Source organism: Oncorhynchus mykiss, chromosome 2 (genome assembly GCF_057628025.1).
Source record: "Oncorhynchus mykiss isolate SJ-2025 chromosome 2, ASM5762802v1, whole genome shotgun sequence".
Taxonomy (NCBI): domain Eukaryota; kingdom Metazoa; phylum Chordata; class Actinopteri; order Salmoniformes; family Salmonidae; genus Oncorhynchus; species Oncorhynchus mykiss.
In genome coordinates this window covers 16,261,319-16,332,898 of record NC_143023.1, presented here as the reverse complement: position 1 = coordinate 16,332,898, position 71,580 = coordinate 16,261,319, and the positions used below count along the sequence as shown (strand labels likewise).

At 47.1% G+C, this 71,580-nt stretch overlaps 3 protein-coding genes and 1 long non-coding RNA gene across 16 annotated transcripts in view; 3 read left to right on the top strand and 1 right to left on the bottom strand.

Moving 5' to 3' along the window:
• LOC110534250 (double-stranded RNA-specific adenosine deaminase) overlaps positions 1–7,947 on the bottom strand; it is a 19,738-nt gene extending 11,791 nt beyond the window's left edge. For 4 of the 13 annotated variants that reach the window (XM_036939685.2, XM_036939688.2, XM_036939687.2 and 1 more), the window contains exons 1-3: positions 7,840–7,947; positions 2,316–4,097; positions 1,746–1,993 (exon numbers count right to left, since the gene is read on the bottom strand). In XM_036939685.2, coding sequence (XP_036795580.1) covers positions 1,746–1,993; positions 2,316–3,953 — 1,886 coding nt within the window. In that variant the 5' untranslated portion in view covers positions 3,954–4,097; positions 7,840–7,947. Of the gene's footprint in view, positions 1–1,745; positions 1,994–2,315; positions 4,098–5,574; positions 6,079–7,839 lie in introns of those variants that run through there. The other 9 variants (XM_090190455.1, XM_090190469.1, XM_090190479.1 and 6 more) reach the window with 6 other exon arrangements.
• Positions 7,948–19,738: 11,791 nt separating this feature from the next.
• On the top strand, positions 19,739–47,625 carry LOC110534246 (neuronal acetylcholine receptor subunit alpha-7). The gene is given in 11 exon segments (XM_036939694.2): positions 19,739–20,543; positions 28,187–28,396; positions 28,539–28,583; positions 28,843–28,952; positions 38,064–38,143; positions 42,725–42,892; positions 42,988–43,182; positions 44,148–44,234; positions 44,323–44,432; positions 46,000–46,507; positions 46,510–47,625. Coding segments are annotated over 11 exon segments (1,941 nt in total). The 5' UTR covers positions 19,739–20,486; the 3' UTR covers positions 46,881–47,625.
• A 7,343-nt stretch (positions 47,626–54,968) lies between these two features.
• On the top strand, positions 54,969–56,200 carry LOC149984884 (uncharacterized). The gene is made up of 2 exons (XR_016484561.1): positions 54,969–55,084; positions 55,181–56,200. It is a non-coding gene; the product is annotated as an uncharacterized LOC149984884 (long non-coding RNA).
• Positions 56,201–67,048: 10,848 nt separating this feature from the next.
• The window catches only part of LOC110519673 (neuronal acetylcholine receptor subunit alpha-7-like), a 9,361-nt gene continuing 4,829 nt past the window's right edge, over positions 67,049–71,580 (top strand). The window contains exons 1-3 of the mRNA XM_090214802.1: positions 67,049–67,227; positions 70,706–70,845; positions 71,010–71,054. Of these exons, the coding sequence (XP_090070928.1) occupies positions 67,176–67,227; positions 70,706–70,845; positions 71,010–71,054 (237 nt within the window). The 5' untranslated portion in view covers positions 67,049–67,175. The remainder of the gene's footprint in view (positions 67,228–70,705; positions 70,846–71,009; positions 71,055–71,580) is intronic.

Sequence of the window (71,580 nt, the reverse complement as noted above, 5' to 3'; positions counted from 1 at the left end):
AGGGAGTGAGAGGTAGGGAGTGAGAGGTAGGGAGAGAGAGGTAGGGAGAAAGAGGTAGGGAGAAAGAGGTAGGGAGAAAGAGGTAGGGAGAAAGAGGTAGGGAGTGAGAGGTAGGGAGAGAGAGGTAGGGAGTGAGAGGTAGGGAGTGAGAGGTAGGGAGTGAGAGGTAGGGAGAGAGAGGTAGGGAGTGAGAGGTAGGGAGTGAGAGGTAGGGAGTGAGAGGTAGGTAGGGAGTGAGAGGTAGGTAGGGAGTGAGAGGTAGGTAGGGAGTGAGAGGTAGGTAGGGAGTGAGAGGCAGGGAGTGAGAGGCAGGGAGTGAGAGGCAGGGAGTGAGAGGCAGGGAGTGAGAGGTAGGGAGAGAGAGGTAGGGAGTGAGAGGTAGGGAGTGAGAGGTAGGGAGAGAGAGGTACGGAGTGAGAGGCAGGGAGTGAGAGGTAGGGAGTGAGAGGTAGGGAGTGAGAGGTAGGGAGAGAGAGGTAGGGAGTGAGAGGCAGGGAGTGAGAGGTAGGGAGTGAGAGGTAGGGAGAGAGAGGTAGGGAGAGAGAGGTAGGGAGTGAGAGGTAGGGAGTGAGAGGTAGGGAGAGAGAGGTAGGGAGAGAGAGGTAGGGAGTGAGAGGTAGGGAGTGAGAGGTAGGGAGTGAGAGGTAGGGAGAGAGAGGTAGGGAGTGAGAGGTAGGGAGAGAGAGGTAGGGAGTGAGAGGTAGGGAGAGAGAGGTAGGGAGTGAGAGGTAGGGAGAGAGAGGTAGGGAGAGAGAGGTAGGGAGTGAGAGGCAGGGAGTGAGAGGTAGGGAGTGAGAGGTAGGGAGAGAGGTAGGGAGTGAGAGGTAGGGAGTGAGAGGTAGGGAGTGAGAGGCAGGGAGTGAGAGGTAGGGAGTGAGAGGCAGGGAGTGAGAGGTAGGGAGTGAGAGGTAGGGAGTGAGAGGTAGGGAGAGAGAGGTAGGGAGTGAGAGGTAGGGAGTGAGAGGTAGGGAGTGAGAGGTAGGGAGTGAGAGGCAGGGAGTGAGAGGCAGGGAGTGAGAGGTAGGGAGTGAGAGGTAGGGAGTGAGAGGTAGGGAGTGAGAGGTAGGGAGTGAGAGGTAGGGAGTGAGAGGTAGGGAGTGAGAGGTAGGGAGTGAGAGGTAGGGAGAAAGAGGTAGGGAGAAAGAGGTAGGGAGAAAGAGGTAGGGAGAAAGAGGTAGGGAGAAAGAGGTAGGGAGTGAGAGGTAGGGAGAGAGAGGTAGGGAGAAAGAGGTAGGGAGAAAGAGGTAGGGAGTGAGAGGTAGGGAGTGAGAGGCAGGGAGTGAGAGGTAGGGAGTGAGAGGTAGGGAGAAAGAGGTAGGGAGTGAGAGGTAGGGAGAAAGAGGTAGGGAGTGAGAGGTAGGGAGTGAGAGGTAGGGAGAAAGAGGTAGGGAGAAAGAGGTAGGGAGAAAGAGGTAGGGAGAAAGAGGTAGGGAGTGAGAGGTAGGGAGTGAGAGGTAGGGAGTGAGAGGTAGGGAGTGAGAGGTAGGGAGTGAGAGGTAGGGAGTGAGAGGTAGGGAGTGAGAGGTAGGGAGTGAGAGGTAGGGAGTGAGAGGTAGGGAGTGAGAGGTAGGGAGTGAGAGGTAGGGAGTGAGAGCAGGGACAACACTTTTTTTGATATTTCTTCATCACACTTTCTCTTGCAATTTTTTTTTTAATGAATTTGCTAAATCAATCAGCTGGTTTCCTCTTAGACATACCAGCAACGGCCAACCATGATTGGTTGGGAACATTATGACATCACTGACCTGGGGTCATGTGAGGGCCCTGATTGGTCGAGGAGCAGGAACTCGCAATTGTGTCCCTGGTACTGGGCAAACTCCATCAGGCCGCTGACGGGGTTCTTGGCCCTCACCTCCTGGAGTTTGGCACGGAGGTTCTGAGGTGGGGGCGCTGCCAGGGAGACTGCTACTGTCCCCCCTCCATCCCGGCTGATGGCGTTGAGGAATTCGGGGATATCGTCGGTCGCCCACTGCCCTCCGTTTGACTCGTCCTCCTGATAGAGGGATGAAGAGGAGGAAGTAGGTGAGGAAAGAAAGAAGTGAAGGTTGGGGGGGGGGGGGTCAGTAGGATTGGTGTCAGGCGGTTTTGAAGGGCTCCAGACCTGGCATTCCCAGCTCGGAATCTACAGAGCTATGTTCACCCCTCAATGTTCCAACCAACATTATGTTACTAGGGTAACTGCCGAACTCCTCCTCCCCTTCGTAGGAGACGGGCTCCAAGTGAGGGAGGGGGTCTCCCAAATTCAGGAAGACGTCAATGAATTCCCCCAACTGAACTCCCACCACCCCTCGCTCGCTGTGTGAGTGTCCACCTACCGCCTCAGCGTTGGCCTCTAGACACTCCAATCTGGGTGGCACCGCCTGGAATCCGGACCCCATTCCTTCGACCTTTGCAGGGGCGCTGCGCTCGGCCTTCAGACTCCTCTCCATCCTCTCCCTGCGATGGACAGATAGCTCCCAGATGTGAGGGGTCACCTCTGCGTTGCGGCTCACATCACCCTGCTTCTCCATGGCGTACAGGGTGGGGTTGACCTGCTTGGCGCCCCTCAGGCCCAGGTTCTTGGAGATCACCAGGGCCGTGGCCTCCCCTGCCTCCAGCAGATACTGCAGGATCAACTCCTTCTGATTACTGCCGCAGTCCGCCATGTCGCTCTCGTCAAGGTCTAGGTCAAGCTCTTCGTTACTGCTGCTGTTGATACTGGGTTGTTGGGTTTGGGACTGGGAATGTTGCCGATGTGACTCAGATGGTTCTGAGGAAGAGGAGTGTGAATCCGATTCTACGTAGTAATCTTCTTCTTTGTCGCCCTCAGGACCCTGCGCTTCAATTTGCTGGATCTCAGCCTCGATGACAACGTCCTCCTCCTTCACAGACAGGAAGTGAGAGCAATCTTCTTCTGAAGGCCTTTCCTGTGACTCCACTGGATGTTCCCTCGGTTGGGAACGTGGGCTTTCCGGATCAGAATCTCTACTTTCCGGTTCTTCCTGTGGTTCTACGTAGACAGTCCACTCTGGAGGACTTTCACCGTGTTTTGAAGCTTTCTTATCACGCTCGAGACCGTAAAGGGCCTGGTTGATAAACTTTTTGGGCAACCGCAGCGTTTTCGCCAAACACTTTGCTTGTAGCTTCTCACCGGGGCTCAAATCTGCCAAGGCTTGCAAAACTTGCTCTCGGATGTCGGGTGGCTGAAATGTAGGGACACTCTTGATGTTTGAATTATTACTACTACCAACAGAAGCTTTGTCAAAGCTGTCGCCTCGGTCAACTCTTCCTCTGTAGGACCTCTCTCTGTCTAAGGATAAACTCTGAAAGCCTTCTGAGAAAGACGGCCCGTCAGCACAGTCTGCATGAAGGCTCCACTGTCTGTTGAAGCCTTGCTTTTGTGTTGAAGTCTGCTTCTGGTTCCAGAATCTAGGGCCGGTTGGTCCTCTAGGGGGCGGGTACCCGAAGTCCCTACCGTTCCCTCTGCCTCGCTCGCTGCTGTATCCCCCTCTCCCCCTAGAGCTGTTTTGGGAGTATCTGCTGTACCCTGCCTGGGCCTGGTTCGATTCGTTGTAGAGTCCGTTCGGTCCCCCTCGAACCAAGCTCTGCGCCCCTCCTCTGGGGCTCACCCTAAACTGGGGAGCCTCAGTGTTCTGTCCCCTCAGGAAGTGGACCTGCTGCTGCCTGAAGGAGTTAGGACCACTGGGACAAGAGCTCTGCTGACTCAGGCCTGGGCTGTGACCGGGTGGGGGAGGGACAGAGGGGTAGAGAGTCTGAGAGTGGGCACTGGGTGGTACTAGAGGGGGAACTGGGCCCAGGTATGAATGGACGTTTGGGTGTGGGGCCTGTTGCGGGGGGGCTCTGGGGTTAAATCCCAGGGGTCCAGCTTTGTAGTATTGTTGCTTAGCCTGCAGTTGGGGGAGAGGGGGTCGGTGGTAATGCTCTATGGGGGGCCCTCCTCGTCCTCTGCTCATAGCGCAGGGGGCAGGTTGAGGGGGGACCAGGGCCGCCTGTTACGCAGCAGATAGGAGGATGTGTCTCTGTGTTGGATACTGATGCAACAACACAGTCTGGCAGAACAGCCGGGTGGGCGATGATCGCAAAGTGGCAGTCAGCACCTGAGAGAGAGAACGAGATGGGTGTGAGCGAAAGCAAAAGTGACTGAGTGGGTGGGTGAGGAAAAGAGCCATGAAATTAAAAATAAAGAGCCAACTATAAAGCAATATGAAGAAGAAACTAGGGACATAAGACTGGTGGAAAATCCTGATGGAAATGGAAAAAGGGCAGGAGAAACACAGTGTAGATCAAAGGCTTATAACATATATATATTTTACACACAGTCTCACTGTACTCCATCCTGTCTCCAATACAGCCCCAGTGTCACATGCTGTTGGACCCAATTGGCCGCAACGAGATCCATGTATAAAAGGTCAGAAATGTATAATTCATGGTTGTGACTTCACTGTTTTAGTTCTGGTTTAATGGATGATTTGCAGCTTCACATAGGAAGTGAGTGAGGCAGAAGGAAAGAAAATATTCCATGTGGTCAGTGAAGGACGGGAGTTGCTCCACTAACTTTTGACAGACTAAACACTAAGCAAATAAGTAATAGATGTTGAACCTGATAAAAGGTTGGCCATAGAACACACATTGGACAGGAAAAGGAATAACGCTCGTTCACCATTAAAAATAAGTCATTTTTATTATAGACAGGTTTAAAAGATTGACTTTTCAGCCTTCAATGGCCTTCTTGAGAATAATCACAACGGGAACGGTCGTATGGGGCATGGGGGAGAAAACTCTTCAGCTGGTGGTGCTAATGAGAGTCCCATGATGGCTACACAGGTTGCACCTCTACTCACGTTGGTTGAGCACGGACTATTTTCAAATACCTTTTCATATTATGGGCACCTTCTAGCACAGCAAACCTGACATTGAATTCAATTTGCTGATTATTTTCTCAGCTAAAATATTTAATAAGCACTAGTTATTTCATGCCAATTACATATAAATCTTTAGGGCATAGAACATGATGGGCGGTATTTTTAATGAAAATGCTGTACCACAAAGCTTCTTCCCTGCACTCAATGATATCTGTCACTGACCACAGGAAGACACTCAACCTTGCTCCTCAGGTTTCAGCCCTGCTAGGCATGCTGCTCCCGAAACGATTGCCACCATATTAATAATAATATAACGACGAGTGGAATCGAGTTATTTCACGGCAATGTTAACGGACAGCAGCAGCAGCTTTGGGTCGGGCGCCCCCGGGTCAAAGCGGGATCTGGCTGACCTTAATGCAAGCCGGCAACTGAAGGCCAAAATAACAACCCAGCATGGCTCAACTTCAGTTGCCTCTGCTGCTTCCATGGGCAATATGAATATACAGAGCTGCGCATTAAATATCAGGACGTCTTTGGCCCATGGACCAGACAGACATCGTTTGGGCTCGATTATTGATGAGTCATTTCTATTTGAATTACAGAATTGGGGTATACACCCTGGTCAAAGTGTTATAAATCAAGTTCATAATTAGTGGGTTGCATAAACGACTCAATGACAGTAGAAAGACATGAACTAATTCAATGAACGTACCTGAAAGTTCGCGGGATAAAACACAGATTTACTACCTCACCACCTGGCCTGAAGGCGGCATAAAGGAGAGTAGGTTTCAGTCACTTTTGAAAGGCAGAGATCTTGAGGTCTGCGGGCGCGCTGCCGGGGTCAGAAGCTGACTACACTTCAAACAGTTTAGAGATAAACAGTTACGTTCTATCAAAATACAAAAGTAATTCAACTAGTTTGCTATATTTCTCAAAATTCTATGTATTTTACCATTCCCCCAAAAACGTTTATTTATTTTTTTACATACCGCACGAGCGCTTCTCAATTTCAAAGGGACATCTAGTACCCTTACCATTCAAGATACTTATACCAGACGTTACAATGTGAAATGGTGGATAGGCCTATTAAAAACGCATAGAAAGTCTGCAGTTACAGTTTCTTAACACGAGAAACAGCACGGAAGGGCAGAATAGTTTCGTTTTCCTTTCTCTAGACACGCTCTGTAGCCAGTCTGGGTGAGTCACGTGATGCAATAGTTCCTATCATAGGTTTCACTAGCTAGAGTAAGGATGTAGCCAAAACTGGTGCAAGCTCAAGGCCTAGGCTGTTTGAATACTTGGATGTACATCAAATGTATTTCTCTCACAACATGTGGATATTATAATAATATAATTATGTCAAATAATTTAAAAATAATCGGTCCTTGTCATGTGAATGAAAATGTGCCGTAGTGTTATGTCAAACAGGATGTATTTTTTGTTAGAGTATACAGTATGTTGATTGATTTCTATTTATTTTCCAGTGAGCCAATATTTATTATAAAATGCATCCACTCTAGACACAGACAATTACAATTACATTTTTAGAAAATATCAATCTGGACAAGAAAGCCTTCAGAAATTATGCCTATATATGCAAAGGCTAACTCCAAAATATTCAACCACCCTCCCTAAAAAAAAGTAACAAAATATGATCATTCAAGATCGCCTCTTAGCTGTCATGTCTCACAGCTGCTGTTGCGTCAAACTATTGTTGTGACAAAAACACAACCAGAACAGTTTAATTGAGCACGCAGCAGCTGCCGAATATAGCTAGTGGCCACTGTACCCAGATCTTGGTGCTTTCAAGACAACTGGGAACTCAGGGGTAAAAAAAAACGAGGTCAAAGCATGACGTCGGTAATCTTGAGGTCGGAGCTCTGGAAAGATGCCCGTGTTTCCGACTTGGATGACCGTTCAAAGCTATTTTTTCCTAGTCGGAGCTCGTTTTTCCCCGAGTTCCCAGTTGTTCTGAACGCAGCATCAAACCCAATTCCATCACGCAGGGATACGCATGCATGCATTGGTCAATCAAACACAGCCACGCGAGAGCATCTCTGTTAATCATCTCTGGCGCGGTTGAATTTTTTAAATAAAACTGAACTAATAGTCACTGCTGCCATCAGCTTGAATGTGGAATTAAGGACGCCACTGAATAACCTTCCCATGTTTATGTTTGCTATGGATGGTTCTGATGCACACCATTTCAATCCCCCCAGTCAAAGTGAACCCCGCACAACTAGTTAGCTAGGTGGACAGGAGGAGGATCAACTATCAGTGTGCAATTTCATCCCGCCTCCGACCCCCAACGCTGTCTGTCGCTGTATGAACATAGGATCCAAGTGGTCATTTTACAGTCGTTTTTCAGTAAATCCCCCCTAATCCTTTTTACTGTCGCACTCACACAGGCGTTTATCCCCCGACTGAAGTCCTCCATGAATATAACCTGAAATTAGCTAAGTTATCTTGGTTTTAACTGACGCTACACATTGAATACCCTGGTAAATATTTAATTTCTCTCAGCAACCTGCCAGCAGAGATCGACTCAACTGCCATCATTGAATGGATGGTTGTCGTTTGGACTGCGCACGCATGTTCCGAACAAGATATTGCGCAGATGGAGGCTCCAAGCGGGTTCACAAGCTTGGTAACGTAGAACCGCAGTTGTGCATCGCAAATAACATGCACAACTGTCGATTTGTTCCAGACACACTTTCCCAATCAACTCCCAAGTGTAAACAACCATGCAACGCGACGTCAAATGCAGTGAAAATAATGATAATTATGCATAGCCCGGATTGACTAGCTAGCTACATAGCTTGCTAGCTAACGTTAGCATTGATTGAGCATCACTGCGGTACAAGCGTGCAAACCATAGTCGCATTTGAAAGCTATTCAGTTAGCGCGAAACCAAATATAGATCTCAATTGAACTAACACGAAAGGTAAAAACAGAGTTCAAAATGTAATTAATTTACCTAGGTTTGCGATTGAAGCTTTGTATCAGTCCGAGTTCCTGCTTGCTAGCGACAGTGTCGACAAAGAAACAAGGGGGTTAGGGGTGCGCATGATGACATCACTAGTTTGCGACAGTTTACCTGGCGCAGTTGGAGTGACGCTGCCCGTTTTACTGCAGAGTGCGGTCCCCCCCAAAAAGAACATCAGACGAGGTGGAATACCTATGCTGCGGCAGGTCGATTGGACTCATTTAGGCAGGTGAATAGGACATGTATAATAGCAGTACCTCCAAGCCACTGCTATTACATTCCCTAGTTTAGGATTGGATTAATCAGATCTCAAATAAAAAAATATATATTAAATGTAATATGTATGCTACAAAACCTTCCACAAATCCATTTGCCACAAACCCGGCCTAGTGGGCATGAAGCCTGCAAAGAGCTAGTACTTTTTATAAGGATTTACTTTCTACAAGAAACCTTGAGAGGAACCAGACTCAACACCCAAAGCATGGCTGGCTGGATAGAGGTGAGAGAAGGCGGTAGGGGAAAAAGGCCCCATATATTGCAGGGGGAATCCAACAAAATACAAACATGAGGCCTGTATCTGACTAATGAGCACGTTAGTGAACTATTTACAGCATGATACACAGAGGCAGTGGGAGCAGATCAGCACATCACGTTACAGCAGCACAGCCTACTGCAGTGCCTGGACGCTCACCAACCCACAGAGCTATAGGCTGCTATACTATCCACCAATCAATGGATCAGACTGGATCCATGTTTCAACTGTTTCCTGCAAATTGCACTTATTGCATCCTCCAGTAGGTGTCAGCACCACTCTATTTAATATCAGAATCACCTTTATTCGCCAAGTACATTTACTCATAACTGGAATTTGCCTTAGTGAGAAGGTGCTGCCAGCAATAGACAATATACAAACAGAATACAGACAAAAGTCCACATAGACGTCATACAAAAAAACACAAATCGTAAGTCGCTGTGGATAAAAGCATCTGCTAAATGACTAAATGTAAACGTAAAAAACATTAAACATAAACTCGGGTCCTCTGTCCTGCTCTGTCCTGCTCTGTCCTGCTCAGTCACAGCGGATCAAACTGAAATACAACACTGTAATGTCCAGTAGGCTACAGTCAGTGCATCATATTATCATAAGTCTTTCAGTCAAGTATAGAAACAAATGGCCATTTTCAAACAAACCCAAACATGCCTACTGGGGGTTATATGCATGTGTTTTGTGATACTGGTTGAGTTATATATTAACAAACTGAGTCTCTAGCAGGTTTGTTGGGGTGTATAATGATATTCTAAAGTAGAAGCTATGGTACAGTATACTGCTAACGTTCAAAGTGTCACTACCTTACTGTAATTAGAAGTTATTTTTGATTGATTAGTTTTTACCCCTTTTTCGTGGTATCCAATTGGTAGTTACAATCTTGTCCCAAAGGCTGCAACTCCCGTACGGACTCGGGAGAGATGAAGGTCGAGACTCATGCGTCCTCTGAAACACAACCCAGCAGCCGCTCTGCTTCTTGACACAATGCCCGCTTAACCCGGAAGCCAGCCGCAAAAATGTGTCAGAGGAAACACCATACACCTGGCGACCGTGTCAGCGTGTATTGCGCCCCGAACCGCCACAGGAGTGCTAGATGGGACAAGAACATCCCTGCAGAACAAACCCTCCCCTAACCCGGACGACGCTGGGCCACCCCATGGGTCTCCCGGTCAAGGCCGGCTGCGACAGAGCCTGGACTCGAACCAGGATCTCTAGTGGCACAGCTAGCACTGCGATGCAATGCCTTAGACCACAGTATTTAGAAGTTATACTGTGTGGCTGTGCCAACCTTCATCAGAGCAGTGTTCAATACTGCTGCCTTTGTTTTTTGGCCCTCTCTTTTCCCACCATCCTTCACTAACTATTTTCTATATGTTGCTTTTTAATCCCCCTCTCCCCGCTCATGCTAGCCTCCACACTTCATTGCTCCCCTTCTCAATGGAAACTGAAGACGAGGAGAAATAGGGGAAGGAGAGAGAGGGATAGAGACAGAGAAAGTGAAGACGAGGAGAAATAGGGGAAGGAGAGAGAGGGATAGAGACAGAAAGTGAAGACGAGGAGAAATAGGGGAAGGAGAGAGAGAGAGAAAGTGAGACAATGAGAAATAGGGGAAGGAGAGAGAGAGGGATAGAGACAGAGAAAGTGAGACAAGGAGAAATAGGGGAAGGAGAGAGAGAGAGAGATAGAGAGAGAGAAAGTGCAGACGAGGAGAAATAGGGGAAGGAGAGAGAGGGATAGAGACAGAGAAAGTGAGATTAGGGGAAGGAGAGAGAGGGATAGAGACAGAGAAAGTGAAGACTAGGAGAAATAGGGGAAGGAGAGAGAGAGGGATAGAGACAGAGAAAGTGAAGACGAGGAGTTATAGGGGAAGGAGAGAGAGAGGGATAGAGACAGAGAAAGTGAAGACGAGGAGAAATAGGGGAGGGGGGAGGAGAGAGAGGGATAGAGACAGAGAAAGTGTAGACGAGGAGAAATAGGGGAAGGAGAGAGAGAGGGATAGAGACAGAGAAAGTGAGATGAGGAGAAATAGGGGAGGGGGAAGGAGAGAGAGGGATAGAGACAGAGAAAGTGTAGACGAGGAGAAATAGGGGAAGGAGAGAGAGAGGGATAGAGACAGAGAAAGTGAAGACGAGGAGAAATAGGGGAAGGAGAGAGAGAGGGATAAAGACAGAGACAGTGAAGACAAGGAGGAATAGGGGAGGGGGAAGGAGAGAAAGGGATAGAGACAGAGAAAGTGTAGACGAGGAGAAATAGGGGAAGGAGAGAGAGGGATAGAGACAGAGAAAGTGAAGACAAGGAGAAATAGGGGAGGGGGAAGGAGAGAAAGGGATAGAGACAGAGAAAGTGTAGATGAGGAGAAATAGGGGAGGGGGAAGGAGAGAAAGGGATAGAGACAGAGAAAGTGTAGACGAGGAGAAATAGGTGAGGGGGAAGGAGAGAAAGGGATAGAGACAGAAAGTGATGACAAGGAGAAATAGGGGAGGGGGAAGGAGAGAGAGGGATAGAGACAGAGAAAGTGAGATGAGTCAAAAGACAGGGAGAAAGGTGGGTGTAAAGAGAGTGAGATGGGTAGTGTATTGGGAATGGGCAATTCCATAGCAACGGGCTCCGATTTAGTCACTTAAAATGTATGCCAAACAAATAAAACTATATGCATAAGGACCACTGTTAACAATTTATACTGAACATTTTACAAAAATACATTTACTGGAAGAACTGTGCAGATGCAATGTTTTTAGAATTTAGGTAAATCTATTTTTTTTATGTGACCACGTTTTCCAAAAACTCTTCATTATTTGCTCCGAATTAAGATTCAAAGACATCTGCAGATAAAATGGGGTGTCAGCTATGACATGGGACATTGAGTTTGAAAACATCTATTTAGGTTATTAAACAACAGTAAGTGATGTGGATGTACACATAGTAACAGAATTGCAGTAACAGAATTTCGTCTTGGGTCCATGAGCTGAACTACACAGAAATAAATAAACCAAATCAAATTGTATTTGTCACACACCGAATACAACAGGTATATAGACCTTGCCTTAAAATGCTTGCTTATGAGCCCTTCCCAACAATGCAGAGTGAAGAATAAACATGTATTAAAACCCAAAGGGGAGTAAAATACACAAGAATGAAGTTATATACAGGGAGTTCCAGATCAATGTGCAGGGGTACGAGGTATTAGATGTAGATACATCAGATCAATGTGCAGGGGTACGAGGTATTAGATGTAGATACATCAGATCAATGTGCAGGGGTACGAGGTATTAGATGTAGATACATCAGATCAATGTGCAGGGGTACGAGGTATTAGATGTAGATACATCAGATCAATGTGCAGGGGTACGAGGTATTAGATGTAGATACATCAGATCAATGTGCAGGGGTACGAGGTATTAGATGTAGATACATCAGATCAATGTGCAGGGGTGCGAGGTATTAGATGTAGATACATCAGATCAATGTGCAGGGTACGAGGTATTAGATGTAGATACATCAGATCAATGTGCAGGGGTACGAGGTATTAGATGTAGATACATCAGATCAATGTGCAGGGGTACGAGGTATTAGATGTAGATACATCAGATCAATGTGCAGGGGTACGAGGTATTAGATGTAGATACATCAGATCAATGTGCAGGGGTACGAGGTATTAGATGTAGATACATCAGATCAATGTGCAGGGGTACGAGGTATTAGATGTAGATACATCAGATCAATGTGCAGGGTACGAGGTATTAGATGTAGATACATCAGATCAATGTGCAGGGGTACGAGGTATTAGATGTAGATACATCAGATCAATGTGCAGGGGTACGAGGTATTAGATGTAGATACATCAGATCAATGTGCAGGGGTACGAGGTATTAGATGTAGATACATCAGATCAATGTGCAGGGGTACAAGGTATTAGATGTAGATACATCAGATCAATGTGCAGGGGTACGAGGTATTAGATGTAGATACATCAGATCAATGTGCAGGGTACGAGGTATTAGATGTAGATACATCAGATCAATGTGCAGGGTACGAGGTATTAGATGTAGATACATCAGATCAATGTGCAGGGGTACGAGGTATTAGATGTAGATACATCAGATCAATGTGCAGGGGTACGAGGTATTAGATGTAGATACATCAGATCAATGTGCAGGGTACGAGGTATTAGATGTAGATACATCAGATCAATGTGCAGGGTACGAGGTATTAGATGTAGATACATCAGATCAATGTGCAGGGTACGAGGTATTAGATGTAGATACATTTACTGTATGTAAATAAAGGCAGGGTAAAGTGACATCACAATATACAGTAAAATAACAAGAGTAATAATTATGGATGTGAATGTCATTCTCTTCATGGTGATGTATCCTAAATAGGTACACAAAGATAGAAATATGTAATATCTTCCTTTGCCTATTTGGTTATTATTTTACGCACTAGATATTATTTTAATAAGCTCCGCCCCCTGGTTGGGGTACTAGTAAAGTAGAGTATAGTAGAGTATAGTTCAGTACAGTACAGCAGAGTTCAGTACAGTATAGTGCAGTAGAGTAAAGTAGAGTATAGTACAGTACTGTAATGCTCCGGGTGTCGTGGGTGTGGAGTCAAATGCAGGAGACAGAGAGTTCAATGCTGCGCGTCTTTTAATCGCACCAATGCACCACAGGGTGCTCACAAAAACGTTACGTTCCCAAAACACAGGGAATCAAAATGTACAATGGGAAACAATCCCGACCGGACACTAACACGTGCCTATACCACAGAGCCGAAGGTTTACATAGAAATAATCCCGCACAACAACCAGGCGGGCCGGCTGTCTAATAAAGACAAACTAATTAAACATTCACAGGTGCTACCACTCAACATACAAGGAGGGGAAGGAAAAACAATCAGTGGCAGCTAATAGGCCGGTGACGACGACCGCCGAGCGCCACCTGCCCGGGAAAGGGAAACACCCTCGGTCGGACTCGTGACAGTACCCCCCCCCTGACGCGTGGCTCCCGCAGCGCGCCGACACCGGCCTCGAGGTCGCCCCGGAGGACGAGGCGCAGGGCGATCCGGATGGAGGCGATGGAAATCCCTCAACATGGAGGGATCCAAGATGTCCCCCACCGGTACCCAGCACCTCTCCTCCGGACCGTACCCCTCCCAGTCCACGAGGTACTGCAGGCCCCTCACCCGGCGTCTTGAGTCCAGAATGGCCCGGATCGTGTACGCCGGGGACCCCTCGATGTCCAGCGGGGGGGGAGGGACCTCCGGTACCTCACTGTCCTGCAGGGGACCAGCTACCACCGGCCTGAGGAGAGACACATGAAACGAGGGGTTAATACGATAATAGGAAGGGAGTTGTAATCGATAACACACCTCGTTTATCCTCCTCAGGACTTTAAAGGGCCCTACACACTGCGGACCCAGCCTCCGGCAGGGCAAGCGGAGAGGTAGGTTTCGGGTCGAGAGCCAGACCCTGTCCCCCGGTACAAACACGGGGGCCTCACTGCGGTGGCGGTCAGCACTCCTCTTCTGCCGTCCACTCGCTTGTCGTAGAGATTCCTGGACGGCCCTCCAGGTCTCCTTGGAGCGCTGTACCCATTCCTCCACCGCAGGAGCCTCGGTCTGGCTCGGATGCCATGGTGCCAGGACCGGCTGGTACCCCAACACACACTGAAAAGGGGACACGTTAGTAGAGGAGTGGCGTAGTGAGTTCTGAGCCATTTCAGCCCAGGGAATGTATCGTGCCCACTCCCCTGGCCGATCCTGGCAATACGACCGCAGAAACCTACCCACCTCCTGGTTCACTCTCTCCACCTGCCCATTACTCTCGGGGTGATAACCGGAGGTCAGGCTGACAGAGACCCCCAAACGTTCCATGAACGTTCCATGAACGCTCTCCATACCCGGGACGTGAATTGGGGGCCCCGATCAGAAACGATGTCCTCCGGCACCCCGTAGTGCCGGAAGACATGGGTGAATAACGCCTCCGCAGTCTGTAGGGCTGTAGGGATACCGGGCAACGGGAGGAGACGGCAGGACTTAGAGAACCAATCCACAATTACCAGAACCGTGGTGTTCCCCTGAGACGGCGGGAGATCGGTTAGGAAATCTATGGACAGATGTGACCATGGCCGCTGTGGAACAGGGAGGGGTTGTAGCTTCCCTCTAGGAAGGTGCCTAGGAGCCTTACTCTGAGCGCACACTGAACAGGAGGAGACATAACCCTTAACGTCCTTAGCCAACGTAGGCCACCAATACCTCCCCTGAAGGCTCCCCACTGTCCTCGTCACCCCAGGGTGACCCGAGGAGGGTAGGACGTGAGCCCACCGAATCAGTTTGTCCCGAACACCAAGCGGCACGTACCTTCGCCCCGCTGGACACTGAGGAGGCGCGGGTTCAGCCCGTAACGCCCGCTCGATGTCCGAGTCCACCTCCCATACCACTGGGGCTACCAGCTTCGAGGCGGGAAGGATGGGAGTAGGTTCGGTAGACCCATCCTCCGTGTCATAAAGGCGGGACAGTGCGTCAGCCTTCACGTTCTGGGAGCCCGGTCTATAAGACAAAGTAAATCGGAACCGGGTGAAGAACATGGCCCACCTTGCCTGACGTGGGTTAAGTCTCCTAGCTGCCCGAATATACTCCAGATTCTGGTGGTCGGTCCAGATGAGAAAGGGGTGTTTAGCCCCCTCAAGCCAGTGTCTCCACACCTTCAGAGCTCTAACCACCGCTAGCAACTCCCGGTCCCCCACATCATAGTTACGCTCCGCTGGGCTGAGCTTCCTTGAGAAGAAAGCGCAGGGTCGGAGTTTTGGTGGCGTACCCGAGCGCTGTGATAGCACGGCACCCACCCCAGCCTCGGACGCGTCCACCTCCACTATGAATGCTAGAGAGGGGTCCGGATGCGCCAACACGGGCGCATCAGTAAACAGCGCCTTCAACTTGTTGAATGCTCCGTCCGCCTCTGCTGACCACTGCAAACGCACCGGGCCCCCCTTCAGCAGTGAGGTGATGGGAGCCGCTACCTGGCCAAAACCCCGGATAAACCTCCGGTAGTAGTTGGCAAAACCCAGAAAACGCTGCACCTCCTTTACCGTGGTCGGAGTCGGCCAATTACGCACGGCCCTAATGCGGTCACCCTCCATCACTACCCCCGAGGTGGAAATGCGATATCCCAGAAAAGAGACGGCTCGTTTAGAGAACACGCATTTCTCAGCCTTGACGTATAGGTCATGCTCCAGCAGTCTACCAAGCACCTTGCGCACCAGAGACACATGCGCGGTGTGAGTGGCCGAGTAGATCAGAATGTCATCGATATAAGCCACCACTCCCTGCCCGCACAGGTCCCTGAGAATCTCGTCTACAAAGGATTGGAAAACGGCTGGAGCATTCTTTAACCCATACGGCATGACGAGGTACTCATAGTGGCCTGATGTAGTACTAAATGCGGTTTTCCACTCGTCTCCCTTCCGAACACGCACCAAACTATACGCGCTCCTGAGATCCAGTTTTGTGAAGAACTGCGCTCCGTGGAACGATTCCACCGCCGTAGCGATGAGAGGTAGAGGGTAACTATACCCCACTGTGATGGCGTTTAGACCTCTATAATCGATACACGGACGCAAGCCTCCCTCCTTTTTCCTCACAAAAAAGAAACTTGAGGAGACGGGTGAAATGGAGGACCGAATGTACCCCTGTCCCAGCGCCTCCGTGACATATGTCTCCATTGCCAACGTCTCCTCCTGGGACAGCGGGTACACGTGACTCTTGGGAAGCGCAGCGTCTACCTGGAGATCTATCGTACAATCCCTTCCCGGTCGATAAGGTGGTAATTTAGTCGCTTTCACTTTACTGAAAGCGATTGCCAAATCGGCATACTCGGGGGGAATGCACACCGTGGAACCCTGGTCTGGACTCTCCACCGACGTGGCACCGATGGAAACTCCCAAACACCTTCCAGAACACTCCTCTGACCACCCCTGGAGAACCCCCTGTTTCCACTAAATTTTAGGATTGTGCCGGGCCAGCCAGGGAGTCCCCAGCACCACTGGAAACGCAGGCGAGTCAATAATAAAGAAACTGATACGCTCCCTATGATTCCCCTGCGTCACCATGTCCAGTGGGACCGTGGTCTCCCTGACCATCCCTGACCCTAATGGCCGGCTATCTAGGGAGTGCACGGGGAAAGGAGAATCTATCGGCACCAGCGGAACCCCTAACTTAAGGGCGAGTCCGCGATCCATAAAGTTCCCAGCTGCGCCTGAATCGACGAGCGCCCTATGCTGGGAAGAGGGAAAAAAGCGAAGGAAAAAAGTTAAGACAAACATGTGGCCAACAGGGGGTTCTGGGTGAGTTTGATGCTGACTCACCTGGGGTGACCGAGAAGCGTTCCGCCTGCCATCTCTACTCCCAGACGGACCCCCCCAGCACCGATCAGACGTGTGTCCTCTCCGACCACAGTTGGTGCAGGGAAGGCCTCCTCCTCCGGTACCCCTCGGCGCAGCCCCTCCCAACTCCATCGGAATGGGAGCGGAGGGGCTGGGTGGTGGAACGCACAGGACCCTCTCTGAACGCCCGCGGGCAGCCAGCAGATTATCCAGTCGAATGGACATGTCAATCAGCTGATCCAGTGACAGAGTGGTGTCCCGACACGCTAACTCCCGGCGGACATCCTCTCGGAGACTACACCTGTAGTGGTCCATGAGGGCCCTGTCGTTCCACCCAGATCCGGCTGCCAAGGTCCGGAACTCCAGCGCGTAATCCTGGGCGCTCCTCCTCTCCTGCCTGAGGTGAAATAGTCGTTCTCCCGCCGCTCGGCCGTCTAGAGGGTGATCAAACACGGCGCGGAAGCGACGGGAAAACTCTGGGTAGTGCTCCCGCGCTGAGTCTGGACCATTCCAGACCGCGTTCGCCCATTCCAGGGCACGACCCGTGAGGCAGGAGATGAGGACACTCACCCTCTCTTCTCCTGAGGGAGTGGGTCTGATGGTGGCCAGGTATAGCTCCAGCTGGAGCAGAAACCCCTGGCAACCCGCCGCCGCTCCATCATAAGCCCTCGGTAGCGTCAGACGGAGGGTGCTGGAGTCGGGAGATGGGGAGTCCGGAACCGTGGGTGCCGAAGGTGGAGAGAGGAGCCCACTCCTCTCCCATCGGTCCATTCTCTCCATCACTTGATCCATCGCGGATCCAATCCGATGAAGGACGGTGGTGTGGTGGAGAACCCGTTCCTCCATCGATGGGAGAGGGTTGGCTGCTGCTCCTGCTGACTCCATCAATTTGATAGGTGCGGGATTCTGTAATGCTCCGGGTGTCGTGGGTGTGGAGTCAAATGCAGGAGACAGAGAGTTCAATGCTGCGCGTCTTTTAATCGCACCAATGCACCACAGGGTGCTCACAAAAACGTTACGTTCCCAAAACACAGGGAATCAAAATGTACAATGGGAAACAATCCCGACCGGACACTAACACGTGCCTATACCACAGAGCCGAAGGTTTACATAGAAATAATCCCGCACAACAACCAGGCGGGCCGGCTGTCTAATAAAGACAAACTAATTAAACATTCACAGGTGCTACCACTCAACATACAAGGAGGGGAAGGAAAAACAATCAGTGGCAGCTAATAGGCCGGTGACGACGACCGCCGAGCGCCACCTGCCCGGGAAAGGGAAACACCCTCGGTCGGACTCGTGACAAGTACATTATAGTGTAGTCAACTCTAGTGTGCTGTACTGTGTACTGTACTGAACTCTGAATCAGAATTAGTTAGGTAACATAGATAAATAAGATGTTTTATTTACATAATATGCTTAGGTGAGATACTTGTCATTAGAATGTCTCCTTTTCGACTATACTGTTGGCAGTTGCACTTTTCCCTTCTCAGCTAGGGAAAAGTCACTTGGGGCCCAGAGAGGGTATAGGTCAGGGTTGTCTTTTACATGTCTGGTAATAGGCAGAATATCAGAAAGGGAGAGATCAGAATGGAACATTGTCTTCATATGTGAATGTATCTGTTAAATCATGTGAAGGGATGGTGTGATTAATGGGGAACCAGTTAGTTGGCTCCACTATGTCTGTACTCCAGTCACTCCCTATTTTTCCCATTGGGGGGAGGAGTATGGCAGTGTCTAGAACCATTGTATTACCCCTCTGATGTTGAAACTTGTCTTTCATAGTATATGACCTAGAGGCTCACTCCTCTCAGGGAGCTTGTCCAGGAGTGGGGAGAAGAGGGGGTTTACTTGAGATGGGAGAATATCATTGTTGACAATTGATATATGCCATTGGATGAGGTAATGCTTTTGTACTATGAAGTACCAGGAACGAGATTAGAACCTCGTCTTAGAGACCAAACTGAACGATAAATTATAGCTAATGCTATCTGGCTTTGGGATACTCCTTTCTCAAGTAAAAGGCCCTTTGTGAAGTTTTCCTAAGATCTGTGGTTCATCATGTAAGTTGAGAGGGGTGTATCTTTTCTATAAAAGATCTCAGTTGAGTGGGCCTCCCGGGTGGCGCAGTGGTCTAGGGCACTGCATCGCATCTGGTAGCTGTGCCACCAGAGACGTTGGGTTTCCGCCCAGGCTCTGTCGCAGCCGGCCGCTTGGCATGTGCGGCTGCTCGGCCATGGAAACTAATTTCATGAAGCTCCCGACGAACGTTGCGTCCATAGGCAGTTTGGAACTCAGTAGTGGACAGGACCATTTTTATGCTCTATGTGCTTCAGCTGGTCCTGTTCTGTGAGCTTGTGTGGCCTACCACTTCGCGTTTGAGCCGTTGTTGCTCCTAGATGTTACAGCTTCACAATAACAGCACTTACAGTTGAATGAAATGTGTGCAGGTGACGAACTAACTTGTTGGAAAGGTGGCATCCTATGACGGTGCCACGTTGAAAGTCACTCAGCTTGTCAGTAAAGTACTGCCAATCCTTGTCTATGGAGAGTGCATGGCTGGGTGCTCCATTTTCCACACCTGTCAGCAACTGGTGTGGCTGAAATAGCTGAATCCACTAATTTGAAGGGGTGTCCACATACTTTTGTATATATAGTGTAGTTCTACCTGGAAACAAAATGGGTTCTCCTATGGGAACACCCGAAGAACCCTTTTGGAACCCTTTTTTCTAAGAAACTACAGCCTCTTCTCCTCTTTCTTTCCCTCTCTCCCTCCCTGTACCTCTCTCCCTGTGTTGTTGCCAGCTTCTCTCCCTCTCTGTCTCCCTGTGTTGCTGCCAGCTTCTCTCCCTCTCTGTCTCCCTGTGTTGCTGCCAGCTTCTCTCCCTCTCTGTCTTCCTGTGTTGCTGCCAGCTTCTCTCCCTCTCTGTCTTCCTGTGTTGCTGCCAGCTTCTCTCCCTCTCTGTCTTCCTGTGTTGCTGCCAGCTTCTCTCCCTCTCGGTCTTCCTGTGTTGCTGCCAGCTTCTCTCCCTCTCTGTCTTCCTGTGTTGCTGCCAGCTTCTCTCCCTCTCGGTCTTCCTGTGTTGCTGCCAGCTTCTCTCCCTCTCGGTCTTCCTGTGTTGCTGCCAGCTTCTCTCCCTCTCGGTCTTCCTGTGTTGCTGCCAGCTTCTCTCCCTCTCGGTCTTCCTGTGTTGCTGCCAGCTTCTCTCCCTCTCTGTCTTCCTGTGTTGCTGCCAGCTTCTCTCCCTCTCGGTCTTCCTGTGTTGCTGCCAGCTTCTCTCCCTCTCGGTCTTCCTGTGTTGCTGCCAGCTTCTCTCCCTCTCGGTCTTCCTGTGTTGCTGCCAGCTTCTCTCCCTCTCGGTCTTCCTGTGTTGCTGCCAGCTTCTCTCCCTCTCTGTCTTCCTGTGTTGCTGCCAGCTTCTCTCCCTCTCTGTCTTCCTGTGTTGTTGCCAGCTTCTCTCCCTCTCTGTCTTCCTGTGCACTCAGCTTGTTTTTCTTCTTGCCTCTGCCTCCCTACCCTCCTTCTCTTCCTTGCCTCTCTCTCTCTTCCCTCTCTCTCTCTTCCCTCTGTCTGTCTGTTGCTGCCTGCCCTGCTCCTGACATGTCCTGCCTCCCTCCCTCTCTATTCCACTCTACCCTGCCTCTCTCTCTCTCCATCTCTGTTGTTCCCCATCTCTTTCTCTGCTCTCTATGTTCAGTGGTGCAACATGAGGCAGTCTGTGGCTATCTGTCTGTTTGGACTCTCAGCTCTGCTCCACGGTGAGTGACTTTCATGTTCTCTCTCTCTCTGTGTGTGTGTGTGTGTGTGAGTGTTGTGTGTGTGTTTCCACGTGTAAGTACAATATGTGCAAGTCCATTGATATTTGAGAACTCAACCTTACAGTTCCAGCTGTATTGCAGAGAGAGAAGATAGGAGAGGGAAATGAACAGAGAGGGAGGAGAGAAGAGGAGCAGGAATAAAGAGAGACAAGGGAGAGGAATGATCACAGAGCTTACAGGTTAGGATGTTGTTCATCACAGTTGTAAAATCCAACCCTCCTGTCTGTTTTAATCCATTGTTGGTTGATGTGTTCCTCTCTGCACCAGCAGCAGTATCTTAGATGGCTAACATCTTGTGACTGTATACTGACATGGTACCATCTTGTGACTGCATATTGATATGGTACCATCTTGTGACTGCATATTGATATGGTACCATCTTGTGACTGCATATTGATATGGTACCATCTTGTGACTGTATATTGATATGGTAACATCTTGTGACTGCATATTGATATGGTACCATCTTGTGACTGCATATTGATATGGTACCATCTTGTGACTGCATATTGATATGGTACCATCTTGTGACTGCACATTGATATGGTACCATCTTGTGACTGCATATTGATATGGTACCATCTTGTGACTGCATATTGATATGGTACCATCTTGTGACTGTATATTGATATGGTACCATCTTGTGACTGCATATTGATATGGTACCATCTTGTGACTGCATATTGATATGGTACCATCTTGTGACTGCATATTGATATGGTACCATCTTGTACATAATAGCATATTACATACAAACGCAACATGCTGTTATAAAGACTGTACTCTACTGTATGTGGGTCTACATTACATTCACTAGTTCTATATATTTATATATTTCTTAATTCCTTTCTTTTACCTTTAAATTTGTGTGTGTTGTTGTGAATTGTTAGATACTACACGCTACACCTGCAATAACATCTGCTAAATATGTGTATGTGACCAATAACATTTAATTTGATTAGATTTTTAGTTAGACATTGCTTCCGAATTTCATCAACTGCACAGATACATTAAGTCTGATACAGTTGTGAAACAGGAGTGAGTGAAGTCAGTCCACGATGGAGCTGCTAGAAGTGAGGTTCCTGGTCCTCCTGTCCGTCTGTCTGTCCTCCTGTCTGTCTGTCTGTCTGTCCGTCCGTCCGTCCGTCCGTCCATTTGTCTGTCTGTCTGTCTGTCTGTCTGTCTGTCAGTTTGTTTGTATTTCTGAGTGGAGGGTTTTAGTGTTTAATGCGTCACTATTTCCAGTGTGGAATAGATCAGATGTTTTAATGGCCACAGAGAGACTAGTCAATCCCCTTAAAGATAGAGTCAGCGGAATGACGTTGCACGAGCAGCACCGCAGATATTACGATGACCAAGATGCAAGACTTTGCTCTCACACAGTCACACACAGTATCTGCTTTTGTGCATAGGTTCGCTTCACGCTATTACAACACGGTAGCCACTGGACCAAAAGAGGGGTTTAACCTCACTCTCCAACATTCTTAGTTGTTGCGGAAATTGACCCACTATCCTGTTTACTTTGATCAGCTACGTCATATTGCTGACTCTACCTTTAACAATTAATGGGCCTGTCTGGATACTATCTCCCTCTCTTCAGTCTCTCTCCTCTTGATTATCCTCTTTCTCCCTCTCTTCACTCTCTCTCTTCTTGATTCTCCTCATTCTTCTTCTCTCGCCTCATCTTTCTCCCTCTCTTCACTCTCTCCTCTTGATTCTCCTCTTTCACCCTCCGCCGCTCTTCTCTCCCCACTGCTGGAAGTTCGTTGTGCGGTCCATTTCGTGGGCTCTCGTTTGTGGTCTCGCAAGGAGCTGCTTACGGGGGTTCATTGGGGTGGTGTCCGTCGGCGTGCAGAAGGTGGATCGGTGGGGGTTGGGTTGGTAGTTGGCAGCGGCGACTCTGGACGCGTGCCGGGCCCTTCTCGCGGATCTCCCCAGCTACGGTGCTCGTTGGCCTCGTTTACGCGGGGTCTCCGGCGGGTTGCCTTGTCCGGCACCTAGCAGCTGACTTAGAACTGGTGCGGACCAGGGGAATCCGACTGTTTAAAAAGAAAAGCCCCAGAAAATAGTGAAGTGTGGGCAAGCAAACACAATACTACACAAGAAATGGGAACTAAAAAACTAAATAAAATTGGCAGACGACCGGAGAGCCACAATATAATATAGCTACAAAAATGCATATATAGCGGGCAAGAAATGTATGAACAAAGGGGCCTTTGGACAGGACCCCAACACCCAATTGTGGTGACGAGTACAAAGACAAGTTTAAGGCCCAAGCTATGGGGCCGTGCCAGCAATAAAAACGTGTATATAAAAATAAAGAAATCTATAAATTAAGGGGCCCTCAGACCGGGCCCCAACACCTAATAAAGGTGATGAGTACAAATGTGTGTACAAAGGGGCCTGTAGACAGGACCCCAACACCTAATATTGGTGATGAATGCAGTGAAAACAAATCAAAAACCTGGACATGCCAAACCAGGCGCGACCTCGAGCGGACACCACAGGAAAAAAAAGGTTGCGAAGCTAGCTAAGTAATGCAGGATGCACCTCCTGATAGCCGAAAAAAGGTGCCGCTAGTGGGTTGGGTACCACTGGTGAAATCTTCTTATCTTGACCCAGTACAGCCTCAGAGGAAGGGCCACTCTAAGGAGCCAGGTCCTCCCAGGGTTTCTCCACTGGGCCCAACTATTAGGGACTGTGAGTATAACAGAACTTATGTAGCAGGCAAAACCCAGAGGACTAACTGTTCAGAATGATTATATTTTTTGCCTCTCTCTGTTCCCTGCGTTGTTATTGCCAAGGGATATTTCTTATGAACCTGTTTTCAGTTCCTACCGCTTCCACTGGATGTCACCAGTCTTTGGAATTTGGTTGAGGTTATTCCTTTGTGCAATAAAGAAGTAGGCCAACTAGGAACTGGGTAACACTTTTGTGAGTTGCGCAAGACGTGAAAAGTGGCGCTGATTTGTTTTCATTCCTGTATTGAACACAGATTGCCCCGTCTACAATTTGATCGATTATTAACGTTTAAAAATACCTAAAGTTGTGTTACAAAAGTAGTTTGAAATATTAAAGTTTATAGGCACCTTTTGAAATATTTTGTACTGACGTTGCGTTTTTTGTAAGCTGTTTTTTCTGGATCAAACGCGCTTTATAAATGGACATTTTGGATATATATGGACGGAATTAATCGAACAAAAGGACCCATTGTGATGTTTATGGGACATATTGGAGTGCCAACAAAAGAAGCTCGTCAAAGGTAATGCATGTTTTATATTTTATTTCAGCGTTTTGTGTAGCGCCTGCAGGGTTGAAATATGCATTAAAACTATTTGAAACCGTTCCATTCAGATGCTCTTCATTTTTGGTGTAATTCTTCTCATCATGTTTTTGTCATGACGTTGGCCTGGGGGTAGGTTTATGACACTCATAAATACCTCTTCCCCCCCTTTTCCCTCTCTCTACCCTACTGATGTGAAATTTGAAAACCCCTTGGTTAACATAGAAATTCTCGGAAAATCAGGTGGGGGGGCGGGGAAATTAACTATATTCTGGTAATCCAACCAATTGAACATATGCGGTGGTACTTAATGAATATGATGTCAGTTCGGTTATCATCTGAGACATTCTCATCAATGATAAGATGACAAACTCTACAGTGGAAAGTCTGCACATTGTAGTTATCGGATTCACATGGAATTGTTGTTCAATTTAGATGTTTGAATATACAATTATTGGTGAATAGATTAAATGTAATTTTAGCTTCTAAATGAGAGATTTGGGTTTTCATAAGATTAGGGCTCTGCTCAATCAGTGGCCCGCCCCTGTGAAGAGACATGGGCTGTAGACTGTGAAACACGCCCTTCTCCCTCCACTATATAAGCCCTTGACGACAATGTAACCTTCTGTTCCAAGTACGTGAGGTCTGCAGCCTCTGCAGTAAAAGGACTAAATGACTGCTGGTCATTTATGAACATTTGAACATCTTGGCCATGTTCTGTTATAATCTCCACCCGGCACAGCCAGAAGAGGCCACCCCACATAGCCTGGTTCCTCTCTAGGTTTCTTCCTAGGTTTTGGCCTTTCTAGGGAGTTTTTCCTAGCCACCGTGCTTCTACACCTGCATTGCTTGCTGTTTGGAGTTTTAGGCTGGGTTTCTGTACAGCACTTTGAGATATCAGCTGATGTACGAAGGGCTATATAAATACATTTGATTTGATTTGATTTGACTAACATGTCAACTACAGAACTGAGCCAACCTCAGCGTGAGCTTTGGTTGCGAATGGTATGAACTTTGAACTCGTATTCGCTAAAGAAGTGATACCTCCTAGCTGTTGAGTTAGCAACAGCAGCTGCAAACGCAGGCTAGGAAAGAACAGACAGAGTATCCCGTCTATCACACAACGACGTTACTACAACGTATCCAATTGACCACCAGAGACATTCTTCAAAGGACAAAGGACTCGGTTTGGCAACACGGCCTTCCATCTACCACCAACCTACCAAAGCGCAGCTCAGAGTAAATATTTATTGCATTTTCCTTTTCCAAATGTGCGGTAATTTAGAATGCATAAGATACTGTATTTACGATAGCACAGCTTCTCCCTGTGTCCCTCAGTCTTCCCGCTCTTTCACTCAAACCCAGCCCTTTATCTTTTGTGTAACCAGCTGTCATATCTGTTCCGCCCGCTAGGGACATTTTCCTTTATGACGTAATTTGTAATCAAGGTATGATTCATTCTTTGTATATGTAATTCTGTGTGATTAGTTAGGTATTTAGTAAATAAATAATTAGACCCAATTTTGTATTGCTGATTCAACTTGTTAGCCAGGGTTCGTGAAAATAACCAAGAATTTACAACTTTCAGATGAGACTGAATTAAGGTGACGATTAATATTGACTGCTATTGATGTAAAATATTACTAGGTCTTTAAGAGTTTATTCGGAAGATAACAGCTCTATAAATATTCTTTCACGGTGCCCCGACTCTCTAGTTAATTACATTTACATGATTAGCACAATCGGGTAATATTAATTACGGAGAAAGGATTTTATAGAATAGCATTTCATATAACTTAATCCGGCATAGCCAAAGACACAACATTTTTATTATACTCACTCCCTTCTGGATTCATATTTTATTCTCCTACAGCTCATCTCTTCCCCGTTTTAGATATTCTTAATCTCTCTCTGTGCAATCATATCACTTTCGTTCTACTCCTTTCTCTATATATTTCTCTCTCTCATTTTTCCAGGGGTGCAACTTTCACTGGGGATGGAGGGGTAATGAAACTCCCACATTCTGAAAATGCATTTTTTCCTCCTCCAGGTTTTATCATTGCACTGTGATATGAAAAACAGCATCTGTGTGCTTTAGGACTATCTGGACACCTTAGAGCAGTTGGGTAGTCTGTTTGGAGGTTTAAGCCAGCTGGATTTAGGATCACGCGGACACCACAGCGCAGGCGGACAGGCTGTGTGAAGACCAAGCTTCTGAAAGGCTGGCTGGACCAGCCATATGTGTTGCGCTCTTTCTCCGAGTTGTAAAAGCAAGCAGAGCAGAAACGGGCTACTCTTTACTCTTGACTGATGTACAGTTGAAGTCAGAAGTTTACATACATACAAATACATTTAAACAAATTTTTTAATCCTAGTAATAAATTCCCTGTCTTAGGTCAGTTAGGATCACCACTTTATTTTGAGAATGTGAAATGTCAGGATGATAGCAGAGAGAATGAGTTATTTCAGATTTTACTTCTTTCATCACATTCACAGTGGGTCAGAAGTTTACAAACACTCAATTAGTATTTGGTAGCATTGCTTTTAAATTGTTTAACTTCGGTCAAACGTTTCGGGTAGCCTTCCACAAGCTTCCCACAATAAGTTGGGTGAATTTTGGCCCATTCCCCCTGACAGAGCTGGTGTAACGGAGTCAGGTTTGTAGGCCTCCTTGCTCGCACACACCTTTTCAGTTCTGCCAACAAATTTTCTATAGAAGGAGGTCAGGGCTTTGTGATGGCCACTCCAATACCTTGAATTTGTTGTCCTTGGGCCATTTTGCCACAACATTGGAAGAATGCTTGGGGTCATTGTCCATTTGGAAGACCCATTTGCGACCAAGCTTTATCTTCCTGACTGAGGTCTTGAGATGTTTCTTCAATATATCCACATAATTGTCCCTTCTCATGATGCCATCTATTTTGTGAAGTGCACCAGTCCCTCCTGCAGCAAAGCACACCAACAACATGATGCTGCCAGCCCCATGCTTCACAGTTTAGATGGTGTTCTTCGGCTTGCAAGCCTCCACCTTTTTCCTCCAAACATAACGATGATCATTATGGCCAAAAACTTATATTTTTGTTTCATCAGACCAGAGGACATTTCTCCAAAAAGTATGATCTTTGTCCCCATGTGTAGTTGCAAACCGTAGTCTGGCTTTTTGGAGGTTTTGGAGCAGTGGCTTCTTCCTTGCTGAGCGGCCTTTCAGGTTATGTTGATATAGGACTCGTTTTCTGTGGTTATAGATACTTTTGTACCTGTTTCCTCCAGCATCTTCACAAGGTCCTTTGCTGTTGTTCTGGGATTGATTTGCATTTTCGCACCAAAGTGCTTTCATCCCTAGGAGACAGAACGCGTCTTCTTCCTGAGCGGTATGACGGCTGCGTGGTCCCATGGTGTTAATACTTGCGTACTATTGTTTGTACAGATGAACGTGGTACCTTCAGGCGTTTGGAAATTTCTCCCAAGGATAAATCAGACTTGTGGAGGTCTACAAAAATGTTTTCTGAGGTCTTGGCTGATTTAATTTGATTTCCTCATGATGTCAAGGAAAGAGGCACAGAGTTTGAAGGTCGGCCTTGAAATACATCCACAGGTACACCTCCAATTGACTCAAATTATGTCAATTAGCCAATCAGAAGCTTCTAAAGCCATGACATAATTTTATGGAATTTTCCAAGCTGTTTAAAGGCACAGTCAACTTACTGTATGTAAACTTCTGACTCACTGGAATTGTGATACAATGAATTATAAGTGAAATAATCTGTCTGTAAACAATTGTTGGAAAAATTACTATTGTCATGCACAAAGTAGATGTCCTAACCGACTTGCCAAAACTATAGTTTGTTAACAAGATATTTGTGGAGTGGTTGAAAAACAAGTTTTAATTACCTGCTCGTTGAACATCTCATTCCAAAATCCCCCCCCCCCCCCCCCCCACCAAAGTTGCACCCCTGCATTTTTCCTTCTGTCTACAGGAATGTAGTTGTCTCTTTGTAACGGTCCATTCTGTCTATAGGAATGTAGCTGTCTCTTTGTAACTGTCCATTCTGTCTACAGGAATGTAGTTGTCTCTTTGTAACTGTCCATTCTGTCTACAGCAATGTAGTTGTCTCTTTGTAACTGTCCATTCTGTCTACAGGAATGTAGCTGTCTCTTTGTAACTGTCCATTCTGTCTACAGGAATGTAGCTGTCTCTTTGTAACTGTCCATTCTGTCTGCAGGAATGTAGTTGTCTCTTTGTTACTGTCCATTCTGTCTACAGGAATGTAGTTGTCTCTTTGTAACGATCCATTCTGTCTACAGGAATGTAGCTGTCTCTTTGTAACTGTCCATTCTGTCTCCTCTGTCTTCTTATTCTTTCCCTCTCGTCATTGCCCTCTCTCTCTCCCGCTCTCCTTCCTCATCCTTTTCCTTATCCCCCTCTCTCTCCCTCCCCCTCCTTCCCTCCTTGCCAACGACTCTCTACCACTCACTGTCCGATTCTCCTACACTCTCTTACAAGTCATGAATGTGGTACGCTACCATGTTCTCTTATACATTCATATAAACACACACGCACACACACACGCACACACACACGCACACACACACACACACACACACACACACACACACACACACACACACTAATTTAACTGTCTTCATCTTATTCCAGGATGAGAAAAACCAGATCCTCACCACTAATGCCTGGCTTCAGATGGTGAGGATGACCCTGCATGTGTGTCCATGCCCGCTTGTGTGTGTGTGTGTGTGTGTGTGGCTCCCTGGCTGCGTTTAGACAGGCAGCCCAATTCTGTAATTTCTTTCACTAATTGGTATTTTGCTCTGAAAAAGATCTGATGTGAAAAGATCTGATGTGATTGGTCAAAATATCAATTCGTGGAAAGATATCAGAATTGGTCTGCCTGTGTAAACACAGCCCCTGTAACCTTAATAATTTATTGACTGGATTTGTATAGCAATGGTTTGACCACTACCTTCAGTGGAACCAGTCAGAGTACCCTGGAGTGAAAACCCTTCGCTTCACTACTGACCAGGTCTGGATACCTGATATACTACTGTACAACAGGTGTGTCTCTGTCTCTGTCTCTGTCTCTGTGTCTGTGTCTGTGACTCTGTCTCTGTGTCTGTGTCTCTCTCTCTCTCTCTCTCTCTCTCTCTCTCTCTCTCTCTCTCTCTCTCTCTCTCTCTCTCTCTCTCTCTCTCTCATAGCAAGAGCTTAACACACGTGCGTTGTACTATATACTGAGTTAGGAAGGACACCTGTATCTTTGTAGTGACTGGGTGCATTGATACACCATCCAAAATGGAATTAATAACACCATGCTCCAAGGGGTATTCAATGTCTGATTTTTTTTACGTCTCTACCAATAGGTGCTCTTCTTTGCGAGGAATTGGAAAATCTCCCTGGTCTTTGTGATTGAATCTGTTTGAAATTGACTTCTCGACTGAGGGACCTTACAGATAATTGTATGTGTGGGGTACAGAGATTAGGTAAAGAATCATGTTAAACACTAATATTGCACACAGAGCAAGCAATATATATATATAAAAAATAAAATAAAAAGTTGAATACTTATTGACTCAAGACAATCAGCTTTTCATTTTTAATTAATTTCAAAACATTTCTAAAAAACGTAATTCATCTTTCACATTATGGGGTACTTCATGTTGTCCAGTGACACAAAATCTCAAAGTAATCCATTTTAAATTCAGGCTGTAACACAACAAAACGTGGATAAAGTCAAGGGGTTGTGTCACAGATCCCCCCGGTACTACTGCTCATTCCATTCACCAGCTCCGTAGGTCAACGTCACCGGCCTTCTAGGCGTCACTGAACTGGATCATTACCACCAACCCCGGACTGTCTTGTCTCATTGGTTCCCATTCCCCCTGATTAGTATGTTATATATGTGCCCTCTGTTTCCCATTGTCCTTGTCGGTTACTGTTACCATGTCCCTTGGTCCTGTGAGTACCTGTGCTGTTGTTTCGGCTTCCATGATACGTGTTATTGTGCACTTGTTTTGCGGGCCTCGTATTATTTAGAGGTTTCCACCTCGCTCTTTTGTTTGGGTGGAGAGAATAAAACTCCTATTACGTATTCTTGCGCCTGTCTCCAATCATTAGACAACATGACAGAATAACTAACCTCTGTAATGGAGACAGCAGGAATGACCGAGCTGTCGACCATCGTAGAGGCAGTCCAGCATCAAAAGGACTGTCTCTCCAGACTCAGCAACGACATGGATACCATACGGCGTTTGGAGGGCAATGTACAGTCCCTCCAGTCTCCCGCACCGGTTCCGACACAAGCCCCCACACCACTACATGCCTCCGTCCCATCTGAGCCGCGGAATACCCCTGTCCCTTTGACAGCGCGCCCTCCACCGGATGGAACAAGTCGGCTCTGGTTAACGTGTTCCGCTGCGGACTGCGGGAGGAGGTACAGATGGAGTTAGCCTGCCGTGATGACAACCTGTCACTCCACCAGCTCATCAGCATGGCGATTCGTTTGGACAACCTCCAGCTGTCCCGACGAAGACCTACACGGAATCCGGAGCCCATTGCTACACCTGCTCCGTGGCCAGAGCTGATGGAGGTGGGTTCTGCATGTTTGCCCGAGGCAGAGTGTAGGAGAAGGAGGAATCTGGGCCTCTGCTCCTATTGGGGAGAAAGGGGTCATTTCTCCCTGACCTGCCCTCTATCCACTAATAGGCGAGGAGGTGACAAGCCAGGGAATTCTCCTGCTCCAACCCAGGTAGGATGTAAGATCTCCCCTCCTTTTCTGTCAACTCACCCAGTATGTTTTCCTATTAAATTCCCTGAATACCCTAGCCCCTCACTCCCATTAGCTCTGATTGATTCCAGAGCTGCCCGGCAATCTTTTGCCACTGCATTACGCATTCCTTTGGTTGCCCTACAGTCACCCATTCCAGTTCGAGCCCTGGATAATCGTCCAATAGGGACAGGTCTTGTACATCACATCACTGTTCCCGTTTCTCTGCTGACCCATGGGACTCATTTAGAACCTCCTTTTAGAACCTCCTTTTAGAACCTCATTTAGAACCTCCTCATTTAGAATCTCCTTTTTGATTGTTTTCGGTCTCCCCTGGTTGAGTTGGCGTAACCCTGTTATTTCCTGGTCCGAGGGGAGAATGCTGGGCTGGTCTCAGGAGTGTCAGGGGAGGTGTCTCGTGGTGTCTGTCAACACCACTACGTGGAAAGTCCGGACCACTCCATCTCTGCTCAGTCAAAGACACCCAGACACCTCCCTTATGGAAAGCTCCTTCCCCTGCCGGTTCCACAATGACCCTGGTGTCACCTTTCGGTGGACTTTGTCACTGAAACCCCTCCCTCCCAGGAGAACACCACCGTTCTTGTTGTTGTGAACCGGTTTTCCAAAGCTTGTCACCTCCTTCCTCTGCCTGGGCTCCCGTCGGCCATTCAAACCACGGAGGGTCTTTTAACGCACGTCTCCAGCACTATGGGATCCCGGAGGATATTGTGTCAGATCGTGGCCCTCAATTCACCTCACATGTATGGAAAGTGTTCATGGAACCTGGGGGTCACGGTCAGCCTCACCTCTGGGTACCATCCTCAAGTTAATGAGAAGGTGGAGAGGGTCAATCAGAAAGTGGGCAGGTTCATGAGGCGTTACTGTCAGGACCGGCCGGGGGTGTGGGCGGATTTTCTACATTGGGCTGCTTACGCACAGAAATCCCTCTGCCACTCCTCCACTAAAATCATTCCTTTCCCGTGCGTGTTGGGGTATCAGCCGGCCCTGGTGCTTTGGCATCCGAGCCAGGCACCAGAACCCCTCCGGTACTGCTGCGCATTTCGTTCACCAGATCCGGAGGTCTACGTCACCAGCCTTCTAGATGTCACTGAACTGGATTCATTACCGCCAACCCCGGACTGTCTTGTCTCATTCCCCCTGATTAGTATGTTATATATGTGCCCTCTGTTCCCTATTGTCCTTGTCGGTTATTGTTACCATGTCCCTTGGTCCTGTGAGTACCTGTGCTGTTGTTTCAACTTCCATGATACGTGTTATTGTGCACTTGTTTTACGGGTCTCGTCCTGTGTATTATTTACAAGCTCTTTTGTTTGGGTGGAGAGAATAAAAACCCCTATTACGCATTCCTGCACCTGTCTCCAATCATTAGACAACGTGAAAGGTTGTGAATGCTTTATGAGCTACATTATAATACGTTACATATTGTGATGAGTTGTTCGCAAATGAACAGCTCTTTTTGAACAGTTCTTTTTGATGAACTGGAACCATATTGTATCTGTGAATGAGGCGTTCATTTGACTCCCTGCTACTACTGCTTTATGAGCTCCAGACAACCATTCTCTGAAGCTATTCATTCCTCACTGCAGGAACAGTAGGTAGTGAGGAGAGAGCCAAGCAATCTAATTTCGTCATTTAAAATGTATTTGAACTCACATTTCACTATCTGTGTCATGTATTGTCATGTTGTGTCTTGTTTCTGTCCTTTCCCTTCACCCTGTCTCCCTCTGCTGGTCGTTATTAGGTTACCTTTTCTTCCCCTCTTTCCCCCAGCTGTTCCTTGTCTCCTCCTAACTACCTCGTCACCCCTTTTCCCACCTGTTCCCTTTTTCCCTCTGATTAGTCCTCTATATCTCTCTCTGTTTTTGTTTCTGTCTTTGTCGGATTCTTGTTTGTGTTATTCATGCCTGAACCAGACTATCGTCATGTTTGCTGCAACCTTGTCCTGTCCTGTCGGAATCTGCCGGTCCATCTGAGCCTACGTATGTTTTGTTATTAAAGAAGCTCTGTTTACGTTAATTCGCTTTTGGGTCCTCATTCACGCACCGTAACAGAAGAATCCGACCAAGAATGGACCCAGCGACTTCGGATCCTCTCCACTCAGCCGTCGAGATCCAGGGAGCGATGCTAGGCAGACACGAGCAGGAATTGTCTGCTGCTCGACATGCCGTTGAGACCCTGGCCACCCAAGTCTCCAACCTCACAGAACAGGTTCACCATCTCCGCCTCGATCCACCGGCCACTTCCAGGGCTTTCGAATCTCCGGAGCCCAGAATCAATAACCCGCCGTGTTACTCTGGGGAGCCCACTGAATGCCGCTCGTTCCTCACCCAGTGTGATATTGTGTTTTCTCTCCAGCCCAACACTTACTCCAGGAGCACTGCTCGTATCGCCTACATCATATCTCTCCTTACTGGACGGGCTCGTGAGTGGGGCACGGCAATCTGGGAGGCAAGGGCTGAGTGTACTAACCAGTATCAGGACTTTAAGGAGGAGATGATACGGGTTTTTGATCGATCTGTTTTTGGGGAGGAGGCTTCCAGGGCCCTGTCTTCCCTATGTCAAGGTAATCGATCCATAACAGACTACTCTATTGAGTTTCGCACTCTTGCTGCCTCCAGTGGCTGGAACGAGCCGGCTTTGCTCGCTCGTTTTCTGGAGGGTCTCCGCGCAGAGGTAAAGGATGAGATTCTCTCCCGGGAGGTTCCTTCCAGCGTGGATTCCTTGATTGAACTCGCTATTCGCATTGAGCGACGGGTTGATCTTCGTCACCGAGCTCGTGGAAAGGAGCTCGCGTTCTCCGTTGCCCCCCTCTCCGCATCACTACCATCTTCCTCTGCCGGCTCGGGTGCTGAGCCTATGCAGCTGGGAGGTATCCGCATCTCGACTAAAGAGAGGGAACGGAGAATCACCAACCGCCTCTGTCTCTATTGCGGTTCCGCTGGTCATTTTGTCACTTCATGTCCAGTAAAAGCCAGAGCTCATCAGTAAGCGGAGGGCTACTGGTGAGCGCTACTACTCCTGTCTCTCCTTCAAGATCCTGCACTACCTTGTCGGTCCATCTACGCTGGACCGGTTCGTCAGCTTCCTGCAGTGCCTTAATAGACTCTGGGGCGGAGGGCTGTTTTATGGACGAGACCTGGGCTCGGGAACATGACATTCCTCTCAGACAGTTAAGGGAGCCCACGGCCTTGTTCGCCTTGGATGGTAGTCCTCTCCCCAGGATTCAGCGTGAGACGCTACCTTTAACCCTCACTGTCTCTGGTAATCATAGCGAAACCATTTCTTTTTAAATTTTTCGTTCACCTTTTACACCTGTTGTTTTGGGCCATCCCTGGCTAGTTTGTCATAATCCTTCTATTAATTGGTCTAGTAATTCTATCCTCTCCTGGAACGTCTCTTGTCATGTGAAATGTTTAATGTCTGCTATCCCTCCTGTTTCCTCTGTCTCTTCTTCACAGGAGGAGCCTGGTGATTTGACAGGGGTGCCGGAGGAATATCACGATCTGCGCACGGTGTTCAGTCGGTCCAGGGCCACCTCTCTTCCTCCACACCGGTCGTATGATTGTAGTATTGATCTCCTTCCGGGAACCACTCCCCCCCGGGGTAGACTATACTCTCTGTCGGCTCCCGAACGTAAGGCTCTCGAAGATTATTTGTCTGTAGCTCTTGCCGCCGGTACCATAGTCCCCTCCTCCTCTCCCGCCGGAGCGGGGTTTTTTTTTGTTAAGAAGAAGGACGGGTCCCTGCGCCCCTGCATAGATTATCGAGGGCTGAATGACATAACAGTGAAGAATCGTTATCCGCTTCCTCTTATGTCTTCAGCCTTCGAGATCCTGCAGGGAGCCAGGTTTTTCACTAAGTTGGACCTTCGTAACGCTTACCATCTCGTGCGCATCAGGGAGGGGGACGAGTGGAAGACGGCGTTTAACACTCCGTTAGGGCACTTTGAATACCGGGTTCTTCCTTTCGGCCTCGCTAACGCTCCAGCTGTCTTTCAGGCATTAGTCAATGATGTCCTGAGAGACATGCTGAACATCTTTGTTTTCGTTTACCTTGACGATATCCTGATTTTTTCACCGTCACTCCAGATTCATGTTCAGCACGTTCGACGTGTCCTCCAGCGCCTTTTAGAGAATTGTCTTTTTGTGAAGGCTGAGAAGTGCACTTTTCATGCCTCCTCCGTCACATTTCTCGGTTCTGTTATTTCCGCTGAAGGCATTAAGATGGATCCCGCTAAGGTCCAGGCTGTCATTGATTGGCCCGTCCCTAAGTCACGCGTCGAGCTGCAGCGCTTTCTCGGCTTCGCGAACTTCTATCGTCGTTTCATCCGTAATTTCGGTCAGGTGGCAGCTCCTCTCACAGCCCTTACTTCTGTCAAGACGTGCTTTAAGTGGTCCGTTTCCGCCCAGGGAGCTTTTGATCTCCTCAAGAATCGTTTTACATCCGCTCCTATCCTTGTTACACCTGACGTCTCTAGACAGTTCGTGGTCGAGGTTGACGCGTCAGAGGTGGGCGTGGGAGCCATTCTTTCTCAGCGCTCCCTCTCTGACGACAAGGTCCACCCTTGCGCGTATTTTTCTCATCGCCTGTCGCCGTCGGAACGTAACTATGATGTGGGAAACCGCGAACTGCTCGCCATCCGCTTAGCCCTAGGCGAATGGCGACAGTGGTTGGAGGGGGCGACCGTTCCTTTTGTCGTTTGGACTGACCATAGGAACCTTGAGTACATCCGTTCTGCCAAACGACTTAATGCGCGTCAGGCGCGCTGGGCGCTGTTTTTCGCTCGTTTCGAGTTCGTGATTTCTTATCGTCCGGGCTCTAAGAACACCAAGCCTGATGCTTTATCTCGTCTCTTCAGTTCTTCAGTAGCCTCCACTGACCCCGAGGGGATTCTCCCTGAGGGGCGTGTTGTCGGGTTGACTGTCTGGGGAATTGAGAGGCAGGTAAAGCAAGCACTCACTCAAACTCCGTCGCCGCGCTCTTGTCCCAGGAACCTTCTTTTCGTTCCCGTTCCTACTCGTCTGGCCGTTCTTCAGTGGGCTCACTCTGCCAAGTTAGCCGGCCACCCTGGCGTTCGGGGTACGCTTGCTTCCATTCGCCAGCGTTTTTGGTGGCCCACCCGGGAGCATGACACGCGTCGCTTCGTGGCTGCTTGTTCGGTCTGCGCGCAGACTAAGTCCGGTAACTCCCCTCCTGCCGGCCGTCTCAGGCCGCTTCCCATTCCCTCTCGACCGTGGTCTCACATCGCCTTAGATTTTGTCACCGGACTGCCTTCGTCAGCGGGGAAGACTGTTATTCTTACGGTTGTCGACAGGTTCTCTAAGGCGGCTCATTTTATTCCCCTTGCTAAGCTTCCTTCTGCTAAAGAGACGGCACAAATCATCATCGAGAATGTTTTCAGAATTCATGGCCTTCCGTCAGACGTCGTTTCGGACAGAGGTCCGCAATTCACGTCTCAATTTTGGAGGGAGTTTTGCCGTTTGATTGGGGCTTCCGTCAGTCTCTCTTCCGGCTTTCACCCCCAGTCTAACGGTCAAGCAGAACGGGCCAATCAGACTATTGGTCGCATCTTACGCAGTCTTTCTTTTCGCAACCCTGCGTCTTGGTCAGAACAGCTCCCCTGGGCAGAATACGCCCACAACTCGCTTCCTTCGTCTGCGACCGGGCTATCTCCTTTTCAGAGTAGCCTCGGGTACCAGCCTCCGCTGTTCTCATCTCAGTTCGCCGAGTCCAGCGTCCCCTCCGCTCAGGCTTTTGTCCAACGTTGCGAGCGCACCTGGAAGAGGGTCAGGTCTGCACTTTGCCGTTATAGGGCGCAGACTGTGAGGGCTGCTAATAAGCGTAGAACTAAGAGTCCTAGATATTGTCGCGGTCAGAGAGTTTGGCTCTCCACTCAGAACCTTCCCCTTAAGACCGCTTCTCGCAAGTTGACCCCGCGGTTCATTGGTCCGTTCCGTATTTCCCAGATCATTAATCCTGTCGCAGTTCGACTTCTTCTTCCGCGATATCTTCGTCGCGTCCACCCGGTCTTCCATGTCTCCTGTGTCAAGCCCGTTCTTCGCGCCCCCGCTCGTCTTCCCCCCCCCCCCCCCCATCCTTGTCGAGGGCGCACCCATCTACAGGGTCCGTAGGATTTTGGACATGCGTCCTCGGGGCCGTGGTCATCAGTACCTAGTAGATTGGGAGGGGTACGGTCCTGAGGAGAGGAGTTGGGTTCCCTCTCGGGACGTGCTGGACCGTGCGCTGATCGATGATTTCCTCCGTTGCCGCCAGGTTTCCTCCTCGAGTGCGCCAGGAGGCGCTCGGTGAGTGGGGGGGTACTGTCATGTATTGTCATGTTGTGTCTTGTTTCTGTCCTTTCCCTTCACCCTGTCTCCCTCTGCTGGTCGTTATTAGGTTACCTTTTCTTCCCCTCTTTCCCCCAGCTGTTCCTTGTCTCCTCCTAACTACCTCGTCACCCCTTTTCCCACCTGTTCCCTTTTTCCCTCTGATTAGTCCTCTATATCTCTCTCTGTTTTTGTTTCTGTCTTTGTCGGATTCTTGTTTGTGTTATTCATGCCTGAACCAGACTATCGTCATGTTTGCTGCAACCTTGTCCTGTCCTGTCGGAATCTGCCGGTCCATCTGAGCCTACGTATGTTTTGTTATTAAAGAAGCTCTGTTTACGTTAATTCGCTTTTGGGTCCTCATTCACGCACCGTAACAATCTGCATAATGGTAGGGAACATTTTAGGCTTTAAATTATAAATATTATATTTTTATGTTTCACACATTTTTTATGCACTACTAAATAAAGAGCCGTTTGGGAGCCAAATGAACGGCTCATTTAGGTGAACGGCACCAAAGATCTGGCTTCCCAAAAAATACTCATCACTAGTTACACCCTAACACAGTGATCTGAAACTCCTGGTTTACAGGCCACATCAAGCCTGCAAGTCACATAATTGCTGGCTTGCAAAATTATGTAATTCCTATTAGAATCTAGCCAGAGTGAAGATATCCAGACTAATAGATTGGATTAGTTTAGAAAAATGCCTTTTGTCTTTGTGTAGCATGAGCTTAATCAGCCAAACAATGTGTATGCAAAAACACAGGTATTAAAACAAAAAAAATCATCATGTAATAAAGCATGCTGGGAAATATGTTAATGATGGGCATGGCTTTGAGCAAACTAGAATCTAGTGTTGAGAAAACAGCTGGTTGCCTTGATATTTAAATTTAAATAAACTTAAATGCTATTTTGAAGTTCACTCAACCCAGAGAATGTTGCTGATTAAGCAACTGGTTAAGTTAAAGTATATACACACACACACACACACACACACACACACACACACACACACACACACACCTTGCTGATCTTTCTTTTTTGTCCTTCTCAGTGCTCATGATAAATTTGATGCCACCTTTAAGAGCTATGTGCTGGTCAACTCCAGTGGATTCTGTGAGTACCTACCTCCAGGTAAGTCTATAGATCAACCTTTCTCTCTGTTTATTCTTCCCTGACCTTCCCCTCTCTCATTTTAGTTTAACATAGATATAGGGGAGAGTGGGGTAAGTTGAGACAAGGGGTAAGTTGAGACAAGGGGTAAGTTGAGACAAGGGGTAAGTTGAGACACGTTGGTTTCTAATAAATCACACACAACATTTATAATTTGATCAAATATTTAGGAAGAGGTCATTTCAAGGAGTCTGTGAATGAAGAAACTACATGGAAAAAGTGGTAAGCAAGTTAGGTCCAAAAAAGTATTTTCACCAAGTCAAACAAATATATTGTGTTAGATGTTTTATGATGCTTATATCTAAACCAAAGTGTTTTACATCCTTACACCAAATACCATGCTTTTGTTTGAGAAGAGCGATCAACAACAAAAAAACATTTTCCACCATGACAGTATTGACACATTCACATCTGAATGTAAAATTATGACTTACATTCTGATATCTTGCTCTTATTTCTCTTCCTGAGGGTCCCAGTGATCAAATGAAGTGCCGTTTTCTTTGATAAAATCCATTTTTATAGCCTAAAATGAAACATTTTGTAAACCGTTTGTGTCGTGAATTCCATCTCTATCAACTTTTTACGGAGCATTCGACGTAATTACACACAGTAAACAATCGTTTATCTAGGCATAGTTGGTTTCAGTGCAAACTTCTGGATGTTTGCAACACAGCCAAACTTGATTGTTTTTTTTGTAGGGAGTATTGACTGAAGTGAACTGATTTGAAGACAACGAGCAATGACTTCATTGCGCACCAATAATATCAGTGAAGCTTCGTTGATTGACTGTATTTCTGCTCAATGACCAATGATGTTCTTGAAATCTAACTGGGTAGATAGCCAATGAGCTGAGGTAAACGCCAGTATGTGATGGTTATGGGTTGGACCACCATCCCTTGTTTGTAAATGCACGCGTAACAAACTTAATTCTCGCTTTGACCATCAGAGTAGGTGCAGTCACGCTTGTTATGCACAGCAGTGTTTTGGAAAGTAGTATTTTGGAAAGTGTTTTTTCAACGATTTCATTGAAGACATCATGGCGAATGAATCAGGGAAAGCGAAATCCAAGTCTAAGTAGACAGATTTGCACCAGATTATAGAAGAGATTGATCGGGAAAGTGAGACAGATTTTTTGTTTGATGAATCTTTGAGTGTTATGATTCAGACATTGAGGAGCTGTTTCTGCAAGGACAGGACGTACTTCTGGACGGGTAGGTGCTAATGCCGTTTTATGAAATATAAATATGTATATACAGTGGGGCAAAAAAGTATTTAGTCAGCCACCAATTGTGCAAGTTCTCCCACTTAAAAAGATGAGAGAGGCCTGTAATGTTCATCATAGGTACACTTCAACTATGACAGACAAAATGAGGAAAAAAAATCCAGAAAATCACATTGTAGGATTTTTAATGAATTTATTTGCAAATTATGGTGGAAAATAAGTATTTGGTCAATAACAAAAGTTTATCTCAATACTTTGTCATTGCCAACAAAGGGTATATAAAAGAGGTCAAATGTTTTCTGTAAGTCTTCACAAGGTTTTCACACACTGTTGCTGGTATTTTGGCCCATTCCTCCATGCAGATCTCCTCTAGAGCAGTGATGTTTTGGGGCTGTTGCTGGGCAACACGGACTTTCAACTCCCTCCAAAGATTTTCTATGGGGTTGAGATCTGGAGACTGGCTAGGCCACTCCAGGACCTTGAAATGCTTCTTACGAAGCCACTCCTTCGTTGCCCGGGCGGTGTGTTTGGGATCATTGTCATGCTGAAAGACCCAGCCACGTTTCATCTTCAATGCCCTTGCTGATGGAAGGAGGTTTTCACTCAAAATCTCACGATACATGGCCCCATTCATTCTTTCCTTTACATGGATCAGTCGTCCTGGTCCCTTTGCAGAAAAACAGCCCCAAAGCATGATGTTTCCACCCCCATGCTTCACAGTAGGTATGGTGTTCTTTGGATGCAACTCAGCATTCTTTGTCCTCCAAACACGACAAGTTGAGTTTTTTCCAAAAAGTTATATTTTGGTTTCATCTGACCATATGACATTCTCCCAATCTTTCCTGGATCATCCAAATGCTCTAGCAAACTTCAGACGGGCCTGAACATATACTGGCTTAAGCAGGGGGACACGTCTGGCATTGCAGGATTTGAGTCCCTGGCGGCGTAGTGTGTTACTGATGGTAGGCTTTGTTACTTTGGTCCCAGCTCTCTGCAGGTCATTCACTAGGTCCCCCCGTGTGGTTCTGGGAGTTTTGCTCACCGTTCTTGTGATCATTTTGACCCCACGGGGTGAAATCTTGCGTGGAGCCCCAGATCGAGGGAGATTATCAGTGGTCTTGTATGTCTTCCATTTCCTAATAATTGCTCCCACAGTTGATTTCTTCAAACCAAGCTGCTTACCTATTGCAGATTCAGTCTTCCCAGCCTGGTGCAGGTCTACAATTTTGTTTCTGATGTCCTTTGACAGCTCTTTGGTCTTGGCCATAGTGGGGTTTGGAGTGTGACTGTTTGAGGTTGTGGACAGGTGTCTTTTATACAAATAACAAGTTCAAACAGGTGCCATTAATACAGGTATCGAGTGGAGGACAGAGGAGCCTCTTAAAGAAGAAGTTACAGGTCTGTGAGAGCCAGACATCTTGCTTGTTTGTAGGTGACCAAATACTTATTTTCCAATTTGCAATGAAATGTGTGATGAAATGTGTAAAGTACACATTGGCTATAGTGTGTGTGTGTGTGTATGTATGTGTACGACCCATGGCCTGTATGTGTATTGTTTGTTTGTTGGTTTGTTTGAGCGTGTGTGTGTATGTGTGTGTGTATATATATATATATATATATATATATATATACACACAGTGCCTACACAGGTGGATTGTATTTATCCTCATTAGTCATTAGGTCAACATTGGATCATTCAGAGATCCTCACTGAACTTATGGAGAGAGTTTGCTGCACTGAAAGTAAAGGGGCTGAATAATTTTGCACGGCCAATTTTTCAGTTTTTGATTTGTTAAAAAAGTTTGAAATATCCAATAAATGTCCTTCCACTTCATGATTGTGTCCCACTTGTTGTTGATTCTTCACCAAAAAAATACAGTTTTATATCTTTATGTTTGAAGCCTGAAATGTGGCAAAAGGTCGCAAAGTTCAAGGGGGCCGAATAATTTCGCAAGGCAGTGTATATATATATATATATTTTCAATTTTTATTCAAATGGAATGGAGTAGAACAGCAAACACACACATGGCCACTGCGCCTGCTACTCCTCCCTATTTCCATATGAATTAGCTATTGGGTGCTGTTGGGGGGAGGGCAGGCCCACAACAATGGTCGGAGTTGATTGGAACAGCACTTAACCTTAGTGGCTGTTCCCTCTGCTCTATACAATACATATCTGTTTATTTTATGTGATGATAAAAGGCTAATACAACACAAATATTTTTTAAATGTTTTCTTTCACAGTGATAGCGACTCCGACGGGGAGCCCCCGGTGCCAAGCTCCCCGCTCTACCTCTGCCCCCTCTACTCCTGCCTCCAGTGGTGTTCATATGCCACAGTTCATTACTGCAGGCATGACTGTGCCTCAGGGCCAAAAGGGCACAGCATCGAGGCGCCGTTGTGTTCTGTGTCGCATGAAGTCCCGCATCACCTACACCACTTTTTCAGTTTGTCTCTGCTTTACATCAGAAAGAGACTGCTATGGGACATGGCACAGGCAGCAAAATATTGTGTAGAGGACTTCCAAAGGGTTTACCCCTGTATTTTTAAAATATTTTTAAAAACATTTTTATATATTTTTTTTGTGTGTTAGAATTGCTTTTTGATATGTTGTATATAGTTATTTGCACTGTTGTATAAAGTTATAGGTCATTTCACCAATTCGGCTACTTGGGTACATTTGGGCAACTTGTGTGGGACACCTGGGTGACTTCATACTAAATGTCATGTAGCTCACCCATTCCTGAAGTTATCAGTCTGAAACTTTGCACACCTACAGTTGCCCTCTTGTGTTATTCATCAAAATGATCTCCAGCATCCTATCTGACTGTGTGGCTATTCTATGTACATGTGAAAGATGATACTACAACAATAAAAAACAGAAAACGTATGCTCTTTCTTTCTCTTTTCTTCCATCAGATCTACTGTGTTATATTCTCCTACATTCAATTAACATTTCCACAAACTTCATAATGTTTCCATTCTAATGATACCAAGAATATGCATATCTTTGCCTCTGGGGCTGAGCTACAGGCAGTTAGATTAGGGTATGTCTTCAGGCGGAAATTGAGAACAAGGGATGCAGCCATAACAGGTTAAGGATTCACTTTGCTTACTTTAGACACACACATACATTCCTTCTTCCACAATGGTTATCATTTCCAATGCCCCTTGTCCATGCTACATAACCTCTTTCTTAGGAACTAACATTATTCATCAGATATTGTAAAACAGAGTAAAGTTTAATTAGTTATAGTTCTATTTCAATTTACACATTGTTTAGTCATTATTCATAAAATTCCTAACACTTCTTGTCCCAGGTATTTTTAGCAGTGCGTGTGAAGTGGACGTGCGTTGGTTTCCCTTTGACGTCCAGCACTGTGAGCTGAAGTTTGGCTCGTGGACGTTTGACGGCTGGCTGCTGGACCTCCAGATGCAGGAGGCTGACCTGTCAGGATACATGTCCAATGGAGAGTGGGACCTGCTGGGTGAGAGAACTGTCTGCCGCCGACCCTCTTGTATCTCTCTCTCCCCCATATTACTTTCTAATCTCTCACTCCCTCTTTCCTGCCCCCTCTTGTAGGTGTACCAGGTGATCGTCATGAGATATTTTATGAGTGCTGTACAGAGCCCTACTCTGACGTGACCTTTGTTGTGACCCTACGACGGAGAACTCTGTTCTACGCTCTCAACCTCCTCGTCCCCTGTGTTCTCATCTCCTCCTTGACACTGTTGGTGTTTCTAATGCCAGCCCAATCGGGGGAGAAGATCGGTCTGGGTGAGGAAAGGGGGAGGAGGAAAGGGGGAGGGAGAGGGAGAGGAGGAGGAAGAAGGAAGAGGGAGAGGCGTAGGACAGGGGAAGGGAGAAGAGGAGTATAAAAGGGAGAAGGGATGGAGACAGGAGAGATGTTGGAGGTGAAAAGGGGAGGTCTGAGGCACTGGAACATGTAAAATATGATGGAAATAGGGAAGATGATGAGGTGTAAGGGAAAGATAGAAGAGAAAGAAATTACAGTTCAGAGTGATGAAAAATAAATCAGGTGTTAGAGATGGAGAGATGAGATAATGGTCCTGCTGTATGTCTCTCTCTCTCTCTCTCTCTCTCTCTCTCTCGCTCTCTCTCTCTCTCTCTCTCTTTCTCTCTGTCTCTCTGTCTCTCTCCGTACCTGCCCTCTCTTTTATTGTTTCTCTGTCAGTAATTCTGCAGCGGTCCAAAAAAACCTCAAGTGATTTTTACAATCAGAAAGAGGGACAGAGATGGAGGGAGAGAAGGGGGGTGGGTAGGGGAGGGACAGAGGTGCAGGGAGAGAAGGGGTGTGGGTAGGGGAGGGACAGAGATAGAGGGAGAGAATGGGTGTGGGTAGGGGAGGGACAGAGATGGAGGGAGAGAAGGGGTGTGGGTAGGGGAGGGACAGAGATGGAGGGAGAGAAGGGGTGTGGGTAGGGGAGGGACAGAGATAGAGGGAGAGAACGGGTTTGGGTAGGGGAGGGACAGAGATAGAGGGAGAGGAGGGGGGGCAGAGAGGTGAGGGACAGTGATAGAGGGAGAGAAGGGGGGTGGGGAGGGGAAGGACAGAGATGGAGGGAGAAAAGGGAGAAGGGGAGGGACAGAGATGGGGGAGAGATGGATGGGTGGGGTGAGTTGGGGGGGTGAGTTGGCAGAGAGATGGAGAATTGTACTATCCACAAGTTTTGCTGTATTTCCCAGTGTAATAATACCATTTTCCCCATCTCTCTCTCCAGGCATTACAATTCTTCTCTCTCAGACTTTCTTCATGTTACTGGTGGCTGAGATTATGCCAGCTACCTCAGACTGCATACCACTGATAGGTCAGTGAATGGGTGTGTGTGTGTGTGTGTGTGTGTGTGGGTGTATGTCTCTGTATACGTGTACTATAATACTGTGTCTCCATCCTAGGTCAGTATTTTGTGAGTACCATGGTTACCGTAGGGATGTCAGTGGTGGCGACTGTAGTTGTACTTCAGTACCATCACCACGACCCCAACAGTGGAGACATGCCTCAATGGGTGAGGCTCTCTGTCTGTCTACTGATTATGACGTGTGTCTGTGACTGTCTGTGTGTGTTCCTCTCATATCTGTGAATGTCTGCACCTTGTGTGTGTCCTGTCCTCTTCTATCAGGTGCAGTTTGTTCTGCTGCAGTACATTACCTGGTTCCTCTTATCTACTTACTTTACAGCGCATTCGGAAAGTATTCAGACCCCTTTTCTATTTCCACATTTTGTTACGTTACAGCCTTATTCTAAAATGGATTAAATCGTTTTTCCCATCAATCTACACACAATACCCCATAATGACAAAGCAAAAACAGGTTTTTAGAAATGTTTGCAAATGTGTATATATATATATATATATATATATATATATATATATATATATATATATATATATATATATAAAAAAATGAAATATCACATTTACATAAGTATTCAGACCCTTTACTCAGTACTTTGTTGAAGCACCGTTATCAGTAATTACTGCCTTGGGTCTTCTTGGGTATGACGCTACAAGCTTGCACACTTGTATTTGGGGAGTTTCTCTCATTCTTCTCTGCAGATCCTCTCAAACTCTGTCAGGTTGGATGGGGAGTGTCGCTACACAGCTATTTTCAGGTCTCTCCAGAGATGTTCAATCGGGTTCAAATCCGGACTCTGGCTGGGCAACTCAAGGACATTCAGAGACTTGTCCTGAAGCCACTCCTGCGTTGTCTTGGCTGTGTGCTTAGGGTAGTTATGCTGTTGGAAGGCGAACCTTTGCCCCAGTCTGAAGTCCTGAGTGCTCTGGAGCAGGTTTTCATCAAGGATATCTCTGTACTTTGCTCTGTTCATCTTTCCCTCGATCCTGACTAGTCTCCCAGTCCCTTCCTCTGAAAAACACCCCCACAGCATGTTGCTGCCACCGCCATGCTTCAATGTAGGGATGGTACCAGGTTTCCTCCAGACGTGAGGCTTGGCATTCAGGTCAAAGAGTTCAATCTTGATTTCATCAGACCAGAGAATATTGTTTCTAATCGTCTGAGAGTCCTTTTGGTGCTTTTTGGCAGGTGTTCGACACAATCCTGTCTTAGAGTTCTACGGACAATTCCTACGATCTCATGGCTTGGTTTTTGCTCTGGACCTTATATAGACAGGTGTGTGCCGTTCCAAATCTTGTCAAATCAATTGAATTTACCACAGGTGGATTCCAAACAAGTTGTTGGAACATTTCAAGAATGATCAATGGAAACAGGATACACCTGAGCTCAATTTTTAGTCTCATAACAAAGGGTCTGAAAACGTATGTAAATAAGGTATTTCTGTTTTTTATATTTCATACATTTTCAAACATTTGTTTCAAACATACCTGTTTTCGCTTTGTCATTATGGGGTATTTTGTGTAGATTGATGAGGATTTTTTTTTATTTAATCCATTTAGAATAAGGCTGTAATATAACAAAATGTGTAAAAAGGAAAGGGGTCTGAATACTTTCCAAATGCATTGTATTCCGTGTGTGTGTCCTCTCCCTCTCTCAGTTGGTTCTGGCACAGAAGGTCCCTGGGTCCTCTTACTTACTTATTGTGTGTGTGTCTCTCAGGTTGAGTTGGTTCTACTCCAGTGGGTTCCCTGGTTTCTGAGGATGAAGTGTCCAGAAGAGTGGGGTGAGCTCACACCCCAACACAGCCCCTCCAGCCCCCAGACCAAGACCTGCTCCTCTGCCCCCACCACCACCACCCCAGCCCCCTTAACCTTCCCCCAGAGCCTCACCTCTCTGCAGGCCAGTCTAAGACAGCCCAGCCAACCCCTACCACACCCACCTTCCAACCCTACCCTCCAGTCCTATCCCAACCATAACCCAAACCTCCAGCCTAATATCCACCTTAACCCAAATCGATATCCCCAGCCCCTTCTTAACCTACACCCCAACCTACACCCCAATCTCCCCTCCATCCCCCACGCTCAGCCCAATGGACATCTGCCATACATGGGCTTCCAGAGTCCTCCTGAACCTGACCCTGCTGTCACCTGGAGAGGAGGAAGAGGAGGAGGAGGAGAAGAAAGAAGGGGTTCTGACACCCGCATCCTCCACCACCACCCACCCTCCTCCATAATGTGGGTAGCCCCCTGCCACAACCCCCCACATCTCCAGACCCTGACCCCTCATCCTCAGGTTCCAGCTGTGTGGAGTATAGGGCTGGGGCAAGTGGAGTGGGTACTTGCCATGCCCAGGTCAGGGTGTTCCAGGCTGGGGAAGCAGAGACCCAGCTCCAGGCCCTGCTGACGGAGGTGCGGTTCCTGGCCGAGGGTCTCCGTGAGCAGGACCGCAGGGTGAGCATGGCAGAGAAGTGGCAGTTTGCAGCAGTGGTCATTGACCGGCTGTGTCTGGTGGGGTTCAGTGTGTTCAACATAATTTGTACCTTTGCAATCCTCATGGCCGCACCCAACTTTGCAGAGGCCGCCTCCAAGGACTTCTTCTGAGAAGGAGCCTCGCTGCTTCTAAATCGTTGCCACCACTCAAAAAAACAACAACAACATATATCCATATTTCTGCCAAGATGCGCTTTTAAGATCAGATTGACAAGTTACAACGTATATTTCTTGCATTTGATGCATTCAGAGTCTTTGGGGATTTTCATTTGGGGTAAATGGAGATTGGCAAACCCATGCTTAAGCTTATTTAAAGCTGCTATGCTGCATCAGTTGGGCTACAGGTTCTAATTATTTTAAAGAGACATTTTGTAGAATGTCCTCTTAAAAAGTCACCAGAAGTGACCATCTAACAGTCCTAAAAAATATATTTAAAAACATCCCGGGGGATCATGTCCCCGGACCCCCCCCCCCCCAGAAAGGGAGTGGGAGACTATGGAGCAATTTCAGTGGGAACATAAATTGTATTTGAATTCCATAATTTATGTATTATGATATTGAATTTAAATTCTGTGCAATTGCTGTGCCTTTCTTCTGTCTTCCGGGTCTTCATGCCCAGTTTGGCTAATGTAGGGAGTTATGTGTCAAATCCTTCACTGATGAGGATGTTATTGTCCTGTGGCCATGTGTTAATGAATGTGATATGTGTGATGATGGGAACTGGACAGAGAGGGGTCAGAAGTCATATTGGGCTGGCACCAGGTTCTGTGGCTTCAGCTCAGCTCAGCTCTGCTTCAAACAAAAGAACCATACACACACACGAACACCCACTAATAAATAAAACATAACTGGTTGTTGACAGACTGTCTAGAGGAACTACAATAGGTGTCAGTCTACGTTTTGCATCTCAAAATAAATAATATTATTTTCTACTTTTCTGTCTTTTCTGGACAGTCTCCCTCCGATCGAAGACAGAGACGCAGAGACAGAGAGTAGTTAACAGAGACGCAGAGACAGAGAGTAGTTAACAGAGACGCAGAGACAGAGAGTAGTTAACAGAGACGCAGAGACAGAGAGTAGTTAACAGAGAGGGAGACGCAGAGACAGAGAGTAGTTAACAGAGAGGGAGACACAGAGACAGAGAGTAGTTAACAGAGATGCAGAGACAGAGAGTAGTTAACAGAGACGCAGAGACAGAGAGTAGTTAACAGAGACAGAGAGTAGTTAACAGAGACGCAGAGACAGAGAGTAGTTAACAGAGACACAGAGACAGAGAGTAGTTAACAGAGACGCAGAGACAGAGAGTAGTTAACAGAGACGCAGAGACAGAGAGTAGTTAACAGAGACGCAGAGACAGAGAGTAGTTAACAGAGACGCAGAGGGAGAGAGTAGTTAACAGAGACAGAGAGTAGTTAACAGAGACGCAGAGACAGAGAGTAGTTAACAAATACGCAGAGGGAGAGAGTAGTTAACAGAGACGCAGAGGGAGAGAGTAGTTAACAGAGACGCAGAGGGAGAGAGTAGTTAACAGAGACGCAGAGGGAGAGAGTAGTTAACAGAGACGCAGAGGGAGAGGTGGAGGAAGGGAAGGAGAGGGAGAGATGCAGAGACAGAGAGTAGTTAACAGAGACGCAGAGGGAGAGAGTAGTTAACAGAGACGCAGAGGGAGAGGTGGAGGAAGGGAAGGAGAGGGAGAGATGCAGAGACAGAGAGTAGTTAACAGAGACGCAGAGGGAGAGAGTAGTTAACAGAGACGCAGAGGGAGAGGTGGAGGAAGGGAAGGAGAGGGAGAGATGCAGAGACAGAGAGTAGTTAACAGGGACGCAGAGGGAGAGTTGGAGGAAGGGAAGGAGAGGGAGAGATGCAGAGGGAGAGGTGGAGGAAGGGAAGGAGAGGGAGAGATGCAGAGACAGAGAGTAGTTAACAGAGACGCAGAGGGAGAGTTGGAGGAAGGGAAGGAGAGGGAGAGATGCAGAGACAGAGAGTAGTTAACAGAGACGCAGAGGGAGAGGTGGAGGAAGGGAAGGAGAGGGAGAGATGCAGAGACAGAGAGTAGTTAACAGAGACGCAGAGGGAGAGGTGGAGGAAGGGAAGGAGAGGGAGAGATGCAGAGGGAGAGGTGGAGGAAGGGAAGGAGAGGGAGAGACGCAGAGGGAGAGGTGGAGGAAGGGAAGGAGAGGGAGAGATGCAGAGGGAGAGGTGGAGGAAGGGAAGGAGAGGGAGAGATGCAGAGACAGAGAGGCAGAGGAAGGGAAGGAGAGGGAGAGATGCAGAGACAGAGAGGCAGAGGAAGGGAAGGAGAGGGAAAGATGCAGAGACAGAGAGAGACAGAGGCAGAGAGAGATGTGGGATAGAGATAGGCAGAGAGAGATTGAGTGATGTATGGTGAGATGGAAAGAAGAGAGAGGGGGAGGAGGGGAGACATGCAGAGAGAGATAAGGAAGTGGGGGGGGGGGGGGGGGTAGATAAAAGGGCTGACAAAGAAAACGGTAAAGACACAGGGTTTAATCTGATTTGTCATTACTGGAGGAGGCTGATTGGCGGATAGTTCTCTCTCTGACGGCAGGACTAAACAGCTTCACTGTAGAGTAATGGGAGAGATACATACACATGGATGTGCTCTCAAATGTGCACATACAAATGAATGCGCACACACACATACCAGTGGAGGCTGGTGTGAGGAATTAGTTGGGGACGGGTTCGTTGTAATGTCTGGAATGGAGTAATGGAATGGAGTCAAACGTGGTGTCCATATGTTTTATGTGTTTGATACTGTTCCATTGATTCCTTTCCAGCCATTTAAATGAGCCTGTCATCCTATAGCTCCTCACACAAGCCTCCTTTGACTGACACACACACACACACACACACACACACACACACACACACACACACACACACACACACACACACACTGAATCTTTGGTCAATAAGGAGCCACCATCTGACTGTCTAATGGATAATTGTCTTATCCACTCTCATCAAAGGGATTGGGAGCGAGAGAGAGATAGAGAGAGAGTGAGAGCAGCTGGAGGTTGTGATATGTCCATTCTGATTTAAGATGCGAGAGAAACAGAGAAAGAGTGTGTGAGAGAGATATTGCAGATTAGAGGGAGAGATAGTAGGGACATGATTGACAAGTGAAGCAGCCTATGGGAGCAGCGTATGAGGCAGGATGATTCATTGAGTAAACAGACATCAAAAGTAAGCATGTTGGAGATTCGGTTCCCAATTCAATAATTGAATCACAATTCCATGTCACAGATAAAGGAAAGGGGGATACCTAGTCAGTTGTACAACTCAATGGATTCAACTGAAATGTGTCTTCCACATTTAGCCCGTTTGAATCAGAGAGCTGCCATAATCAACATCCACGTCTTCGGCGCCCGGGGAACAGTGGGTTAACTGCCTTGCTCAGGGGCAGAACGACAGATTTTTACCTTGTCAGCTCGGGGATTCGATCCAGCAACCACTAGGCTACCTGCCGCCCCAGGAAAACCCCATTGTATTTAAAAATTGGTGTGGTGTTGCCTCAACATCCACCAGAGGATATTGAATCAGGTGTGTTACTGCTTGGCTGGAGCAAATGCCTGCACCCACACCGACCCTCTGTTAGAATACTGGCCAGTCCTGTTCTATAGGAAGTGACCTAGTGTTTCTCAGTGAAAGAGAGACCCCTGCAGGTCGTTGTAAGCACTACAGCTTCTTCAGACACATGGACCAGTGTAGCAACTGAACCAGACACACAACTAAACTAACACCATACATATATCAATACATACAGGGATGGAATTTAAGGATCTGGGCACTGGTCAGCCAAGCTAGTGAACAGCAATTTTAACTAGCCCAGTTCCAAAGTCTTTGCTATGGGATATTAGAAGGCAAAGATTAAGAGTGCTAGTTTGGCACGTTTTCTACTATACTGTTCTGAAAAGTACTAGCCTTGGGCTAGCTCAATTTCCATTCCTGAATACATACCAACACCATAGACAGAGAGCAAGCAGCAGTGAGATTGGTCACTGACATGCCTCAAACTGACCACCCTCTACTGTAGGATGTCCTACAGAGAGAGACAGCCTGGCAGAGTCCTCCGTGAGTAGAATGAACTGACCACCCTCTACTGTAGGATGACCTACAGAGAGAGACAGCCTGGCAGAGTCCTCCGTGAGTAGAATGAACTGTCCACCCTCTACTGTAGGATGACCTACAGAGAGAGACAGCCCTGGCAGAGTCCTCCGTGAGTAGAATGAACTGACCACCCTCTACTGTAGGATGACCTACAGAGAGAGACAGCCTGGCAGAGTCCTCCGTGAGCAGAATGAACTGTCCACCCTCTACTGTAGGATGACCTACAGAGAGAGACAGCCTGGCAGAGTCCTCCGTGAGCAGAATGAACTGTCCACCCTCTACTGTAGGATGACCTACAGAGAGAGACAGCCCTGGCAGAGTCCTCCGTGAGTAGAATGAACTGACCACCCTCTACTGTAGGATGACCTACAGAGAGAGACAGCCTGGCAGAGTCCTCCGTGAGCAGAATGAACTGTCCACCCTCTACTGTAGGATGTCCTACAGAGAGAGACAGCCCTGGCAGAGTCCTCCGTGAGTAGAATGAACTGACCACCCTCTACTGTAGGATGACCTACAGAGAGAGACAGCCTGGCAGAGTCCTCCGTGAGCAGAATGAACTGACCACCCTCTACTGTAGGATGACCTACAGAGAGAGACAGCCTGGCAGAGTCCTCCGTGAGCAGAATGAACTGTCCACCCTCTACTGTAGGATGTCCTACAGAGAGAGACAGCCTGGCAGAGTCCTCCGTGAGCAGAATGAACTGACCACCCTCTACTGTAGGATGACCTACAGGGAGAGACAGCCCTGGCAGAGTCCTCCGTGAGCAGAATGAACTGACCACCCTCTACTGTAGGATGTCCTACAGAGAGAGACAGCCTGGCAGAGTCCTCCGTGAGCAGAATGAACTGTCCACCCTCTACTGTAGGATGACCTACAGAGAGAGACAGCCCTGGCAGAGTCCTCCGTGAGTAGAATGAACTGACCACCCTCTACTGTAGGATGACCTACAGAGAGAGACAGCCTGGCAGAGTCCTCCGTGAGCAGAATGAACTGTCCACCCTCTACTGTAGGATGTCCTACAGAGAGAGACAGCCCTGGCAGAGTCCTCCGTGAGTAGAATGAACTGACCACCCTCTACTGTAGGATGACCTACAGAGAGAGACAGCCTGGCAGAGTCCTCCGTGAGCAGAATGAACTGACCACCCTCTACTGTAGGATGACCTACAGAGAGAGACAGCCTGGCAGAGTCCTCCGTGAGCAGAATGAACTGTCCACCCTCTACTGTAGGATGTCCTACAGAGAGAGACAGCCTGGCAGAGTCCTCCGTGAGCAGAATGAACTGACCACCCTCTACTGTAGGATGACCTACAGGGAGAGACAGCCCTGGCAGAGTCCTCCGTGAGCAGAATGAACTGACCACCCTCTACTGTAGGATGTCCTACAGAGAGAGACAGCCTGGCAGAGTCCTCCGTGAGCAGAATGAACTGACCACCCTCTACTGTAGGATGACCTACAGAGAGAGACAGCCCTGGCAGAGTCCTCCGTGAGCAGAATGAACTGACCACCCTCTACTGTAGGATGTCCTACAGAGAGAGACAGCCTGGCAGAGTCCTCCGTGAGCAGAATGAACTGACCACCCTCTACTGTAGGATGACTTACAGGGAAAGACAGCCCTGGCAGAGTCCTCCGTGAGCAGAATGAACTGACCACCCTCTACTGTAGGATGTCCTACAGAGAGAGACAGCCTGGCAGAGTCCTCCGTGAGCAGAATGAACTGACCACCCTCTACTGTAGGATGACCTACAGAGAGAGACAGCCCTGGCAGAGTCCTCCGTGAGCAGAATGAACTGACCACCCTCTACTGTAGGATGTCCTACAGAGAGAGACAGCCTGGCAGAGTCCTCCGTGAGCAGAATGAACTGACCACCCTCTACTGTAGGATGACCTACAGAGAGAGACAGCCTGGCAAAGTCCTCCGTGAGCAGAATGAACTGACCACCCTCTACTGTAGGATGACCTACAGAGAGAGACAGCCTGGCAAAGTCCTCCGTGAGCAGAATGAACTGACCACCCTCTACTGTAGGATGACCTACAGAGAGAGACAGCCTGGCAGAGTCCTCCGTGAGCAGAATGAACTGACCACCCTCTACTGTAGGATGACCTACAGAGAGAGACAGCCTGGCAGAGTCCTCCGTGAGCAGAATGAACTGTCCACCCTCTACTGTAGGATGTCCTACAGAGAGAGACAGCCTGGCAGAGTCCTCCGTGAGCAGAATGAACTGACCACCCTCTACTGTAGGATGACCTACAGGGAGAGACAGCCCTGGCAGAGTCCTCCGTGAGCAGAATGAACTGACCACCCTCTACTGTAGGATGTCCTACAGAGAGAGACAGCCTGGCAGAGTCCTCCGTGAGCAGAATGAACTGACCACCCTCTACTGTAGGATGTCCTACAGAGAGAGACAGCCTGGCAGAGTCCTCCGTGAGCAGAATGAACTGACCACCCTCTACTGTAGGATGACTTACAGGGAGAGACAGCCCTGGCAGAGTCCTCCGTGAGCAGAATGAACTGACCACCCTCTACTGTAGGATGTCCTACAGAGAGAGACAGCCTGGCAGAGTCCTCCGTGAGCAGAATGAACTGACCACCCTCTACTGTAGGATGACCTACAGAGAGAGACAGCCCTGGCAGAGTCCTCCGTGAGCAGAATGAACTGACCACCCTCTACTGTAGGATGTCCTACAGAGAGAGACAGCCTGGCAGAGTCCTCCGTGAGCAGAATGAACTGACCACCCTCTACTGTAGGATGACCTACAGAGAGAGACAGCCTGGCAAAGTCCTCCGTGAGCAGAATGAACTGACCACCCTCTACTGTAGGATGACCTACAGAGAGAGACAGCCTGGCAAAGTCCTCCGTGAGCAGAATGAACTGACCACCCTCTACTGTAGGATGACCTACAGAGAGAGACAGCCTGGCAAAGTCCTCCGTGAGCAGAATGAACTGACCACCCTCTACTGTAGGATGTCCTACAGAGAGAGACAGCCTGGCAGAGTCCTCCGTGAGCAGAATGAACTGACCACCCTCTACTGTAGGATGTCCTACAGAGAGAGACAGCCTGGCAGAGTCCTCCGTGAGCAGAATGAACTGTCCACCCTCTACTGTAGGATGTCCTACAGAGAGAGACAGCCTGGCAGAGTCCTCCGTGAGCAGAATGAACTGACCACCCTCTACTGTAGGATGTCCTACAGAGAGAGACAGCCTGGCAGAGTCCTCCGCGAGCAGAATGAACTGACCACCCTCTACTGTAGGATGTCCTACAGGAAGCCCTGGCAGAGTCCTCCGCGAGCAGAATGAACTGTCCAGCATCAATGCAAGGACAAATGAACTGAAAAATTTGACCATAACTACCGCTGTCAGTCTTTTTCATAACCAAATGTGACTTTTAAACTGTGCATTCTACATCATTCAGGCTGTGATCAAATCAAAATCATTGAAAATAACTAAGGTTACGTATGTAACCCCACGGGTTACGTGAGTGATCCGATCCCTCCAATATGGTGTCCTTCCGCTCAGCAGGATACATTCTGAGTAAGAATTTCGGATTAGTCCCGTGTACCAGGTAGTGCTGCGGCTGACCCCCTTAAATAGCTTCCACGCACTACTCCCACCTTGTGTCCTTTTCGGGCTGCCGTAGATCACTGACAAGAGAATTGGTGTGATCCAATAGCTCACATAACCGTGGTTACATACGTAACCATCATTATGTAGTAATATATTGATCACTCCAATATGGTATCACAATACCAGATAAATCGGTGAACTAGGCCAGGCCAGACAAGAGCAAAATCCCGTAGGACTGAGCTCAGGGCAGTCATTGTTGCTGTGTCCCTTCATCCCCTTCCAGGGAAGTGGGGTCAACACCCAACAAGGCCGTCCCGACCTGGTTGGTGGCAGCAACATTGACTCGATAGTACCTAGGAAAAGTGCTAGACGATGCCTGTGTCACATCTGCTCCTGCCACACCCCCTAGTGGTCATCCGGTGTCTGCTTGACCTGCAGCCATTCCCCAGAACACCCTTTCTCTCTCTTTCCCCCTCCCTTTCTGTTTGTGTGATTGTGTGGTTGGAGACAGGTGTGCTGGATTCAGAGCAGATCCCTACCAGCTGCAACTCGTTCCATTATCAAGACCTCTACAAATACTCAGTCCTGCCACTTCCACTCTGTCAGATCGTAATCTCTGCTCAGTCAGTTCATGATTCTAGCTATTTATGATTATTCAAGATCCTGTTACTCTGCTGTACCTGTTTCCCTGCCTGACGCTGTTTATCCTCTCACTACAGTTTTGCCGCCCTGACTCTGTCTCCTGTTCCACATCTCACCACCCTGCTACCTTGTTCTGGACTCACCACACCACCTCTCCCTTGGATTCCCATCCAGACCTGTTTCCTCTGTCCCAACCCAGCTCACTCCAACCCCAGCCTCCACTTCTGGTTTCCTACAACTCATCTGAGCTTCCCTGGATCTGCACTTCATTTCTCTCTGTGTACAATAAATATATTGGTTCATTCATCCCTGTTTCCTGGTCTGAGTCTGCTCTTGGGTTCCCCTGTGCTGCTCCACCTGACACCCTGTGGTAGAAATTATATTGGAAGAGATACTTCCAAACAACTTTATTATAAGATTTGCAAAAATTGAGCAGTTCAACAATCCACTCACAGTGCACAGTTAAAAAGCCCAACGAACAGAGTTGGCGTTCTCCTTTTACAGAAAGTACATCCTCTTATCTATGTGGCAGATTACATAAACAGGGCCTGGGAACAGAGTTTACCATTTTTTGTTCCTCCCTGCAATTCCCACTTAGCTACATTCCTGCTGGTAATAAACACAGGAGGTCACACATTGCGGTCACACCCAAACGGCTCATAAATCTGTACGCTCAGTCACACAAGACAAGTTTGTATCAGTAAAAAACACTAGCATATAACAATGGACAATCTTTAAGAAAAAAACAGCATAGTATATCTAATTAAACAATATAGTATGTAATGAATATTCATTTCCTCCACACGCCTAACTGGCCGAGGAAGTTAATCAAGGGGAACTCCTCGGAGCAGGACCCACGATGTAGCTACCCCTCTTGTTAGAGCCGATTTGGACATATTTGTATAAAAGACAGAACATACAGAGCTCCATGTACGTTTGTGTAATATATTAAATATGAATGTATATGATGAAATATTAGGTACGTACCTTTATGATTTATATTTACCTGATTGAGATGTATTCATTTGTTGTTGGTGTAACTTCGTTTTTGCCCATTTTTTTTTTTAGATAAAAGAAGAATAAACCTTTTTGTTGCACCATATCCCTGGATCTCATTGAATGTTTTGGCCGTTTGGAAACCTTGAGTGTGGACTGTATGCTTACGAAACAACCCGGCTTCAGGCTAGGGCAGTGGCTATGGTAAAGAGGAAAGGAAGCCACTACACCTCTAGTAGAATGCTTCACCACAGCAGACAGCAAAGGCCGGCCGGCCAACTGGTATGCTGTAGTAATAGTGTCTACAATTCAATGTGAGAGTCTGTTTCGATAGGCTCTTCTCCAGAACTCTCTGACCACAACACACAAACAGCTGATCCAACTGTCATATTGTCTTAGTCAGTGTAACGTAAGTGTCTAGTGCCCTCACCGGGCACAGCACACTTGGGGAAAATCCCAGCCCACTCACAGCCATGGGAGGTGTGTATGCGGACAAATGTAAGGGCCGCTCCACAGACAGGACCTTCGGCTAGAAGACAGGACCTTGTATTGTTGCCAAATACATTCTCAAAGTACAGTGAGGGAAAAAAAGTATTTGATCCCCTGCTGATTTTGTATGTTTGCCCACTGACAAAGAAATGATCAGTCTATAATTGCAATGGTAGGTTTATTTGAACAGTGAGACACAGAATAACAACAAAAAAATCCAGAAAAACACATGTCAAAAACGTTATAAATTTGCATTTTAATTAGGGAAATAAGTATTTGACCCCCTCTCAATCAGAAAGATTTCTGTCTCCCAGGTGTCTTTTATACAGGTAACGAGCTGAGATTAGGAGCACACTCTTAAAGGAAGTGCTCCTAATTTCAGCTTGTTTTTATTTATTTATCTGTTATTATACCAGGTAAATTGACTGAAAACACGTTCTCATTTACAGCAACGACCTGGGGAATAGTTACAGGGGAGAGGGGGATGAATGAGCCAATTGTAAACTGGGGATTATTAGGTGACCGTGATGGTTTGAGGGCCAGATTGGGAATTTAGCCAGGACACCGGGGTTAACACCCCTACTCTTACGATAAGTGCCATGGGATCTTTAATGACCTCAGAGAGGTACAGTTGTTCCCTGTATAAAAGACACCTGTCCACAGAAGCAATCAATCAATCAGATTCCAAACTCTCCACCATGGCCAAGACCAAAGAGCTCTCCAAGGATGTCAGGGACACGATTGTAGACCTACACAAGGCTGGAATGGGCTACAAAACCATCGCCAAGCAGCTTGGTGAGAAGATGACAACAGTTGGTACGATTATTCGCAAATGGAAGAAACACAAAAGAACTGTCAATCTCCCCCAGCCTGGGGCTCCATGCAAGATTTCACCTCATGGAGTTGCAATGATCATGAGAACAGTGAGGAATCAGCCCAGAACTACACGGGAGGATGTTGTCAATGATCTCAAGGCAGCTGGGACCATAGTCACCAAGAAAACAATTGGTAACACACTACGCTGTGAAGGACTGATGTCCTGCAGCGCCCGTAAGGTCCACCTGCTCAAGAAAGCACATATACATGCCCATCTGAAGTTTACCAATGAACATCTGAATGATTCAGAGGACAACTGGGTGAAAGTGTTGTGGTCAGATGAGACCAAAATTGAGCTCTTTGGCATCAACTCAACTGGCCATGTTTGGAGGAGGAGGAATGCTGCCTATGACCCCAAGAACAACATCCCCACTGTCAAACATGGAGGTGGAAACATTATGCTTTGGGGGTGTTTTTCTGCTAAGGGGACAGGACAACTTCACCGCATCAAAGGGACGATATGTACCGTCAAATCTTGGGTGAGAACCTCCTTCCCTCAGCCAGGGCATTGAAAATGGGTCGTGGTTGGGTATTCCAGCATGACAATGACCCAAAACACACGGCCAAAGCAACAAAGGAGTGGCTCAAGAAGAAGCACATTAAGGTCCTGGAGTGGCCTAGCCAGTCTCCAGACCTTAATCCCATAGAAAATCTGTGGAGGGAGCTGAAGGTTTGAGTTGCCAAACGTCAGCCTCAAAACATTTATGACTTGGAGAAGATCTGCAAAGAGGAGTGGGACAAAATCCCTCCTGAGATGTGTGCAAACCTGGTGGCCAACTACAAGAAACATCTGACCCCTGATTGCCAACAAGGGCTTTGCCACCAAGTACTAAGTCATGTTTTGCACAGGGGTCAAATACTTATTTCTCTCATTAAAATGCAAATCAATTTATAACATTTTTGACATGAGTTTTTCTGGATTTTTTTGTTGTTATTCTGTCTCTCACTGTTCAAATAAACCCACCATTAAAATTATAGACTGATCATTTCGTTGTCAGTGGGGAAACGTAGGGGATAAAATACTTTCCCCCCTCACTGTAAATGCAGTTTAGCCCGCATCAAGCAGTGATTGTAAAAAGTGTAAAACCGTTTGTACATCACATGACTCGGGGGCAACATTATGACCCTCACACCAAGAAAAGAATATGCCCCACCGCATGTTATATGACGCATTGGTGGAGGAGGCTCTGGTGTTCTGCACTGTGCTCACCACATTGTCCTGAATGCCTAGACTTGCCCATTTACGCCTCTCAGGGGCCAAGCCCAATACTGGAGGCGGCGTGGGTCCGGATCCCCGAGCCTGAGAAAGCAGGTCGGGTCTCAGCGGCAGTTGCCATTGGGTCCCACAGAGGAGGGACAACAGGAGGCTGGACCATGGTCGTCTAGGCCAGTATGTGACTATCAGGAGCAGCCAGTGGCCCTTCAAACTGACCCTGTCTAGTGTAGCTGTGATCAGCGGAAATGGTGGGAATGCATAAAGTGTCGTTGCCGACCAATCGTGAGCAAGGGCATCCAAACCCAGAGGGCCTGTAGGGTTCGATATCGAGAACCAGCTGGGACAATCAGTGTTCTCCTGAGATGCAAACAGGTGCACCTGCGCTTTCCCGAACCTTTCCCACAGCTGTAACACCACCTGAGGGTGTAGATTCCAGTCCCCCTCCATTGGGCCATTGCTGCTGTGCGGTTTGTTGCTAACGTTACTTTGCTACATGACAACTTCCCAGTTCTTACTTTTTAATTACTGTTTTATAGATATATTTTTTTCCCTCGCTTGACTTTTTTCATTCAACTTTTTCACTCCAGACGCTTTATCTAGACATGGTTCTACTGGACCTCCATCAGCCGAAGCTAAGTAGTAACATTAACATGATGCTTTATCTAGACATGGTTCTACTGGACCTCCACCAGCCGAAGCTAAGTAGTAACATTAACATGATGCTTTATCTAGACATGGTTCTACTGGACCTCCACCAGCCGAAGCTAAGTAGTAACATTAACACTATGCTTTATCTAGACATGGTTCTACTGGACCTCCACCAGCCGAAGCTAAGTAGTAACATTAACACAATGCTTTATCTAGACATGGTTCTACTGGACCTCCACCAGCCGAAGCTAAGTAGTAACATTAACACGATGCTTTATCTAGACATGGTTCTACTGGACCTCCACCAGCCGAAGCTAAGTAGTAACATTAACACGATGCTTTATCTAGACATGGTTCTACTGGACCTCCACCAGCCGAAGCTAAGTAGTAACATTAACACGATGCTTTATCTAGACATGGTTCTACTGGACCTCCACCAGCCGAAGCTAAGTAGTAACATTAACACGATGCTTTATCTAGACATGGTTCTACTGGACCTCCACCAGCCGAAGCTAAGTAGTAACATTAACACGATGCTTTATCTAGACATGGTTCTACTGGACCTCCACCAGCCGAAGCTAAGTAGTAACATTAACATGATGCTTTATCTAGACATAATTCTACTGGACCTCCACCAGCCGAAGCTAAGTAGTAACATTAACACGATGCTTTATCTAGACATGGTTCTACTGGACCTCCACCAGCCGAAGCTAAGTAGTAACATTAACACGATGCTTTATCTAGACATGGTTCTACTGGACCTCCACCAGCCGAAGCTAAGTAGTAACATTAACATGATGCTTTATCTAGACATAATTCTACTGGACCTCCACCAGCCGAAGCTAAGTAGTAACATTAACATGATGCTTTATCTAGACATGGTTCTACTGGACCTCCACCAGCCGAAGCTAAGTAGTAACATTAACATGATGCTTTATCTAGACATAATTCTACTGGACCTCCACCAGCCAAAGCTAAGTAGTAACATTAACACGATGCTTTATCTAGACATGGTTCTACTGGACCTCCACCAGCCGAAGCTAAGTAGTAACATTAACACGATGCTTTATCTAGACATGGTTCTACTGGACCTCCACCAGCCGAAGCTAAGTAGTAACATTAACACGATGCTTTATCTAGACATGGTTCTACTGGACCTCCACCAGCCGAAGCTAAGTAGTAACATTAACACGATGCTTTATCTAGACATGGTTCTACTGGACCTCCACCAGCCGAAGCTAAGTAGTAACATTAACACGATGCTTTATCTAGACATGGTTCTACTGGACCTCCACCAGCCGAAGCTAAGTAGTAACATTAACACGATGCTTTATCTAGACATGGTTCTACTGGACCTCCACCAGCCGAAGCTAAGTAGTAACATTAACACGATGCTTTATCTAGACATGGTTCTACTGGACCTCCACCAGCCGAAGCTAAGTAGTAACATTAACATGATGCTTTATCTAGACATGGTTCTACTGGACCTCCACCAGCCGAAGCTAAGTAGTAACATTAACATGATGCTTTATCTAGACATGGTTCTACTGGACCTCCACCAGCCGAAGCTAAGTAGTAACATTAACATGATGCTTTATCTAGACATGGTTCTACTGGACCTCCACCAGCCGAAGCTAAGTAGTAACATTAACATGATGCTTTATCTAGACATGGTTCTACTGGACCTCCACCAGCCGAAGCTAAGTAGTAACATTAACATGATGCTTTATCTAGACATAATTCTACTGGACCTCCACCAGCCGAAGCTAAGTAGTAACATTAACATGATGCTTTATCTAGACATAATTCTACTGGACCTCCACCAGCCGAAGCTAAGTAGTAACATTAACACGATGCTTTATCTAGACATGGTTCTACTGGACCTCCACCAGCCGAAGCTAAGTAGTAACATTAACACGATGCTTTATCTAGACATGGTTCTACTGGACCTCCACCAGCCGAAGCTAAGTAGTAACATTAACACGATGCTTTATCTAGACATGGTTCTACTGGACCTCCACCAGCCGAAGCTAAGTAGTAACATTAACACGATGCTTTATCTAGACATGGTTCTACTGGACCTCCACCAGCCGAAGCTAAGTAGTAACATTAACACGATGCTTTATCTAGACATGGTTCTACTGGACCTCCACCAGCCGAAGCTAAGTAGTAACATTAACACGATGCTTTATCTAGACATGGTTCTACTGGACCTCCACCAGCCGAAGCTAAGTAGTAACATTAACACGATGCTTTATCTAGACATGGTTCTACTGGACCTCCACCAGCCGAAGCTAAGTAGTAACATTAACACGATGCTTTATCTAGACATGGTTCTACTGGACCTCCACCAGCCGAAGCTAAGTAGTAACATTAACACGATGCTTTATCTAGACATGGTTCTACTGGACCTCCACCAGCCGAAGCTAAGTAGTAACATTAACATGATGCTTTATCTAGACATGGTTCTACTGGACCTCCACCAGCCGAAGCTAAGTAGTAACATTAACATGATGCTTTATCTAGACATAATTCTACTGGACCTCCACCAGCCGAAGCTAAGTAGTAACATTAACACGATGCTTTATCTAGACATGGTTCTACTGGACCTCCACCAGCCGAAGCTAAGTAGTAACATTAACATGATGCTTTATCTAGACATGGTTCTACTGGACCTCCACCAGCCGAAGCTAAGTAGTAACATTAACATGATGCTTTATCTAGACATAATTCTACTGGACCTCCACCAGCCGAAGCTAAGTAGTAACATTAACATGATGCTTTATCTAGACATAATTCTACTGGACCTCCACCAGCCGAAGCTAAGTAGTAACATTAACACGATGCTTTATCTAGACATGGTTCTACTGGACCTCCACCAGCCGAAGCTAAGTAGTAACATTAACATGATGCTTTATCTAGACATGGTTCTACTGGACCTCCACCAGCCGAAGCTAAGTAGTAACATTAACATGATGCTTTATCTAGACATGGTTCTACTGGACCTCCACCAGCCGAAGCTAAGTAGTAACATTAACACGATGCTTTATCTAGACATGGTTCTACTGGACCTCCACCAGCCGAAGCTAAGTAGTAACATTAACACGATGCTTTATCTAGACATGGTTCTACTGGACCTCCACCAGCCGAAGCTAAGTAGTAACATTAACACGATGCTTTATCTAGACATGGTTCTACTGGACCTCCACCAGCCGAAGCTAAGTAGTAACATTAACATGATGCTTTATCTAGACATGGTTCTACTGGACCTCCACCAGCCGAAGCTAAGTAGTAACATTAACATGATGCTTTATCTAGACATGGTTCTACTGGACCTCCACCAGCCGAAGCTAAGTAGTAACATTAACATGATGCTTTATCTAGACATGGTTCTACTGGACCTCCACCAGCCGAAGCTAAGTAGTAACATTAACATGATGCTTTATCTAGACATGGTTCTACTGGACCTCCACCAGCCGAAGCTAAGTAGTAACATTAACATGATGCTTTATCTAGACATGGTTCTACTGGACCTCCACCAGCCGAAGCTAAGTAGTAACATTAACATGATGCTTTATCTAGACATAATTCTACTGGACCTCCACCAGCCGAAGCTAAGTAGTAACATTAACATGATGCTTTATCTAGACATGGTTCTACTGGACCTCCACCAGCCGAAGCTAAGTAGTAACATTAACATGATGCTTTATCTAGACATGGTTCTACTGGACCTCCACCAGCCGAAGCTAAGTAGTAACATTAACATGATGCTTTATCTAGACATGGTTCTACTGGACCTCCACCAGCCGAAGCTAAGTAGTAACATTAACATGATGCTTTATCTAGACATGGTTCTACTGGACCTCCACCAGCCGAAGCTAAGTAGTAACATTAACACGATGCTTTATCTAGACATGGTTCTACTGGACCTCCACCAGCCGAAGCTAAGTAGTAACATTAACACAATGCTTTATCTAGACATGGTTCTACTGGACCTCCACCAGCTGAAGCTAAGTAGTAACATTAACACGATGCTTTATCTAGACATGGTTCTACTGGACCTCCACCAGCCGAAGCTAAGTAGTAACATTAACATGATGCTTTATCTAGACATGGTTCTACTGGACCTCCACCAGCCGAAGCTAAGTAGTAACATTAACACGATGCTTTATCTAGACATGGTTCTACTGGACCTCCACCAGCCGAAGCTAAGTAGTAACATTAACATGATGCTTTATCTAGACATGGTTCTACTGGACCTCCACCAGCCGAAGCTAAGTAGTAACATTAACACGATGCTTTATCTAGACATGGTTCTACTGGACCTCCACCAGCCGAAGCTAAGTAGTAACATTAACATGATGCTTTATCTAGACATGGTTCTACTGGACCTCCACCAGCCGAAGCTAAGTAGTAACATTAACACGATGCTTTATCTAGACATAATTCTACTGGACCTCCACCAGCCGAAGCTAAGTAGTAACATTAACACGATGCTTTATCTAGACATGGTTCTACTGGACCTCCACCAGTCGAAGCTAAGTAGTAACATTAACACGATGCTTTATAGACATGGTTCTACTGGACCTCCACCAGCCGAAGCTAAGTAGTAACATTAACACGATGCTTTATCTAGACATGGTTCTACTGGACCTCCACCAGCCGAAGCTAAGTAGTAACATTAACATGATGCCTTCTAATTGCAGTCGCTGCACTCATAATATACAGGAGAACTTAGGGTGAGGATTGCTATGCTGCAAGCCCAGCTTCAGACGCAATTGTTAGTAGGCTGGACAATAGAACGAGTCAAAACTCACCCAAGGCTGAACAACAGTAATAGAACGTTGGCTACGCTGGAACACTAGTGAGAGCCCATAGCAAATGGAACGGAATGGAACGTCCGCAGAGCCTGTTTTAACTGGAGTGATGCTTAGAATTCCATTTAGCTTAAATAGCACAAAAAACATGTATCCCTTTTTATTTTACCAGTACAGTCTGTTCGTCGGACGAAACTGGAAAAAAACAACTTGTGTAGAAAGTAAACATCAGCCCCTTGATGCTGTCCGCTATGCTTATGTCTGAGTAATGAGAAAGCAGGGAAAAAATGAAAACGTCTGACTATTTCTGGTCTAGTGATAGATGGCGTCCGACTTGATATTTGGCGAAATAGACGGACCTTAATATATTTTTATTTAACTAGACAAGTCAGTTAAGAACAAATTCTTATTAACAATGACAGCCTAGGAACAGTGGGTTAACTGCCTTGTTCAGGGGCAGAACGACAGATTTATACCTTGTCAGCTCAGGGATTTGATTTAACAACCTTTTGGTTACTGGCCCAATGCTCTAAACACTAGGCTACCTGCCACCCCATACTTACTCTACAGCAGAGTCTCACAACTCAATCGATGGTTGAAAACTGTTTTCTGCCCCTCCCAAAAGATAGAATTTGTAGATAATTGGCCATCTTTCCGGGACTCACCCCCAAACAGGGCCAAGCCTGGCTTGCTGAGGAGTGATGGAATCCATCCTAGCTGGAGGGGTGCTCTCATCTTATCTACCAACATGGACAGAGCTCTAACTCATCTAGCTCTACAATGAGATAGTTTGCAGGCCAGGCAGCAGGCTGTTAGCCATGACTTAAAGATTGCTGTACACCAGCAGAACCCATCCAACTTGAAGGAGCTGGAGCAGTTTTGCCTTGAAGAACGGGCAAAGATCCCAGTGGCTAGATGTGCCAAGCTTATAGACACATACCCCAAGAGACTTGCGGCTGTAATTGCTGCAAAAGGTGGCTCTACAAAGTATTGACTTTGGGGGGGGGGGGGGTGAATAGTTATGCAAGCTCAATTTCTTAAAAATATGGCGATAGCATCTTCAGCTTGAGCTCCTTTATTTGTTGAATATGTGGAGTGGAACCCACTTAACCGTTCTAGCGGCTCTATCTCCAAACGGAGCACCTGCTTCCTCACCCCATCTGCCAACGAGGTGACACAGATGTCCCTGTAGGACGACGGTCGGCGTCGGAGCTGGAGTTTGTATCCCTCCAGGACTGTGCTCAGTACCCAGGGAGACTCCACCTGCCTCTCCCATTTTCCCAATTGGGCCTGGGACAGATGGCCGAGGCCGACCACCAGCACCTCTGGAGGACTGCCGGGGACCATCCTTCTTAGCCGTGTGTGTTGAACCATTTCTATTATTTCCCCCCTTTCAGGGGTAAATAACACCTTCATCTTGTAATGAACACTAGTGAACTATTTAACTAACTATTCAAAACAAACATAAACAGAGGCAGTGGGAGCAGATCAGCACATCACGTTACAGCAGCACAGCCTACTGCAGTGCCTGGACGCTCACCAACCCATAGAGCTATAGGCTGCTATACTATCCACCAATCAATGGATCAGACTGGATCCATGTTTCAACTGTTTCCTGCAAATTGCACTTATTACAACCCCCAGTAGGTGTCAGCACCACTCCATTGTGTCCTCTGTCCTGCTCTGTCCTGCTCTGTCCTGCTCTGTCCTGCTCTGTCCTGCTCTGTCCTGCTCTGTCCTGCTCAGTCACAGCGGATCAAACTGAAATACAACACTGTAATGTCCAGTAGGCTACAGTCAGTGCATCATATTATCATAAGTCTTTCAGTCAAGTATAGAAACAAATGGCCATTTTCAAACAAACCCAAACATGCCTACTGGGGGTTATATGCATGTGTTTTGTGATACTGGTAGAGTTATATATGAACAAACTGAGTCTCTAGCAGGTGTGTTGGGGTGTATAATGATATTCTAAAGTAGAAGCTATGGTACAGTATACTGCTAACGTTCAAAGTGTCACTTCCTTACTGTAATTAGAAATTGTAATGTGTGGCTCTGCCAACCTTCACCAGAGCAGTGTTCATTACTGCTGCATCAGTTTCTATCCCTCTCTCTTTCTCTTAACGTCCTTCACTAACTATGTTCCATGTGTCACATTTGAATCCCCCTCTCCCCACTCATCCTAGCCTCCACACTTCATTAATCCCCTCTCACTGGAGACTGAAGAGGAGAAATAGGGGAGGGGGATATAGGGGGATATAGGGGAGGGGGATATAGGGGGATATAGGGGAGGGGGATAAAGGGGGAAAGGCAGTGAGAGAGTCTTTCTGAGCAGAGAGCGAGGTTAGGGGTTGGGTGGGGGTGGAGAGAGATGAGTAGTGTATTGGGAGGGTATTGGGTATTGGGGTGATCCTGCCTCTCAGTCTCAACCTCTCTCCATTTTGATCAGAACTGCTCATTCCTTTCCTCACTCTCTTCCCCTCTCCCTCTGTTTCTGCCACTGCCTGGCTACCACTCTGCTGCCTCTTCCCCTCTCTTCCCCTCTCTTCCCCTCTTTTCCCCTCTCTTCCCCTCTCCCTCTGTTTCTGCCACTGCCTGGCTACCACTCTGCTGCCTCTTCCCCTCTCTTCCCCTCTCTTCCCCTCTCCCTCTGTTTCTGCCACTGCCTGGCTACCACTCTGCTGCCTCTTCCCCTCTCTTCCCCTCTCTTCCCCTCTCTTCCCCTCTCCCTCTGTTTCTGCCACTGCTGGGCTACCACTCTGCTGCCTCTTCCCCTCTCTCCCTCTGTTGCTGCCAGCTTCTCTTCCTCTCTACCACCCTAACCTCACTCCCTGCCCCACTCTCCTTGTTTCTCTCTCTCTCCCCCCTCTCCCCCCTCTCCCCCCTCCTCCTCATCCCCTCCCTCCGTCTGTTGCTGCCCGACTTGCTCCTGACTTGTCCTCCCTCCCTCTGTATTCCACGCTACCTTGCCTCTCTCCATCTCTGTTGTTCCCCATCTCTTTCTCTGCTCTCTATGTTCAGTGGTGCATCATGAGGCAGTCTGTGGCTATCTGTCTGTTTGGACTCTCAGCTCTGCTCCACGGTGAGTGACTTTCATTCCCTCTCTCTCTCTGTATGTGTGTGTATGTTTTGTTTGTGTGTGTTTGTGTGTCTGTGTCTGCAGGTATGTGTCTGTCCGTGAATGTACAGTGTGTGTGTGTGTGTGTGTGTGTGTGTGTGTGTGTGTGTGTGTGTGTGTGTGTGTGTGTGTGTGTGTGTGTGTGTGTGTGTGTGTGTGTGTGTGTGTGTGTGTGTGTGTTTGCTTCGTGTTTGTGTGTGTGAGAGAGAGATCACTGTATGCATAGTGTCACTGCAGTGACAGTGAATTTACACAACTTTCTATAGACAGGGACCCACAGTTTGTATGTCTGGGTGCACGGCCATTGATATATGAGATAACTCAACCGTACAGTTCCAGCTGTATAGCAGAGAGAGAAGAGAGGAGAGGGAAATGAACAGAGAGGGAGTAGAGAAGAGGAGCAGGAATAAAGAGAGACAAGGGAGAGGAATGATCACAGAGCTTACAGGTTAGGATGTTGTTCATCACAGTTGTAAAATCCAACCCTCCTGTCTGTTTTAATCCATTGTTGGTTGATGTGTTCCTCTCTGCACCAGCAGCAGTATCTTAGATGGCTAACTGTATATTGATATGGGCATCTCCATGCCCCATGTAAAGCTCATGATGGGGAGCACATCAAAAGCTAATAGTCAATATTTTTGAGAAGTTAAGGCACACAGTGCCTTCAGAAAGTATTCAGACCCCTTGGCTATTTCCACATTTTGTTACGTTACAAATGGATTAAATAAATAAAAATCCTCAACAATCTGCACACAATACCCCATAATGACAAAGCAAAAACAGTTTTTCAGATGTATAAAACATTTCCATAAGTATTCAGACCCTTTGCTATGAGACTCAGGTGAGCTCAGGTGCATCCTGTTTCCATTGATCCTGTTTCCATCCTTGAGATGTTTCAACAACTTGATTGGAGTCCACCTGTGGTAAATTCAATTAGTTGGACCTGATTTGTAAAGGCACACACCTGTCTATATAAGGTCCCACAGTTGACAGTGCATGTCAGAGCAAAAACCAAGCCATGAGGTCAAAGTTATTGTCCATAGAGCTCTGAGACAGGATTGTGTTGAGGCACAGATCTGGGGAAGGGTACCAAAACATTTCTGCAGCATTGAAGGTCCCCAAGAGCACAGTGGCCTCTTAAATGGAAGAAGTTTGGAATCACCAAGACTCTTCCTAGAGTTGGCCACTTGGCCCACTTGGCCAAACTGAGCATTTGGGGGAGAAGGGCCTTAGTCAGGGAGGTGACCAAGAATCCGATGGTCAATCTGACAAAGCTCCAAAGTCCCTATGTGGAGATGGGAGAACTTTCCAGAATGACAATCATCTCTGCAGTACTCCACCAATCATTCCTTTACAGTAGAGTGGCCAGACTGAAGCCACTCCTCAGTAAAAGGTACATGACAGCCCACTTGGAGTTTGCCAAAAGGCACCTAAAGGACTCTCAGACCATGAGAAACAAGATTCTCTGGTCTGATGAAACCAAGTTTGAATTGTTTGGCCTGAATGCCAAGCGTCATGTCTGAAGGAAACCTGGCACCATCCCTACGGTGAAGAATGGTGGTGGCAGCATCATGCTGTGGGGATGTTTTTCAGCGGCAGGGACTGAGAGACTAGTCAGAATGGAGGGAAAGATGAACAGAGCAAAGTACAGAGATATCCTTGATGAAAACCTACTCCAGCGTGCTCAGGACCTCAGATTGCAGCACAGAGCCAAGACAATGCAGGAGTGGCTACAGGACAAGTCTCTGAATGTCCTTGAGTGGCCCAGCCAGAGCCCGGACTTGAACCCGATCGAACATCTCTGGAGAGACCTGAAAATATCTCTGTTGCAACACTCCCCATCCAACCTGACAGCGCTTGAGAGGCTCTGCAGAAACTCCCCAAATTGAGGTGTGCCAAACTTGTACCATCATACCCAAGAAGAATAGAGGCTGTAATCGCTGCCAAAAGTGCTCCAACTAAGTGCTGAGTAAAGGGTCTGAAAGCTTATGTAAATGTGTAATTTCCCCCCAAAATTGCCTGTTTTTGCTTTGTCATTATTGAAAGTTGTGTATAGATTGATGAGGGGGAAAAATAATGTAATACATTTTAGAATAAGGCTGTAACATAACAAAATATGGAAAAAGTCAAGGGGTCTGAATACTTCCCGAATGCACTGTATACTGTACTGTATGTGGGCCTACAATAACCTTGTTAGACATTGCTACAGAATTGAATCAACTGCACAGATACATTAAGTCTGATACAGTTGTGAAACAGGAGTGAGTGAAGTCAGTCCACGATGGAGCTGCTAGAAGTGAGGTTCCTGGTCCTCCTGTCCGTCTGTCTGTCCTCCTGTCTGTCTGTCTTTCTGTCTGTCTGTCCGTCCGTCCGTCCGTCCGTCCATTTGTCTGTCTGTCTGTCTGTCTGTCTGTCTGTCTGTCCTCCTGTCCTCCTGTCCGTCTGTCTGTTTTCCTGTCTGTCCTCCTGTCTGTGTGGAGTGTGTTAGTGTTTAATGTGTCTCTATTTGAAGGACTGTTGTTACTGATCGAGTCACTTAACAATTAACTGGCCTGTCTGGATACTTTCTCCCTCTCTTCACTCTCTCCTCTTGATTCTCCTCCTTCTCCCTCTCTTCACTCTCTCCTCTTGATTCTCCTCCTTCTCCCTCTCTTCACTCTCTCCTCTTGATTCTCCTCCTTCTCCCTCTCTTCACTCTCTCTTCTTGATTCTCCTCCTTCTCCCTCTCTTCACTCTCTCCTCTTGATTCTCCTCCTTCTCCCTCTCTTCACTCCCTCATTCTTCTTCTCTCGCCTCATTTTTCTCCCTCTCTTCACTCTCTCCTCTTGATTCTCCTCCTTCTCCCTCTCTTCACTCCCTCATTCTTCTTCTCTCGCCTCATTTTTCTCCCTCTCTTCACTCTCTCTCTTCTTGATTATCCTCATTCTTCTTCTCTCACCTCATCTTTCTCCCTCTCTTCACTCCCTCCTCTTGATTCTCCTCTTTCACCCTCTCTTCACGTCCTGCCCCCTGCCTCTTCCAGTCATCTATAAATCTCTGTACTCGTTTTCAAAGCAGCTTTGTTCAAAACAATTTGAAATTGTTCCATTCAGATGCTCTTCTTTTTTTGATGCATTTGTTCTCATCATGTCTTCATCTCTCACTCCCTTCTGTATTCATCTTTTCTTCTCCTACAGCTCATCTCTTCCCCCTGTTTTACATATTCTTCATCTATCAGTGCATTCACATCTCCCACTCTCCTGCTTTTCTATATATTTCTCTCTCATTTTCCTTCTGTCTTCTGGAATGTAGCTGTCTCTTTGTAACGGTCAGTTTTCTCTCCTCTGTTCCACTGTCTTCCAACCCCCCCATTGCCCTCTCTCTCTCCCCTCCCTCCTCCTCATCCTTTTCCCTCCTTTCTACTCCTTATCCCCCCCCCCCTCTCTCCCTCCCCCTCTCTCAGTATCTGAGCAGGGTCCCCACCAGCGTAATCTATTGAGGGAGCTACTGAGGGACTATAACCGTATGGAGAGACCTGTTGCCAACGACTCTCTACCACTCACTGTCCGATTCTCCTACACTCTCTTACAAGTCATGAATGTGGTACGCTACCATGTTCTCTTATACATTCATATAAACACACACACACACACACACACACACGCACGCACGCACGCACACACACACACACACGCGCACGCATGCACGCACGCACGCACACACACACACACACACACACTAATTGAACTGTCTTCATCTTATTCCAGGATGAGAAAAACCAGATCCTCACCACTAATGCCTGGCTTCAGATGGTAAGGATGATCCTGCATGTCTGTGTGTCCATGTTTATGTGTGTATCCATGTTTATGTGTGTATCCATGTTTATGTGTGTGTCCATGTTTATGTGTGTGTCCATGTTTATGTGTGTCCATGTTTATGTGTGTCCATGTTTATGTGTGTGTCCATGTCTGTGTGTCCATGTTTATGTGTGTCCATGTTTATGTGTGTATCCATGTTTATGTGTGTGTCCATGTTTATGTGTGTGTCCATGTTTATGTGTGTCCATGTTTATGTGTGTGTCCATGTTTATGTGTGTGTCCATGTTTATGTGTGTCCATGTTTATGTGTGTCCATGTTTATGTGTGTGTCCATGTTTATGTGTGTCCATGTTTATGTGTGTCCATGTTTATGTGTGTGTCCATGTCTGTGTGTCCATGTTTATGTGTGTCCATGTTTATGTGTGTGTCCATGTTTATGTGTGTGTCCATGTTTATGTGTGTCCATGTTTATGTGTGTCCATGTTTATGTGTGTGTCCATGTCTGTGTGTCCATGTTTAT